The following is a 72,089-nucleotide window of genomic DNA, read 5'->3' as shown; positions in this document are numbered from 1 at the left end:
GGAGATGGGATTGGGATCCAATGTTGTGCCCAGCTATCTAGGGTGTATTAAAATTGATCTAGTCACTAAAGAATGGTTATGCCATTTTAGGAACTTACGCCAACACCGTGGGCAGCATTCTCCATCAGGAACAGTGGCATTTGAGCAGGGCATAATGGGACAGGACACCTTTTTGCAGATGGTGACTGAGTTCTGCAGGGTAAGAGAACAAGGGGAAAACAGGCTACTGAGCATATTGGAGTCAGAAGTTTACAAAATGCAGCATTTCCATTACAAGCCACAACATGCCAAGGCTGTAAATGCTCTAGTGAAATGGTTTTAATAGAAGATCTGTCTGTTGTATTTGCAGCCACCAGTATTATATATTCTAGTGCTAGTTGCTTGTCTCTCCATTCTTCAGAGATTTTTTTAATTGCTACTCAGGCATGAAAATTATAGTACAAATAATTTATATAAGGGGAAATTGACAAATGTTATGGGTCAAAATCTATATCTAAAGTCGAATTCCCAGATGACTTTTTAAATTTAATCCAGCCTTAGGGGGAAAAGAAGAACTATGAGCATTTCCCCCTCATCCATAGATCTTGCTTTATATTATATTGGAGAAGAATGGGCATGTAAAGAAGTTGGCTCCCAACCTCAGTAATCTGTGATTTGTATTAGCTTTACTTTGCTCGATAACCTAGATAAACCCCAAACTCACTGCCACTGGTTTGGGGACACATGCCAGCAGGCAGTGCCATGTGAGCCAAGTAGATAGTGACATCCTACCAATGTGGGGCTATGTGATTTGGACAACAGTCAGTATTGTGTAAAAGAACCTCTGTGCCAGAGCTGAATACAAATCAGGGTTGGGTAGGGGGAGGAATGTTTTAAGGAGGTTAAATTTACCTGACATTCAACACTTATTCTTTGAAGTAAATCAGCTAAATTATTCAGATGTCTAAGTAGATTTGTTCTCCTAGATATTTAGCTGGAGTAGAATTAAGACTTGATAAGACTTCTGAGAGTTTAAAGAAGAATTCATAGATGTCATAATTGCATCTCAAAGAAAAGACCATTTTGGTAATCAGGTCATGGTACTTAAAAAGAACTTGTGTAGCCACTAGGTATTTCCTGAGAGTGTGTTTTTAAATGATCAATTCTTATTTTAGTTTGTGACCATCCCTTACCTGACAGTGACACTCAGTGCAGCTATCCACAGTCCATTCCTCATTATTCCTATACTGAATCCCGTTGTGATAGCAGAGTGGAGGCTTCCTCAGTTCATTGGCCAGCACTTTGTTCTCTTCCGTCTAAGGAGGGAAGAACTATTGTTAGTGCTCAGCCTCATTTGGGGCCATCTCTGATGGACCTTCAAGGGCGAGTGGGCTGGGAGCAGAGGCCACTGACCACTTTGTGGATGCTGTCCTGCAATGTGGTCACGATAGTGCGCAGGCCCCTGAGTTCCAGAACCATGCTGGACAGCTCATCACAGGAGATGCCACAAATAGCTTGCAGGTCCTTTGTCTTGTGGCCAATGTAGTTGGTACGGATAGCAGGGCTGGAACCATTCACCACATTGTTGTCAAGAGTGAGGAGGACATTTGTAGCTGCTAAGAAACAAAATGAAAAAATAATAGAAGGGCTTCAAACAGATGATCTCATCAGCCAGCCTCTTGAGTTCATAGCTGTAAGACTTTTCATGTGAGACTAGGGATGCAGGAAGAGGGGATGTGTGGAATACCCATCAAGATCACTTTTATAAACCTCTTAACTATGTTACCTAGGGTAAGTTACACAAATACTTTTGCTTGGATTTCTCTGTCTATCTGTGGTGGAATTCCCCTTATTTCCTCATATCCCCTAAAAATAGAGGGGTACTCACCACTGGAGCACCCTTTGTTCCTGAGGATGTCTTCTGGTGTGGTTCCAAAGACAAACCTCACATTCTGCAGCACCCCCTGTGGGCAGAGGATATACATTACTTTTGGATGTTACACGTGGGGTTGGGCTGGGGGTAGGGGGACTGTCTCTTTATGTTAGAAAAAGCACACAACAGCTTTTTCTTAAAAAGAGAAAGTTTAAAAGAGTTCAATTTCAAAATCATTATGTCAAAATAGCACACCAACATAAATTGCCAAACAACTTTAAAATCTTAATTGTGTCTTCTGCCAAGTCTTCAGCATTTTATAAAGAATTAAGTTATCAGCTAACTCGGGCACACAGGAAATGAAATCTGATACTAAACCCAGAGGATTTAGTATCAATAATGACACTCTGGTGTCAGAGTTAAATGTGGGAGTTCAAAGCCACAGTTGCAAAGATCTAGAAGATAAGGGAAGGAAGAAGCTATAGCAGCAAATAGCGACTATTTGAATTTTTGATTCCAGACTGGCAGCAGATAGCAAGGTGGTACTGATTTTGCTCATACAAAGTATCCATTTCACACCTATTAAAATTGGTGGAATGCATTTGAATAAATTATTTTCTTTGGAGCATAAGCAGTGTCTAATGCTTGAAGAGGGATGTTAACAGAAAAGGCTCTTTCCCAGGCCACCAGCATTGGCATCTGCATCACCTGCTACTAGTTAGAAATGCAAATTCTCAGGCCCCTATCCAGATCTATGGAATCTGAAACCCTGGGGGTGGGAGGATCAGTATGTAATTTAACTGCACTGCAGGGGACTCTGGCACTCCTTAAGTTTGAAAGCTGTTGTTTTAATCTAAGGGTAGTATTTCCTGTAGCTCTTGAGACAGGTCAGCAGACTAACAAATGACCCCATTGACCAGGGCTCCAAGAATAGGACTCACCTGAAAATTGTCATTGACGTCTCCCTTTGCAATGCGGAGCCTGGCGATATTGGCCAGGTCCCTGGTAAATATGTTTTGGATGGGGACATCCAGTTCAGCATTCTCCATCTTCTCACAGTCGATGTACAGCTGGGCCCTGTCTTCCTGCACAAACAGGGTGATGGTTTTCCACTGGCCAGTGGCCAGAAGAGCTTCTTCCACAGACACTATCTGCTGATTCCCCTGAACACTCAGGCTCAGGTCCAGGGTGCCTGCTTTGCCATTGGAGACCACACTGAAGATCTGGCCAGAGTGGTCTTTACGTTCCACAGCCAGCAGTGTGCCCCGGGTCTTCTTCATCTGCCTCAGGGAAGCCAGGAGGAGGAAACCTTTGTCTGCCCGCACAGCATCCACTAGGTCTTGGAACTTGTCATCAGGCACAGGGGGGATCAGGTTGGCATTCTCAATGCGGAAAGCTGGGCTGGATGGGTCAGGCCCCTTCACCAGCCGGCGCCCAGAACCCCTGCGGGCAGCTCCAGTGAGTTCAAAGATGTCAAAAACGCTGTTGTCTCCCCCAGACTCTGTTAGACAAAAGAGGACACAATAAACTTTTTAGGCTGGGGCCAGGGGGTAGAGGGCTTGTCTGAGCGGGTAGGACCAGAGGGACAGAGTGAAAACTCCTGGCAACCACTGAAAGAACTGAATAAACACCATGATCAGAGGGAAGCTGCATCCTGATATTCAGCAGTGAAACAGCAGGGCAGGAAGCATGGAAGAAGATGCACCTGAACTAGCCTGCACCTCTTCCTCTTCCCCCTCCCACTAAAGGGATCACAAGGACTCACCTGGAATTCGGTTGGTGTCACACACATGCAACAGGAACAGAACAATGAATCCCCAGGCCAGCCCCATGGTGGAGCTATTTGTGCCCAGCAGGGAACCTGTAGCTGAAAACACAAGAGCCCAGGGTCAGAGACCAGCTAAGTAGGGATGGTGGGCAAAAATGGTGGGGGTAGGGGATGGGCATGGGGCCAGAGCCTGGACATCCCTCTGTGGCCCCACATTTGTTGGAATGAAGGACAACAGGATTTACTTTCCAGAGAGCAGCACACACATAAAATGAGAGAGCCCTGGAGCAGGGGATTGTAGTGTTCAAGTATGAGAGGCACAAAGAGCAACAGTCTGGGGCTTCTCCTTGGAAAGTCGAGGGTGAACAGCAAGACAAGGAGATGTAGTTTGGGGTACAGGGAGGACACCAGGAAGTAAGAACCTAGAGGACTGATGTACAGGTTCAGGGAGGATTAAGAGAATGAAAAAAATTCTCGGGGTGTCTTAACAAGTTGTGAACGCCAAGGCTGGAGAGGATGGCTCTGGAGCCGTCCCCTGAAAAGATTACCCCCAGTAGCTGGCGGGACAGGACAGGACAAGCAAAGGGGGAGAGTAGGATATCCCTGACTCGTCCTGACCGGCTGAAGCCGGGGGGCTTGAGGTGGATGGCCAGGGCAGCACTGTTGCTCTGCAGGCGGCCGATGTGGCTTACCTGTGTGGGCGCAGTGGTTGGAGTGCGGCAAGGGCAACGAGTCTGAAGAGGCGCCGGGGCAGTCGGTGCGCCTGGGGAGAATCCGGAGGAGGCAGGAGAGCTCCGGGAGAGCTCGCAGAAGCCCGAACTCGCCGGCTGGCTCGGGGGCAGTGGCTGCAGAGGCGGAGGAGCCGCGCGCTTTTAAAGGGGCGCTCACATTCCTGGGGATTCCTCTGGCCAATGGGCGGCTGCCGGGCAGGAAGCGGGAGGGGGGCCAGTCTGGGTTCCTCTCTCCGCCCCCCCGCTGCCTGGCGCGCAACTTTCCAGCTAGAAAGTGAAGGGGGAGGCAGAGGTCGGGGCACAGGAGCACTGGAACTTCTCAGAAAAATAGGTGCCCGCCCACACAGCCTTGGCGCACACAGACTCAGCACTTAGGCTCTTGCGCCACGCGGGCCTGAGGCTTTCAGCGTGAGCATCCTGAGCAGCGACCCGCCTTTGGCGACCTCCAGAGACCCTAGGAGGCGGGGGGCGGGGTGCTTTTAGACAAACTCATCTCCTTGAGTGCCTGGGCAGTGGCTGAGAGACACCACTATGAGATGGAGACCTTTTTGTTAAAAAAAAAAAAAAAAAAAAGAAGAAGAAGAAAAAAAAATAAATAAAAAGAAAGAAAAGAGAAAGAAAGGCTTAATGGGGTAAAAGGGACCTCGAAAGGACCAGTCAAAGAATTTGCCTATTGGGGAGTTCTTGACCTTCATCCATCCATCCCTGTGGTTTGGGGAACCACATGTCTCCCGTACTCCGCGCTACTGCCCTGGCCCGCACGCGTGCCCTCGGCCCGACCCTCGAAGGGAAGCAGTAGGGTGTCGTGTCGGGCGGGCTGGGCAGTTGTGCAGGCTGGTCTTCCCTCCCACTGTCCACCGGGCACACTTTCCAAGCTTTTCCCAGTTGCTGCGGCGCTTCCACAGCTTGCCGCTTGGGAGCGGTATGCGTATTCTGATCAAGGGCTCCTTTCTAATTGGGGAATTTTAAGGAAACAAACTCATATTCAGTTTCCTCAAGCCAAAACTGAAATTGTGTCTTGAAAAACAGTTTTTGTGCCCACTCGTGCTTCTTAACGTGACTCCAGATTGGACAATTTGCAGAGCCAGATGGCTCCAGAGTCTTAAAACTATTTACAGAACAGACTAATAGAGTAATAAATTATACTCTGCCTATTATTTTATTGCCCTTTTCCCTTCCTAAACGTTCTTTTCATTTTTCAGCTCTTGAAACCAAGGTGTGGGTTGCATTTCTGTAGGCACACACATTGCCGTGAGTGCTGCTGCCTGATGCTTCTGTCATTGAAGTCCGGTCTCCAAGCCACTGTCTCAAGCCAGCATGACTCCAGCTGCCTGGAATTCCATTCATCTCTTTGGGAAGGGACGTCAGCGGTTGTCAATTCCCTGCTAAGGTCCTTGGCTATCAGGCTGGCCCTGAGACCAAGAAACAGGTAGAAGCATCACCAAATAAGGACCTCATCACAGGCAGACTGTAGTTTGGGGGTGTCAGAGGCTTCACTTTCCTTCTTGGCAGTTACACCTGCCAGGACTCCCAACTGCTGAAAACACCCACGACTTTATGCTCATCAATAGCAATTTCACTTTTCTTGTGTGGGAGTGTTGTGTGATAAGGGGTGTGTGTGTGTGTGTGTGTGTGTAGGGATGAGGGTTATAGGGTGAGTGTTTTCTGGTTACTCAATATACACATCAAATGCTTCTAGAAGATAAGTATGTTCCTAAGACTTGTTTGTTTGTTGGGTTTCCGATGGTGAGAGGTAGAAATAAAAGTTTCTACTGGATGATTAGTCAAAGCAGATTCCTGTCCTGAAAGTCATGGGTGATGATTCATCCACACAGCACTGCAGATTTCAGACTCAGCAGCCTTGCATGTCCTTCCTTTCCTGCTCCTTTCCCAGAATCCCATTTGCTCTTTGAAAGGTGATTTGTTTCTTTCTACTTGTCACTAATTCTTCCTGATACTGTGTACTTAGAACAGTTCCTGGAGGGATGGCCAACAGATGGTCTAGGCTTCTTAGGTCCTTTTGAGGATTTTGTACAGATCTGACGAGGGCTTGAATTCACAAGAGGCCCACAGAAGCAGGATGCATCTTTTCTGGCATAGAGAGGTCATTTCCCCCAGGCTCAGCTGCACCAATAAAATAGAATAAATTCACTGCCCCTTGAACTCATACCACCTCTACCCAGGGACTCCTTGTAGGAATGCCTCAGGAGTTGTCTTGGAGCTTGGCTTCTTTCAACTCTTATTTTTTACTTTCTGAATCTTTTAATGTTCTAGTTCATGTATGGCACAGAAACACTGGACTACTCCCCATTTCCCTATCCAGCTATATTGTTTCACATAGTTATCCTTTAGCTCTCTAGGTAGACATGGTGGTGGACTCCAGAGCATTGTACCTCTCCTGCCAGAATGGAAGCAACACAGGAGAACTGATTCAGTGTGAGGTGGGTGGAAATATTGGTTTAGGTTCACTGCCTCCTCCCTCTCCTTGCTTCCCAACCAATGACTGACTTGGGAATGGCATGTGACCTAATCCTGGCCAATGAGAGCTTTACTAAGGGTTTCTGGGAAAACTTTTTTTTTTTTTTTTTGGCTTTAAGAAAGAGTTGCATGAAATCACCTTTTCTCCACCTCTTGAAGACACCTGCAGGAGTATTGCTAATCTGTGTTTGATGCTTCTAGCCACTAGGTTTTGAGTCCCAGTCAAACCTATAGAAGGAAGGCAATGTTGGAGAAGAAAGAACAGAGGTGGAAAGAACTTATGTGTGGAATCACATTTTTGAACTGCTAAATCTACCAACCCTAAAGGCCATCCTACCTCTGGGTGACTTTGGATATGTGCTTATTATTTAAGCCAGCTGGCTATTGTTTTCTATTAGAAATGTTACAAGTGATAACAATTCTTTTTCCTCTGTCTGGATTCCCTTTCTGCTCAGACTTGACTTGAACTCTTCTTACCTGTTTAGGATCTAAGAAATAAGGATATGTCATAGGCTAAACATTTTATAGTCTCTTCACCTATATTAGCAAATGCTTTCCAGGAAAATTGTACTGTTCACACTCCTAATGGCATTGGGGAGCCCTTTGCCCTTCCCCTTTGCCAGCAGGCCACTCTGGTCCCAAACACTATTCACTGCTGACTAGCAAGAGTGAGAATTATTTGATTCCACTGTATATAAAGTATATCCTTCTTTTGGAAGACTTACTTTGAGATAGAGTCCGGTGGGTTCACAAAGAAAAAATTACTCAGTGAGCTGATCCTGTGGGAAGGAACTGGGAAATCCTCTTGCAAAAAAAGCAAGGATATGGTGACAAGTTGGGAAGAGGAGGTGCTGGGATCTCAGGCTGGCCAGAAGATGTAAGTGGGGAAAATTGTCCAAAAAGTGAGCAGAACAGGCCCTTCATATGTGATCACATGCCATCTTTGGTAAGAGCCCCTTTAGTACACGGGATAATGGGTGTGGGGTGAATCAGGGCTGCTGGTGTTTGAGAGCAGTTGCTCTGACTCCCCCTGCATCACTTTTTTCTATTCAGAATTTGTCCTTTTTTTTATCTTGGTAAAGGATACCATCCTCTGAGGCATCAGTAAATACAGGCTAGTTTGGATTTCAGTGTGGAGACCTTCTTTTCAGGTGTTTGCTATGTCATAAGGTGACACACCACACATGCAAAGGCTTACTTATGTGTAAAGGGTGGGAGCTGGGAAACTGTCCATGGGATTTGGTTTGATGAGTCCAAACTATATCTCCTGCCTAACAGTTTCTTCTCTCTTTTCCAGTTCTTGAAATTCCTCCAAAAATGAAATGATGACACCCCCCCCCCTTTTTTTTTTTTTTTTGCCAGAAGGAGCCATCTAACCCAACCATTCAGTTAACAGGCAAAGAAATTGGTTCAAAGAGATGATGTGACTTAAAGAAGTTCATAGAGCCTGTTGGTGCTATATTAAATATAGAAAACAACCTTGGAGTCCTGACTTCCAGCTCAGAGTTGTTCTCTTTATGTCATTTTATTCATGAGATTCACTTCACAGGGATTTTAAATGTTTTAATATTAAAAATCCACAGAAATGTTTACCAGTTTTCTTGTTAAAAGCAGCGTATGTGCTCAACATGTGGAGGAGAGGGACACAGGGAAAGGTGAGGAAGTTAGGAGATCAAGGGGGAGGAAGCAAAGAAACAGCAGAGAGTGGTCATTGCTTCTTGACTGAAGGCCAACCTGTGTTCTCCTATTCTTTCCTCAAAGAGAAAGCCCAACTTTCCCAGCCCTCCGCCTTTCGTTTGAGTTACTGAAACACTTAGTATTGCTCCTGGGAGGAAGCTATGTTCTGGCATGATGTTGGGAGTGCCAGTTGCCTTAGAAGTGTGCTATTATTTCAGATGTACCCAATGGAGCATCACTTTTAATTCTCAAACAGGCTTTATGCCATGAGAGGCAGTCTGAACACCCAAGTTTCTAGGCCCTATGAAACAATACTTTATTCAGCCTAGCACCAACCAGTTCTTTCTTATAATGAGATATTAGAAGTTCCACCTATAATTGAGGGTCCCAGGGAGCTCCTTGCTCATGGGCAAGGGCCACACAGAGAAAAGTACAGATAAATTAGTTTTCAGGAGAGGAGAATGTGCCTTAATTCTTCATTTTTTTCTTATTGAGGTTGTAAAGATGTTGATTTCATTATTTTTACAAAAGATGTGGAGCAAGAGCAGCATATTTAGAAATAATGGAGGATTTCCTTAGAGTGAGGACTATAACCCACTGGAATAGGCTATGAAATGTTTTCTGGATGTTCCGCTGATAGTGTGGATTATGTTTCTCTGGAATCCTAGGCTAGGTGTGGTTTCATTCAGTGACTTGGAGATTCACTAAGTGACCTCCAGAGGTCCTTGACAATAAGGAAGTCAATGAGTCTGCAGATCTGTGAAACTATGGAGTTTCCAGAACTTTTGTGACAGAGTTTGCTTCTGAGGCTGATTAAACACATTTCCCCCTAAAGAATTTAACTTTTTTCGGGTCTGATGTGCTACTTTGTACCACCCATTTTTGAACTTTAATTTTTCAAATTTTTTCAATAGTCTTCACATGTGCAGTCCAGATTGAGTGATATTTCTAAGTTTTCTATTATTTTTGGAAGAAAATAATATTTTGGAATATTTATATTATTTAAATAAAATTTGGAGGAAAATTATGAGTGTCATAAAAGAGTAAGGCAAGCAAACATAAAGAAAAACCCAAGTTTTTCTGAGAAGTGTTGGGGTTGGGTTAAAAATTTTAAGATTGATTATGACATGGAGATTGGCATTCCCTTTAAGTCTGGATGAAAGACTCACATGCCACTGGAAAATGTGGACAGCAACCAAATGGCTGGGTTACAGGGCATTTGTTTACAGTGCTATCAGTCTCTTGGGAGGTTGATTATCCCCATTTCCCTTTTTTTCATAGTGAGATCATGACAACTTAGATTTTCCAGAATGGAGCCAAAAGAATTGTCACTCTTTCTAATTTAAGAGGATGAGTGTATAGTCTGAACAATCTTTTAATTTTGTTATGACACTGGTGATAAATATGACTGCCTCCAGGAGAAGAAGGAAACTTCTTCTTTTTTAACTTTCTGGCTGATCCTTTCCCACCTTTTTTTCTTTAGTTTTTTTCTTTCCCTTCTCATTTCCCCTTTTGTTTAATCTCTTTAGTCCCTTTCTCCACCTTTCCTTCGTCATTCTCCTCCTTTACTTTCCTTTCCTCCTCTTTCTCCTCCTCCTCTTTTTCTTTCTCCTCCTCCTCTTTTTCTTTCTCCTCTTCCTCCTCTTCCGTTGCCTTCTCCTCCTCCTGTTTTTCTCCTTCTAGTTCCCTTCTTCATCACTTTAATCATCTCTTTAAGGTGATATTGAGGAGGAAATTCAGTAATACATGCAAAGAACATAGTTCAGTTATTCAGTGACCTAGGGTCTACTTGCTGGAGTTCAAAGTCTGGACTTTCCTCAGAACTCTGGTCATCCCTCCATCCCTCTTTGTCCTAAGACCCAGCAGACGGCATCTGTATCACTCTACTCAGTGTTTCCCTTGGCAGGTTTTTCATCCCTCATATTGGTACCTTGAGCCTCATGGCCTTATTGAATTTGGTAGTTTGAGTGTTGGATTTGGTGGGAGAATGTCTAGGAGGGCAAAGATCATGACAATAAGATCAACCAATAAATTGATGAAACTTGAACTTCAGGGCCCCTCACATGCCTGGGTTTCTTACAAGGTTCTAGATGGGCCCTAGAAATGTATTTATTTATTTGGCAATATTTGCAAAAGCAGGATTTGTTACTTATAATTGATTAAATCCACAGACTTTTCCATTTTACCTTGTCTCTGTTGCTCCTCCTCATATTGGAGTTACAGTGACTCCAGGCACTTTCTGGACCCAAGGGATGTAGTAGAAAAATGTATCTATGTGATCTGCACTCACTCCTATGTACAGTGAAGTTATCTTTGTATGAGTCTTCTTATTGCCCACTTGGTGTCCTCACCTGAAGGTGCAGGGTTGGAGGTGGACTGTTGGGTCCTATCAGCCTGACTGACACTGGGTACATATGAGTAATGGAGGAGAGGGAAGGTTTTAAATGCATGGAAGTGTAAAATCCAATGCTTTATTTTTCCAGATTCTGTGGTATTTATTAGTTTTTAATTAATTGAGACTTTTCTCATTTTATTTATTTATTTATTTATTTTTTTAAGAAAGAGTGAGAAAGAGAGGGAGAGAGAGAGAGACAGAATTTTTGAACATTTATTTTTTTTAGTACTTGGCGGACACAACATCTTTGTTTGTACGTGGTGCTGAGGATCGAACCCGGGCCGCACGCATGCCAGGGGAGCGCGCTACCACTTGAGCCACATCCCCAGCCCTCTCATTTTAAATAAATAACAATTTTACCTAGTTTTGAATTCGGTGATTTTATATTATTTGTCTAAAATATTTCCTGAGGGCTGGGGATGTGGCTCAAGCGGTGGCGCGCTCACCTGGCATGAGTGCGGCCCGGGTTCGATCCTCAGCACCACATACAAACAAAGATGTTGTGTCTGCCGAAAACTAAAAAATAAATATTAAGAATTCTCTCTCTAAAAATAAAATAAAATATTTCCTGAATTGTGTACATTTGAGGCACACCACCTTGAAGTTTCCCCTGGAGGAGTGGGAGAAATAGAGAACAAAGAGGAAGGTATATATAGAGAGAGAAAGAACTTTAGGAGTCTCCTGGGTCTGTGAAATCAGAGATGTAAAGTAACAATCTGGGCTGGGGCATAGGACTTCCATATTGTGCTGATGGGTACATATGGTAGGCATTGGAAAGTGGCCTCAGAACACTATAGATGCGGGCATTTCTATACATACTGGAATATAAATAAGTTAAGCCAGAGGGGAGAAGGAAAGTGTAACTTCCTGTGCTAATTATTATAATAATCTACATGAATTGTTTAGCACCAGTACCTAATTACTATGTAATAGAAAATTAGGTATACCAGTTAATATAGCAGATTAACTTGTCTAGGTTTTATTTGACTGTAACCTCACACATCCTCTAAGTGCAATAATCTTGCAAAGTTTGAAGGTTGAACTCCAACAATTAAAGCTCTAAAGTTTTAATTAGTCTAAGATCTCAGTAGTTTGAATTATGGTGCCTTTGGTGTGTATGTGTGTCAACATCCTCCTCCCAAACACTCCCTACTATTAAAAAAAAAAAAAAAAAAAAAAGCGGACCCCACACCTTTAGTGGTTAGAGTTGAGAGTTACCTTTAGGCTAATTATCTCTCTTTTAGCAATTTGGAAGATGGGGCAGATTACATATACCCTGTGGAATAGGTCATTGTTTCTCTTCTATTAAATGCCAACTTTTTTTTTGTTTATATATCTAAACTCTCCTTATTGTATTCTTATCTAAATGCACACAGTATTTTCTTTTACTTTTTCCCTTATATTAATTTCCTAAAATTTTCATAATATATGTATTATACTTATTCAGAAATCATCTAAATTTTTACTGTGTGCCAAGTGTCATTCAGGCCATGAGGGATGCTGATAATGAGGGATGAGCAGGGAGGGGAAGACATAAGTCTATGGGAATAAACCTGGGACTTGCTGGCCTGGTTATGTGTGCGAGGTTGGGGACCAAGAGGGTCACCAAAATATTTTCTTGAAGGAGGAGTGCCTGAACTCAGTTTAAAAAGTCTCTATTCAGAAACTCTTAGACCTTTGGATATGAAGAAAGATCAATTAATAGGCTCACATCTACAACCACCATTTTTGTTTGTACTAAGTCCTCTCAGCACCTGGTAAGAGGATCTGATCAGTTGTAAGAGCCCCAGAGAGGAATATCTGTGTTTTTGATTATCCCCAAGTATATTTTGGAAGGATAGTTCTTGCAACCCCTTCTTGCCTCCTCTTGCCTTCTGTGTTAAGATAATAATGCAGAGCCAGGAAAGCAATTAACCAAAGCCAGTAATTAACTTTCTCTTTGGATGGGCATAATGAAGTTTCCTGGCTGATGAAATTTGCTGTGGGTTGTTCTGCCTTTGTTGGCAGATTTGCTAGCCATGTAGATGCCACTTTTTCCTGAGCTTTAATTAGTCCAAGATTTCAGAATCTTAGGTAATGGTACCTTCAACATGTATGTGCATCAACATCCTGTTCTTAAGCACTCCAGGCTTCTTTCCTGGATATTTCTCTGAACACAGTGCCTTGAACCTAATAGGTATGCAGTCACCTTTTGAGAATGAAGGAGTGAATGAATGAATGAATACCCAGGATAAGTTTTATTATCAACACAAGTGAGACTCGAAGCATGAGCTGATATAGGAAATGGTTAAATTCTTTTCTTTCTTTTCCTGCTTACTTATGCTACCTCCCCAATTAAACCATTCACAATAACACTTTAAAGAGAAGGGGCTTTAGAAAACAGATTTTAAGCTTACAGGATTTTAAGACTAGTTCTCTATGGAAATGCGTTTAATTCAGAAAGCATGCTATGCTGACATCCAAGAATGATATATATTTTCTTTGAACAGTTTAGATTTTAAACACATACAAGATTCAAAGGAAAACAACAATAACAATAACAAACCTCCAACCACAAATACGACTGTGTGGCAAGTACAGAGGAGTGAATCACCCTGGATGGCATCAACAGAAACACAACAGTGCTCCCCTAGCCAGCCTGGCCTGGCACCGGAGACACAGGTCAGGTTCAGGCAGGGGGACCTTCCCCCTCTCCTTACCCAACCAAGGAGGCTTCCTTGGCTACTGAAAAGGATGCTGACATAAAGCCTAGCTGAGTTGTTATCTGAAAGAGAGACAGAACAGAGCAAGACATGATGCTGCAGTGACTCACTGCTGGGACTGGGGTCCTTGCCAAGGTGAAAGGTCACTCAGGTAGCACAGCTTGGCTCTCATGTCTCTGATAAAGACCCACCTGTGTTGCTTTTCCCTGGATACCTCTATCACTTTGGGTTAAGGGTCTAAACAGAAACAGAAAATTGTTTTCTCCTAGATTATAACCACAACAACTGGAAATATCTATTTATTCATCTACCAGGTTGATATTGATAGATTTAGAGATTAAACCCCAATAAAATAAACTTTAGACTGAGAATTGTCAATCTGGAATGAATTATGAGAATTCTTCCAAATCCATTTTGGGGCAGGAATGAAAGCAGGTGTAACTTTGTGCAGTATTTTCCCTCTAGGACTCCGTGCCTACATTTGTATTAGATGATTAAACACAGTCCCTTTAACATATGTGATTTTCTAATGGTCTCTGCTTTAGGTATAAATGTGGTTAAATGTAGGTAGGTCAACTAGTCAACCTGCAATTCACTGGTTGTGTGAAAGAGAATTCCATTATATTATATCCTGTATATGCTTCTGAAAATATAAGGATTGGTCTCTGTATCAGATGACTTGATTGAGAAGTAATGAATTCTGGTTACTTTAAGAAGAAAAGGGAATTACAAGAATGATCTATGAGGTTACTCCAGATCTCAGGGAGAGAGAATCACTTGAAATAAAGAAATAACGGCCAAATCCCCATCCTAGGCTGCCCCAGTAAGGAAGGACACTGCTCAGTATATGGGATAGCAGTATTGTCGAAGTCTCTTGAGTGTTGCTACGTGAGTAATCACCATGTGTACATTCTCTATTGAGGTAATTGGCCACCCTTAGAGTTGAAGGTGGCATGCATATTACATGGTCAATGCTGAAATATGTAAAGTAATATAGATACTTTAAAAAGCCTGATTATGAGTTCTCACCTCTCTACAAAAAAGCCTCAAACTCACTCCACTAGCCTCCCCAGCTACTAATGTTCTGTATATCAGATGCTTTTGTACCTGACTCATTGTGAAGTTAGTGATATAAAGAAATGGATGAAAGTTTGCTAATTAGCATAGTAAATATCAGAAGAGAGTTTTTCTAATGAAAATTAGTGAATTATTAATTAGAAAGATATCATTAGTACTGAGCATTGTGGTGCATGCCTGTAATCCCAGCAGCTTGGGAGATTGAGGCAGGAGGATTATAAGTTTAAGGCCAGTCTTGGTCTTAAGTAACTTAATGAGACCCTGTCTCAAAATTAAAAATAACAGGGTTGAGGATGTAGCTTAGTGGTAAATTTGCCCCTGGGTAAAATCCCTAGTACAAATCTACCCCCCTCCCCTGGAAAAAAAGAACATTAGATATAGGATATTGTTTGATGAAATCAATATTTAAGATATTGTTTCCCCAAATTCATATATTGACACCCTAGCCCTCAGTACCTCAAAATGTGACTGCAGATAATGAGGCCATTGGGGTGGGTATTAATCCAGTCTGACTGGAGTTTCTATAGGAAGAGGGTATTTGGACACACAGAGACCCAGGGCTTTGTGGCATAGAGGAAAGATCACGTGAAGAAACAGCAAGATTAGCATTCTCAAGTCTGCAGGATGGATCTCAGTAGAAACCAAACATGCCGTGTCCTTGTTCTTAGACTTCCATCTTTCAGAACTGTGAGAATAAATTTCTGTTGTCTAAGTTACAATTTATGTTGTCTATTTATAGCAGCCCTAGCAAATTAATATAGATATGTGCATTGGCTAATATATTAGAGTCATTCCTTGTCTTTAATGAAGTGGGTATCCAGCAGTCTGTGGCCTTTCCATTATTGGAAAGAGATAGCATCTGAGACTTGATTCCCCAATGCTCCTGTGTACAGCCAACCAGTTGGAGGACTTCTAGTTGTTTGATGGTTATGAGGCTTCCAGAATTGTGCCTCTGGTACATGTCCTGTTTGCCTTGAGAAAATGTTGCAGTGAAGGTGGTGGTGAGAGCACATAAAAGGACAGAAAATTGGGACTTCTCTGAGTTTATAAACCATGTTGCACCATAAGCAATTTTGGCTTTATACTTGGTTTTCTTGTATGATAGTGAGATTATGAGAGGAGCTAGCTTCGTTCACCTTATGGATGACCATACTAGCTTGGATCAGCTCCCTTCAAGTGTTTACAGGTGTTCAGCAGCACTTACAATGACAAATCTCTATTTTGGTGACTACATGGGGAATGGACTGCATAATTAGTGTAAGGCCTTAATTTTTTGTAACCTCAATAGTGGCCTTCATCTTTAAATGTTTAAATGAAGTTGTCTTTTCAACGAAGCACTTATTTATTGTTTTCTTTCTTTCTGAGAAGAGATATCAAAAATATGTTTCTTGAAACATTATTAAAAACAGGATTTTGTGAAATCAATATAGGAAACAGTTAAATGCTCTCTCTCCTTTCTTGGAGATTTAGAACTTACTACCATCATGTTAAAGATCCAGGAAAGTCCACAGTTGAAGTTTCCTTCCAATTGGTCTTCCTGCTTTATGACTTTGGGTAATATTTTTCACTCTTTCTAGACTCAGTTTACTTCTGGTAAATAGAGGTAATGCTAATTTCTACTTCATAGGATAGAGGCTTAAGTGAGAAAATGATATCTAATACTTAGCAAAATTCCTGGTCTAAGTAGTGCTCAACTAATGTTAGCATTGTTACTACTGCTACTACTGCCTTCAATATCAAGGAGAATTTCTATTGGGGATTTTAATGTTAATAGATAAATCTCTTAGGGAGTATGTGCTATAAAATGCCTGATTTTTCTGTGTTGCTAGACAGGTGTTGAATATTATAATTATGTATTTATAGGCTTTTAGTTTAGTAACATGTTTTGGGAATTACTGAGATAATTTCTATAACTGAATTTGTGGTTGAAAATAATAGATATGCATAAAGAATCCAATTATAATATTGAATTCTTTCTCTTAAAATGCTAATATTTTTCACTGGGAAATAGTAATTTGCACATATATGGACTTTTGTGTAGGCAGAAGCTGGGTTGAGGATGAGAGGAGCTTGTTTATGAAGATTAAGTCCAATCAGAGAGCTCTAGATTCAGGGCATCTTCTAAATGCTGCTCACCATGCATCTTCTTTACAAACTTAGGATTCTGGGGTTACAGAAACTCCAAGAGCCCACCACAGAAGTCTCATATAGAGAATCCAGAAGGTAGCTTCTTTTATTAGATGAGTCTGCTAATTCTATAAGGGAGTCATTGTACTGTTATCTTGACACCCTCTAGGGAAAAACCACACTCTTATCAACCAAACCCTGAGTCTTGTAGAACTGCCCACATATTGAAAATCTGATAATCAGATTATTGTTCTAGTGCTTTTTCTTCAAAATCTCTTTTCATCAGATTCAAATGAAATATTACTCACTGAAGAAGTAATTGCTAACAATAATGATTTTAGTTGTTTTTGTTTAAAGTTAATCATAATCATGCATCAGAAATGATTTTTCTTGTTTTCATTGCACGCATATATGATTTTTACTCCACTATGAATTTATTAGGTTTCGACTGAATAGCTGATGACCATCTGTTACAGTTTGGATGTGAGGTGTCCCCTAAAAGCTCACGTGTGAGACAAAGCAGGAAGGTTCAGAGGAGAAATAAGAGTCTTAACCCAATCAGTGATTTAATCCCCTGGTGGGATTAACTGAGTGGTAACTGAAGTGGTGAGGTGCGACTGGAGGAGGGGGGCATCAGAGGTGTGGCCCTGGGGTATATATTTTTTATCTGGCAAGTGGAGTCTCTCTCTGCTTTCCAATCATCATGAAAGCCACTTTCCTCTGCCACTCTCTTCTGCCATGATGTGCTGCCTCACCTCCAACCCTGAGGAATGGAGCCTGCTGTTTATGGATTGAGACTTCTGAAACGGTGAGCCCTTAAATAAACTTTTCCTCCTCTAAAATTGTTGTAGTTGGGTTTTTTAATTGCAGCAGGGAAAAAAAGTTGACTAAAAAAACCATCTAACTGCTAAATGATAAATTTTAAAAGAAACTTTTGGAATACAACCCATTCGTAAGCATCTTGTGTTTCCAGACCTTATAATTTGAATTTTTGGTCATTTATTATTCTTTAAATTCCATGAGGGTACTTTCTTGTCTCAAGTGAGTCTGGATGCTGCTCAGGAATGATGGGTATACATGTTGCTAGGCAGATGGGATTGTTTTCCCAACACTTCTGAGTGTGTACAGTAGGTACTCAACAAATACTGGCAGAACATATTTAAAGAGTCTTGGTTAGGAAGAAGGCAGGGTGTCAGGTAGCTACAGGGTTAGACGTGGATGCTGATAGACTGTGTTCCAGCACAGGTGCAGGGCAAGCCACTGTCTTCCTGGTTCCTTTGCCTGGATGCAGTTTGCAGATTGCCTTTCATTTCATTGGATTAAAAATGGGAGCTAAATTTACCAATTGCCCTTAATCCTGTGTTTGGTTTCTCTTCTTCCCACACACCTGGTGAGACATTTTACTCCTGGTCAGGGGTTGCTGGGTCAGGGCTTGTGGGGTGGACCAGAGGGTGGGGCCTGTTTCCTACATTCAGTTTTGTGAGCCTTCAAGAACACCCCCCACCCCAAGATCTGTTGGCTTTATGATAGAACATCCCTCAACTCTTTCATCAGCCACTCAGAGGAATATCCCTTTTAAGTTTGTTCATTTTTTAAAAACCACCACTGGAATCAAGCCAGTAATAGCAAGAAATTAAATTTTTAGGATGCTTTTGCAATATACTAAGTTCTGAATTTACCCCTACCTGAAATCCCTTTGCAACCAGTCAATAGATTGACTGTGCCCTTTTCCTAAAATTAAGCATTAAAATCCTCTGTGTTTTCCAGGAATTTTCTTTCAGAAGGACACTTGCTTTTATGCAGAAGTCTCCTCCTTCATGTGACAGGAATTTTAGTGGGCCAGGGGCCGTTGTTCACGAAACTCTACACCTCCTGCCTTTTGTTAACCACTCAGCCCTGCCTCAAGCTTCTTTTCAGGTTTACCTAGGGCTTGTTTGTTGATGACTGGATTTATGTGTCATCTTCTCCAGAACATACTTATTTGCATGTGAGGTGTTGGAGCCTGCTGGCATCCATTAATTTTTGAAAGACTTGAGTTCCCTGGGGTGGGGGAGGGTAAGGCTGGGAGTGCACTCTGCTCATCTTTGAAGCTCAAGGTAGTAAGGCTTTTATTAAATGAGACCTAAAGCAGGTGAACCACAGACCACCTGGATCAAAGTCACTCAGGGAACTTACTAAAAAAGAAAATTCCTGGGCCTTACCCCAGAATCTCAGATCCTGGGAAGTAGAGCCCTAGGATCCACATTTTTAACAAGAACCCTGGGAAATTCTTTTCTTTTTTTTTTTATTAATTTTTTTTGAGAGAGATATAATTTTTTAATATTTATTTTTCAGTTTTCAGTGGACACAACATCTTTATTTTATTTTATGTGGTGCTGAGTATCGAACCCAGCGCCCCGCACATGGCAGGCAAGCGCGTTACCTCTTGGGCCACATCCCCAGCCCTGGGAAATTCTTTCACACACTCTTTCAGAGGCTGGATGTCCCGGCAGGTTCTCTTTCTGCCTTTTGGGATGCCTTACATCATTGTGTGCCTTAGCAAAAATGCTTTTTTCCTGTCTTCTCTGGGATATAAGGAGGGGCAAGAGGCTACAGCGACCTGGTTCCTGGCTACCCCTTTGCATGCACTCTTTGATTTTTTTAGTCTGCATTACGTTTTGAGAAACTACTATATTCCCAATATTGGACAATCTCAAGAAATCCAAGGATGGCATTCAAAAGCTTCCTTGGGTACCAATAGCTATCACAAAATAGTATAAATTATCATGTAAATGTTCCCTGACTTTTCCATTGCTCATGCAAGGAACGATACCCTTTTGTGTGGGATCCACTCACTGAGTAAGCAGGACCCTCATCTAGTCCTTTCTTCTTTATGGTGAAATAATGTTCCTGTTATATTCACCTTGCCTTTTGGCAGTGGCCATAACAGCTGTCACAAACAGTGAGTGTTTGATGGATGGTGAGATGTGATTGGAAGAGGGGCCAGCAGCTCATATGGATTCATTTGTTGTTTTGTTTTGTTGTTTCTTTGCTTGGGTTCAGACATTCTGTGTTTAGATTTAATTTTTCAACATCCAACAGCTCATTTTGTCCTGGTGGTCCAAATCATAAAAACCTTATCTAGAGTCAGCAAGAAGAAGCTGTTATACTGGAAACATTCAGATTGGATCTTTTGGAATCCAGTCGTGTGATAATTTCTCCTTCCTCCCCATCCCACTACCTCTTCCTTCTTGTTGGCCTAAGGAGGCACATTTTTGGCTGCCACTCAATTTCAGTGCACACTTTGTTTATTTGATTGCCCCCACCTTACTTGGAATAAACAATTGCAAAAATAACTTTGGAGATATATCAGTCTACACATGATAAGAGAAAGAAGGAATAGCCCCTGGAAAAGTAAATAAGGGGAGTAAGCATATGAAAGTCTCCATCTAGGGAAGTGCATTTGGAGGCTTCCGAGATCTTTGCCTCGGCTCCATTTGTTTGCCTAGCATCCACTGATTATTACTAAATGCTCTACCTGGTTGCCCATTGCAAACTATTTGGCTTATAAGGAAACTCAGGCAGACAGACATGCTGTTCAAGCTCCCATGAATAGTGTGGGGCTGGGATTTCACCCTGACCCTCTAGTCCAGCCTTTACCCTCAAGTGCTATGCTATACACACTTCTCAAGGTAAAGTGTTTAAATGTTTGACTCCTGTGTAGCATCTTTTTAGTCCCTTCTGTTTTACTCTTGATCAGTGGCTCAGCAGTTGCCTCACTAGAAGTCAAAAACCACAGAATTCTGCATGAAGCATTCTGCATAGGATCACTCCTAGAAAAAGGGAATCATTGCTCTCCCCAGCTCTGTACTGCGCCAGTGAGATTGGTGGGAACCACCACAAGGAATTCTGGGTAAATAAAGGCTTGCTTATCAGACCTGGCACAGTGAAGGGGTCTGGATGCCTGCAGGGTCCAGCAGTGTTCTCAACTCAAGGCTTTGTGGGCAGAATCAGAACTGAGGCTAGAAATAAAATGGGCAAAAGAGGGAGAGAGCTGTCTATGGGAGAAAAGCAGTGGCTGAACAACAGATGAAAGGAGCATGGAAGGAGCCCAGGGTACATAAATTCAAACCCAGGAGTGTTCACCAGATGTACATTCTCACACGAGTAGTTCCAATTCTACCTCACAACTCTGCCATTAGAGTGTTAAATACTGGGCTAGACCCATACCACAGCACTTAGTGGTTCTTATCTTAAAGGGAGATACTGGTAAAATATACCTTTCTTCTCTTGACCCACCAACCCAACATTCCTTATTCTTCTTAGATTAGGCCACTGTAGAGATATGAATACTTTACTGATTTTGGCTGTTTGAACATGCCAATCAAAGTATGGCAGTGATTGGAAAAAAGATGTTCAGGTGGATTATGTGGGTAGTAGACATTTCTTGTCTTCGTAGAAAGACATCATCTATAGTTATTAATCAATATGCAGGATTCACTTTGCCTTCACCTCTGTTGCTGATGATAACTGATCTGGAGGCTGGGTAGGGTAGGGTAGGGTGTGGTGGGGCTGGCTGGCTCCTGGGCAGGCTGACTTCCTCTCCAGGTGCTGTCCATTCTTACCCCCTTGATAGTTTAGACATGTTTGTGGTCTGTGCTCTTTGGCTTCTGCGCTATAAAGGTTTCCAATGCATTTTCCTCCAAAGAGCCAGTTTGCCTTTTTATCAATAATTTCAGCTTTGTGGTATCTGTGCATAGCTTAAATCTTGGGCTCTTCTCTCTAATTTTGCTTTTTTCCCTTGGGTGTGCAAAAATCCACCTTTGCAAGACATCTTTATATTTCTTTCATGGGTCTTTTGTTCTCTTCCACCTTGCTAATTAGAATGTAAAATTAAATCTAGAGCAAGCAACTCCTGACCCCAGGGCAAGCTGCTAAGCACCTCTTCTTGCTGGAGGCCTGCCAGCCAGAGTCTCACCTTTTCTTCATAAACCTTTGTTAGTGTTTAACCCATGTGACTTGTTCTCCCTGCCAGTTTGAACCATGTTAGCAATTAAAATTTCATGAGCTACTATAGAAAATGCTGCACCCCAAGTCCAAAAAATGCAACATCTGCTGTATCTCTTTTCTCTTTTCATATGGTATCCTTTTAAAAACAAGGCATCACATTGTTTTGCACTTTTTTCCTTAAGAAAGTTTTTTTCTTTTCCTTTCTTTCTTTCTTTTTTTTTTTTTTTGCTTATTGCTTGAAAGATTCCATTGTCCTTGATATATTGCCAAATTATTTTTTACCCTAACTATCCTTGTTTTCCTAATTATAGGCAAAGAGGTGCTGGTTAGTTTTAGAACAAATGGCCAAACATTTTTGCTTTCATTGCCTCCACCCCTTGCTTGCCAATAAACTGAGAAGCAGTGAAACCTTTTACTGGTTCCTTACTCAGATCTTTGAATGTCTTAAACTCCTTATTACCTGGCCTCTTTGATTTAGATGTTTTGTAGATGATTTTTTAAATCTTGGGCTCTTCTAAATCTAGAGCCTCTTTGTAGATGTTCAGGTTGTCCAACTACTATTTTCTATCAGCTCTATTTGTAGAGTCTTTGGCCTCTTTGATTTGTAGATGTTCAGGTTGTCCAACTACTATTTTCTATCAGCTCTATTTATAGAGTCTTTGAAGTAATATCATAGTGTCCTGTTTCCTTTATAGAAAAGTCATTATGCTAGAACAGTGGATTTTAGCTACAGCTGTACATTAGAATCCAGGGAGAGTCTTTAAAAAACACAGATGCTCAGCCTCCCCTCCACCCCCAGGTATTTTGAGTTTGTAGATTTAGGGTGAGAGTATGGGCTTTTATATGTTTTTAAAAGCTCCTGAACCAGTTCTAAGGACACCTAGTTGAGGGCCACATTCCTGAGAGAGTCCCAAGTACCTGACCAGTCCAGACCATCACCTAGGCCCTGGCCCATGGACACTGATCCTGGGCTCTGGCTTTTGTTGGTGCTCCCTGATTGCAGATGGTCCATATGAGCTGGAGCTTGGATATATAGGAAGGTTGTGGGGTAAATATGAAAGAAGGACTCTCTAAGTGGAGGGGCAACAGAATGAATGGACAGAGACAGGAAAGCAGAAGTTGCTGATTGTTTAGGGAAGACATGGTGAGTCGGAACCTAGCATGGAATGCCAGGGGGAGAAAAGTGGGAGTCCAGGTGGCAGGAAGTTCAGGGAAGTGGTGGTAGAGGCCAGCCCAGAGGTATTACCAAATAATATATGGAAAATCCTGGTAATGTCACTTCTGTAAATACAGTCAAGTCCTGTCTTCTCTTCATTATGTCTAGGATGGACATTTAGAACCCAGATCTTTTGGAAGAAAGTAAGAATGCACTTTGCTTTTCACCTTCTTCCCTGGAGGGTTATAATTCTAATGGAGTCTTTCATACTTTACGTCTGGAGGTTTGTGTCCTGCTCAGGTGATCCCTGGATTTCTTCACATGGCACAAGGAGTCTTCTCAGATTTTTCTGCTAAGGCCATCAACAACAGCAAACTACAAGAAGTGCTCCCTCATTATGGGGTTGCTGCCAATGCTTGTTTTACTTTTGTTGAGCTTTCTAGGTTCCTTTTACAAGATGAGGAAGGATAGGATAGGAAATGAAGAGTTTGTTTGTATTTAATCTTTCCACAAATGTAAGTGGGCAGGCATTACCATTCCCATTTTATGCCTAAGAACAGTGAGGTTTAAACAAAGTTAAGAAACTTGCCTGCAGTCACAAAATATTAAGTGGTAGAACCTAGATGAAAAATTGTCGAGAGCCATCTGTGGATTATGTGTGGACCAAACTGGCATGAAAGCCCATTGAATAGGAAAATCTGGTATTTGGGAACTTGCTGGCAAGATCGCCCAGATACATATGAGTCCTATTCAGCTTTGCCAGGTCCCACACAGCAACAGAGATAGGGTAACCTTCTGTAGCCACACAGCCTCTCAGAGATGGGTGTAGCCCGCCAAGATGCCAATCAATCCGTTGACTGAAAGACATCATGAAGCAAGACTCCAACCCTGAAACCTTATCCCTGTCTTTGATGGATTCCCCCTTAAATAAACTATTGGAGCCATTTTTTAATTGTTGTGTTCCAGCTCCTGCCAGAACTGGAAGAATCTCTCAGATGCCCCCTTAAAACTATAATTTAGACTTTGTCATTTATTTTTTTTTTCTATTTCAGACTTTATTTTCTCAGATGGCTTATCTCCTACTGTATAGGAGAAATTACCCCAGTGAGGCTCTGGCTGTCTCACGAAAAAAACAAAAAAAAAAAAAACAAACCAGTCCTTCTACAAGACAGATAGTGATGGCAACATGTCCACAATAAAGGAAAAGACTTCCAGCAAAAAACCCCAAAATAGAACCCCTTCCCAAAACAAATCCCAAAGAACCCAGGCCTCTCTGCCCCCAAACCTGTGCTTATTTCATTATGTTATCAGAGTCTGTCTCAGTGGAAGATCTGTGAGAATATGTAGAGGTATCACTGGTGAGAGATCACATTTTTTTTTTTATCAGACACTGGTCTAATGGCCTGTCTAGGCTTATTGAAGGATTTGGGGCAGATTTAAGGCAACTCGAGTGCATGTGGTGTCTGGGAGATTGACAGCGAGGGGAAAGCTGGGGTGAATGCAGACCACCTTTGCCTGTTTTGCAATTTTGCTCTGGTGCTGTAGTAGCATTCAGGGAGCTGTTGCTCAAACTGAGATATTAGTGCTTCTTTGGAATTATTCACGTCTGCTCTCTCCAATTCAGATGTCTTCAAGAGTCCTCCTGATTGGCCGACGAGGGACGGTAAACAGGTACACCTCTGCAGATTTTCTCTAGTTGTTCCAGGTAATCTTTTTTGTAAGATGTTTCCAGTTGTTTCAACCCCTTCCAGGAACTTGTGAGGGATGGATAAGCCCATAGGGTGTCCCATCTGATGTTCAGTCTACCAAGTGTTGTGGAGCCATCTTCTGATAACTCTGTAAACCCCTGGAGTATAATTTCCACACAATAGTGTCTAGGTGTATATCTCTCCCACAGCTAGTGTGGTACCTCAAACATAGCAAGTGCTTTAAAAATATTTGGTGAATAAATACAAGAGCTATGGTTTCCCATGGGCTTCTTTTCAATCAATGGTTCTACATCAGAGAGGAGTCTCCACTTTGGAGATAAGGAGAGGAACTTTTCACTATTACTTTTCTTCTTTTACCATGTTGTCACTTTTGAATCCCTTTGTCTCAATTAATTCTCTGACCAACTTTTCTTGGTACATTCTTTGTGCTTGAATCATGTTGTGGAGAAAAAGTGAGGTGTGAAGGGACGGAGAGGTCACCATTCTTGATGACACTGAGAATCAAGTCATGGGTCCCACTGGCTTAGAGAAACTCTTATCCATTGCTTTGGTTGGAAGGGGCAGGGAGGGACAGACCTTAACTAACAGTCCTCACTAAAGGGAGGGACATGAAGAAGGCAAACAGAAATGGGGCTCATCTTCCCATGGAGCTTAAATATAGTCTCCCTCTTCTGTAGCACAGACCAAACAGTCACATGTGTGTGGAGTTGTGGTTAGAGGTGGCATGTCTTCCCTAAAGTTCACTCCATACAGCTTTAAATGATCCATTCCAGGTATTTGAACCATCTTGGGTGGGAGAAAGAAACTAGAAATTAGAAAGGGTTTGATTTTTCTTCAAGCCTAGAAAATGTCAAGGGCTTGGCAGTGAAAAGGGGTCAGATTCTTTGAACTACTTTGGTGTGGTTAGGTTCTGCTGAAAGTGAAAGAATAGGCACATGGGATTATTTAAACAGAAATATAATTTAGCATCACAATTAGCTTATCTCAGTACAAAATCTTATTTTTAAAAAGCACTCCCCTTCCCTTAATACTAGGGTGGGGTTACTCCTTCCTATTTGCCTAGGGAGTTTGGTGGTGTCATCTTAAGTGAACTTCTTCTATGTGAATTCATTTTCTCTAATGATTATGATACCATCTGAAGGCTGTAGGGTTTTGAGGTGGGGATGATCCAGAAAATTCCTTCTCACTGAGTTGTCAAAGAAAGCCAAAGAAATCAGATGTCTTCAAGAGTTAAGTTGTTAAGTAAGAAAAAATAACCAAAGCAAAGCAAACCGAAGAAAAGCAAAGGAAAGCAACCCCAAACCACACTTTGCAAAGACATTTACCCATTGTGAGATGGAATTACAGAGGACAAGATGGTACTTTAGAATTTTTAAATTAATACTTAATTCCACTCTACATTAAGCTCGCCAAGTGTCATTTATGCTATACTTGAGATATCCAGTACTGGGGAATTCACTATCTTTATTCTATCTAAAAATAGGTCTGACTGAGATAGAATTTTATTTCATTAAGCAAAATTTGTCTCCTTGAATTTTCCTCATATGTTACCACTGGGGTCATCAAATTTCTCTTTCTCATGACAGTTCTTTATGTGACATGTTTATGAACCATTTGTAATGATATCATTCTGTATCTTGCTTAAAATTATACTGTGAAAATTTTACTATAATATTATTAAAATATAAATTGTAAGAACCTTATAATACTATCTTAATTATCCCTCTCTTGTCAAATATTTAAGTTTTCTTTAGTTTTAAAAATTATACTATCATATATTATACTATAATATATGATGTAAATATAAATTATAATATCATAACTCAAAACTGATTTCATCTCACATTATTTCCCTTAACTATTTTAGATGTGAGGCTACTGGGTCAAAGTGCATGAATGTTTTTAAGGATTTTTATGTACATTATGTTTTAGATCATGCTCCAAAGAAATAGCCTCTGAGATAGAGATAGAAAAGTTGTATAGAAACTTTGTTGGAAAGAATTGGCATGTACAAACACAAAAACAGGAAATTATATTCCATGTATGTATGATATGTCAAACTACATTCTACTGTCATGTATAAATAAAAAGAACAAATAAAAAAAGTAGAAAAAAAAAGAAAGGATTGGGCAAAGGAAGAAGAACCTTGATATATTTCAAAAATGGCCTCTGGGGAATTCTGGAGTTTGGAAGTCCCTTTAGAGTTGTCTTAGTGAGGCTTTATGGTCTTGTATGGACCACTCATTGGCTGCATGTCGTCCCCAAGAATGGACATCTTTTTAGCCAAGGGAAATTTTACTTCTTGCCCTTGAAAAGATCTAGCTGTTAGCTAGCAGCAGCTAACACTCAATTCTCCGAACTGGAAAGAAGCGCCTGGTGGTGCACGGACAGCATTCAATACAGTCATCTTTCATAGCAGTAATCTCTCCCTTATCCAAATTTATTTTCTCCTCCCCTTGATGCAGTCCTTCAGGTTCTAGTTCCATGTACAGTATATCCACACCTACTAGCCCCTGCTGACTGGGAGCTACAGCCCCTTTGAGTGTGGTCTTTTTCTTCTCCAGCAGAACCAGCACTTCCCTGGCCAGGTTAGGTTACAATATTAACCCTCTTGTGGCCAGGAGCGTGGATGTGAGCTATATCCTGAAGGAGGCTATATTGTTTTTCAGGCAGAGATTCCTGCATCTTCTTTAAATAAAGGAAGAGACTAGCCTTTAACAGGGAGGTGTGGGTCACTGTAAGCCCAGATGGCTTTGAGGCTTTGAGATATTTTAGTGCATTGACTCAGAATATCCCCATTCCAACTCTCAGGGGCCCAGTTTCCCCAACCACAGCTCTAATGTTGGTACAACTATTTGCTGGAATTGAAAAGTCAAGGTTTTTTGATCTCTGCGATACTTGTAATTAAACCTGAAACCCGATTCTCAGCGTTTTCTGCCACCTGATGGCACAAGGAAAGAGTCTCTTTTTGGAACTGCTAAACAGGTCCTCTGGCTGTCACACTTTGACTTCAATTGGCAATTGATTGCCCCCAGATTTTTACTGTCTTTCCTAATTCATTGATAGGACTCAGCGACAACACCTGGTATCCTCTGAATGGTTCCCATACTGGAGACATTGCATTCTTTGGCGCATTTCCTTCTGCTTAACTCCCATCCTGACTCACCCCTGATGAATACTTTAGCACTTGTACCAGTAGGACATGTGAGGGCTGTGCACACTCCACTTTTCAATAGTGCTGGGGTTCTCACTGTTAATGAGTCAGCTGGTACTCCAGCTGTCCAATCCCATTTTAGAGTCAGTGTCCTCAGGCTTCTCCTGACTTCCACTGCCTTAGGGTGAATTTCTCAGAAAACATTCAGAAACAGATTTGTTAACAGGCAGATTTTTGAGAGGACTTTTAAGAGCAATATCTTGGAGAGAGAAAGGAACACATGATTAGTCAGAGAAAGGAGCTGTATTTTGTAACATGTTGCACCAATGCCTTTAGTTGATCCATGAAGGTTCTGGAGTTAGGATGGCCAGAGTTTGTCTCATATTGAGGAAGCTGAACTTTTGATTTTCACATCAACTACTCATTGGCTGCCAGTTTTCCCTGGGGCCATAACATTGGTGAGGCAGCTGCCAGAGTAAGACTCAGCTGTGAGCTGTGAGCTGCTGGCAAATTTAGCAGCACCCAAAGATGTCCACCTCTAATTCCTGGAATCTGTGAATATGTTAGTTTTTATGGCAAAGGAGAATTAAGGTTGCTGATGGAATTAAAATGGGGAGATTATTTCGGATTATGCAGGTGGGCCCAGTGTAATTACCAGGGTCCTTATAAATGGAAGAGAAATGCAGAAGAGTGTCAGACGTGATGTGAGAAAGATTCAAATTTGAAGATGGAATGTGTCATGATCCAAGGAATGCAGGTAACCTCTAAAAGCTAGGAAAGGCAAAAACAAAACAAAACAGCCCAGTGAAATAAAAAACAAACTAACAAAAAATAGATTCTTTCCTCAAGTCTCCAGAAAGGAATGTAACCTTATCAACACTTTGATTTTTGCCCCTTGAGATTCATTTCAGACTTCATTGCCCAGAACTAGAAAATAATAAGTTTGTTTAAAACATTTAACCATTGCTTAAAACATAAACCACTAAATTGGTGGAAATTTGTTACAGCAGCTATAAGAAACCAATACAATATACTCCTAAAACTGGGGGAATGACTTGACTCCCTTGGTTCTGAAAGCAGGATCTGCTTTTTTGGGAGGCAGAATTGAATCCTTAGGTGCTTAACCCCTAAGCCACATCCCCAGCCCCCCCTTTTTTTTTCTTTTGGGTCCTGGAGATTGAACTCAGGAACACTCGACCACTAAACCACATCCCCAGGCCTATTTTGTATTTTATTTTGAGACAAGGTCTCACTGAATTGCTTAGTGCCTCATCTTTGCTGAGGCTGGCTTTAAACTCACAATCCTCCTGATTCAGGCTCCGGAGCTGCTGGGATTACAGGCCTGGGCCACCGCACCCGGCTGAAGGCAGGATCTGATAGCATGCCACAATATACAACACCTATTTTCAGCTGCCCTCCATAACATTTGTTCCATTTCATATAACTGCCTACTTGGATGTGTAATACCATCAGCAACATAGAGCATTCTCTGGACCTGTAACTATTTTGTCTTCCCTTTTCAGTGTGTTTGCAATATTCTAATGTAGAGTTACATTCCAACCAGTCCTGGTGAAACTTTTGAAGTCAGATTTTCCATTCAATTCTGGAATCCTGTTTCCTAAGGCCCATACTCTGACATTGGAACATAGAGATCTGAGTTCATTAGTAATGATTGCGCTTGTTTTTCAGTTATTTCTCAATGTGATTCACAGATCACCTTTCTGATTTTATCTTTCTTGCCAAATCCCTTGTTGTTTATAGCTTTTTCTCCATTGTACTATCTGTTATTTCTCTTATATTTAGTTAAAGCCTGTGGAGCAGCCTATTTGGTCTCTAGACATTGTGAAAGATGTTTTACTCCGAGAGGCCATGAATTTAGTTTCTGAAATGAAAAAACAGGAAGAATACAAAACTTGGGCAGGAGATGTAGTTTAGTGGTAGAGTGCTTGCCTAGCATGTGGGGGACCTTGTGTTTGATCCCCCCTCACACACACACAAACACACACTAAAACTTGTTTTGAATTCAATTCATATAGCCAGTCTTTTGCTGCTCCTATCTTTCTTTCTAGTCTATTGCTCCAAAGAATAAGTTCCATTGAAAGAAAAAGTGAGCAAAACCATCTATTATCTCATACCCTTTATTTCTCTGTCTCTAGAGAATGTACCTCAAGCGCTATCTAGTGATACTCTATCTCCACAAGAAGAGCAGCAAGAAATACATTAAATTTAAAGAGCATCTACTGTGTCCCAGTTGCTATGCTATTCTTGCATTAGCTCATCTAAACTCTATAGCTAAGCTGGGAGGTCATTATTATTATTCCTATTGTACATACAAAGTTCTATTTGTCTCCAAAGTCCATAGTCTTCATTAAACCCATTGGTATAGAGACACTTGAGCATATCTATCATTAGTAGACAATGGTGGGTATTTTGCTCAATTGGTCACCCTATTGCCTCTCAAAGGACACTGTGTCTTCTGATGGACTGTCCCCATCATTCAGAGTCACTTTGCACCCCTCAGTATGAAGTCTCCACCTCCAAATCTCTCCAGGGTCTGCAATGGATGATTTATGCTTTTGCTTCATCTTCAGTAGTTCACACATCTTCTCCAGAAGAATTGGACTCGACTTCTAAAGAAAGGGGGCTCTGAACAATTGTGTATTTCTAGGAAAGCAAGAATTTTTGTTTTGTTTTCTGTTTTACTTCTCTGCCAGGTTATTTCATTCAGCATTGCCCTCTGGTCTTGATTCTCCTTTGCATTCTCAAATGGTTGACTTCTTATTTTCCTGACATATATTTTTTTCCCACTGCATCAGTGACTTCTTCTCCTCTCCAACAAATCAGAGAGAACAACTGTTTGGTGGAAACAAACAGCACATGCATTTCCTCAGCACCTACTCCCTTTGCCTAGAGTTGGCCTCTCAAATGCAATTGCCATCTTCGTAGCTCTGATTGACACCACCCTTGGCTGATTTCCCTATTTCAGTAGCAACATAGTTTTGGCTGTGCTGTCCACTATAACTTTAAATTGCCAAGGGCACAAATAAATCATTTTTTACTTTTCTCCCTTCTCACTCCATTCTTGGTATCCCCCTCCCTTAGGCCGTGTGCTGCTATTTGGGAATTCTTAGAAAATTGCTGCCAGCGGGTTAACTCCTCCAAACAGCTATTGGCTTGTTGTCTGCCCAGTAAATAGAAAACTTGGAAATATTTTAGAGAATTTTTTTCACCTTTCCTACCTTCCAGCCTTTGTAGCAATGCCAAACTGGGATTCCACTCCAGAATTTGAACACAGGAAATAAGCTTAGGAACCACCTAGGTCTGTTGGTTCCTGGGCATTCTTAGAATTGGAGAGAGTTTCTGTCTGGCCAAAAATGCTCAGCTGGCAGCAGGTCTCAGAGGGCAAAGCAAGGACAGCTCTAACAGCAGAAGCAAAACTGTACCCTGTGTTCTGAGTCTGCTATTAAAACAAAACAGGAAAAGACACACGTCTTTCAGGCCCAGTGTTAATTCTGTGTAAAGATGAAACACTGTAAGGCCACACATTCATGAAGGAACTTTCTCCAGGAGCTGCCAAACTTCTGTGGTGGCCCTTCAGTCAGAAAAGTTTAAGTTCATTCTTTGAGATATCTGGGTGGCCATTCAGCTCAACAATATAGAATCTTTGTTCTTTTTCTTTATGTTTGTCCTTATGACCTTTAATCTAAGACAGGGCAACTTTCTCTTTTCTGAGATCAATCCATACCTGGTTCACCAAAATGGCAGATACCTTTCTCATTGGGAAAGGGTGTTATTTGTTCTCCTTAGATTGAAGCTAGGGTGTCTGAAGAGAGGCCTTATCCTACAACCCTTTTTACCCCAGCAAACTTAAAATCTGTTTTTCTGGGAGAAAGAATATGTCATTCTATTCACAAAAGACTACCTGTCCATTCACCAAGGAAGACAGTAATGTTTTGGAGTGAAGCTTTTGATTCTCTCTGCTTATAAGGATTTCTGTCCACGAGGTTTTCAGCTAGGCTTTAGGAATATGGACAGCAATGAGACTGGACCTGGACAGTCTCTTGAGATCTCTAATCCTCATGTGAAGGATGAGAAGTGAGAAGTGATAAGTGTCCCCTGAGACCTCTCCTCCTCATGTGAAGGAAATGGGGCCATAGACGTATGAACCTCCTCCTAAAGTCTTTGCTGAGAGATGATGATGAAGGAAATATGCTGACTGACTCATGAAAAACGAAGGAAATAGTGGGGGCCCTAGATGGACAATTTCTGAAAATCTCTATCAATCCAGGGATCTGAGGGAAATGAAGAATGGCTTTTCTGTAGTTTTACAGAGTGGGTAAAATAGACAATTCTTACCTATCCTTACTTGCCTAACTATTGCCACCCACCTTCACTAATCAAGCTGTAGGTCTAGGCTATAAATCTGCCAAGGATTGGACTATGGCCAGTGGCTGCTGATTGATAGTAGATACTCATTGTCATGGACACTTAGAAAATGGCACAATTAAGGAAACTAAGGACTTGGCAAGTCTCATTTGGTCCCTTTGTTTGACCACTTGAGACTGTGAGTTAAAAGGAGATGACATCTGTGGGAATACATTCCTGAGAAGGACCTTTATGGATCCTCCTATAGCTCAGATTTTCAGCAGCTTATTTTGATATTTTGATGCTTGCTCATTAGCACTGTTTTTGAAGGACTACTACATGCAAATCATTCTCTAGGCATTGTAGAACATGATGAGTAAGGAATTGTCCTTGTCTTCAGACAAGTTAAGGTCATGTATGTGTTCACTTATGCTTGTGTGTCTGAAAAGCAGATTGTTGAAAATGAGAAGAAACAAACTATATAACTCCATAGAGCCTGAGATTTGTTTTCTATCACTGACACTGCAGTGGGGTGAATAGAAGATGGATTCTTGCAAACAATATGATTTATTCTTTGATCACAAAGCCAGTTGAGGATCATGTGAACCAGTCTGCAGAATTCTCATTGGTTCTGAATCCCCAAAGGCTTAGGGATTACAGGTGAAGCCTTCTAAGAAAATGGCTTCAAAAATATGGCCTTGGCCAAGATCAAGACAGGGTACTAAGGTTCTTCCACTCATGGTCAGCCTCATTAGGCTTGCTTTTATGATGTCAGTTGAGCTTAAGACTCCACCTCTCTGTATGGTTCCATCAAGATGTAGAAGACTGTGTAGCTCGTGTGAAGCCAAAGATTGCCTTTATTTGAGTCTAGAAACAACTGTTCCCTCCCTTCCTCACAGATTAGTTGACATTTGGAAATATGTTGATTGAGATGGAGGACCTTATCAGTCATCTCAAAATGTGGGTCCTCATCTCTATTGCTCCTTACCTGCCATGTCTTCTTTCTCCCTCCATATTGAATCCCTGGTTCCTTCCCTTCAGGAGAGTATGAATTCTTTTCTTAATTGGCAAAATTCCAAGGAGCCACTGCCTGTGGAGGCTGTGCTGAGATGCTAGAATGCAAGGGGCCCAGGCAGAGTTAAATTAGAGAACATGGTTACATATCCAGGGTGGCCAAAGGCAGGATGGCTAGAGGAAGTTTGAAAATCTATTTGGTGAGAGTGGCAAGACAGAGGGTAGCAAAAGTCAAAACTGGGGTGATATCTAAGATCAGATTCAAGGGCATGGCAAGACCTTAATGGAAGCTGAGAAGAGTAGAAATAGGGCAAGAGGCTGAGTGTGGGTCCTAGAAGATACAAAATGAGAACAGGTGCTCTGGGGGGAACCAGAGTGCTGATATCTATTTTTTCAGGTGCTGTGGACTGCATAGAACATGGTCAGGCCTGCTAGAAAAGGGGCTCTAGTAAAGAGGCTGATGAGAACTTTAAATCATTTAGTCCTGACCCCTTGCCTGGTCTTCTTCTTGTGCTTCAAGCTTCTTCTTGTGCTCTCAGTTGTGGTCTACTACTTTACTATTATCCAACATTGTGGCTTACTTAAATAGCCAAGTTTTCTGAAGTGTTTTGTGTTAGGTTTGTCTCTCTGACTATGACAAGCTCCTTGACCATAGAGCTGTGCTATCTTTGGACTTTCTCACAGAACTCAGGATCATTCACATTGAAATAAAACATGTAGAGCAAATGAACTATGGCTTCCTCAAAATACCTATGCTTACCACAGTTTGCAGAGGGAGAGTAAAATTCCCCATAGGACTCCTGCTTCTAAAGGACTGCTCATAATTCTAGATTTTGAGAGGCCAGGGCACTGGCATAGGCTTTCACCTTATTTTCTTACATGTGATTGGGTAATGTACACTTAGGTTTTGCCAAATGTGTGCCATCTGCCAGATCCTTGGCTTTCAGATGCTCCTCTGAGGCTTGTTCACCACAATTATTGCCTTAAGCCTCATGGATCTTTGTTTCCTTTGGGCATCAGGACCTAATCCTCAAGCTGTGAACATGTTTCTGGCCATTGTTCTAGACTCTGACCTTAGATTTGCCTTCCAGGATTTTGACTCAACACATACTCTCTACAAATTACTTTGGCTAATGTCTCTAGTTTAGCCCACCTCATTCTCCATCAGTGCTTCTCAAATGGCAGTCCAGGGACCATTAAATTAGAACCAGCTGGGAAACTGTGGAAAAATGTGGATTCATACTGGTCCCACCCAGGCCTGTTGAATCAGAATGTCTGCATTGGACTCAGGAATTTGCATTTTGACAAGCTTAATGGTGATTTTTAAACATACACTACACACTGAAAGTTTGAAGAGCTACCTCCTCAACTCTGCTACTTTAGTATGCCTCAGTCTTCATCCTTAGGCTCATCCTGTTCTTCAGCTATTCAATTACTCTACTCATAATGGTGGAGCAGACAGACACCTCTGCTCCCACCTGTAAAGAAGGACCCTAGTTCTGTGTGGCACCTCCCTATTCTGTTCTCTCATCTCTGGTCCCACACTGTGCAGTCAACTCCCTTCAGGGGGGCCCTTGTGCTGGGATGTCTGCCAGGTGCTCCCAGAGGGACGGAGACCCACACTAGAGCTGGAATACTTTAGCCATTGTTTTCCTTCCTCGGGCAAAGGGATATTACCTGTGCAATGTTCAACAGGGTCACTAAAACTGGGGTGAGGTTTCTCCAGTTTAGTCACAAGTGAGGAAGATGTCAGTGTCTCTCTCCCAGGAGGGGGAAACTGGAAATGTAGCAGCTCTGTTGTTGAATAAGAAAGCAGACAAACGAAAGAACTATTCTGTCATGTTCCTGCTTGTTTTTTTTTTTTTTTTTTTTTTTTTGTGATTTTAAAAGGACAAGGAAATGTAGAGATAATCAAGAAATAAAGGCAAGCTCTATAAAGGCAGTCCCATTATGAAAGGGCCTTTACAATCTTTCCTTCTCACCGGATCTTAATATGGGAAGTAGGAGGTGAGAAAGGCCTGGGCCTCTCCTGGGATTTCAGCTGAGGCCTGGCTCAGCCTCAGGGTCAGAGGTGGGGAAGCGCCCCAGTGTTGCCTGGAGAGAACAGACCCATCTGTTAGTTCCTGCTGATAATAACACAGGCTGCGTGGGCAGACATTGCTCATCTACTGGCTGCGGGAACACGTGTCTCAATGCTTCAGTTGTTCTTCACCTTTGTGTAGAATGAGGCTTGGCAGGAAAGCGGGGATTAGGAAGCCTGTTAACTGAAATCCTGGTAAAATTCCATGTTTAAAAACCTCCCCCCAAATTATGGCTTTGGGACTTCATTAGGGTGATTATCAAATGCAAAGATATTGTTCTCCCGAGTGTGGACATTTTCCTCACGTACTTGTTCCTGTCTTTCTCCAGTGCTATGAAAGCAGAGTAGGGCTAGAAGCACTTTTTGAAAAGTTCTGTTTGAAAAATAGTTCCCAGTTAAACTCTTTGCTCTGTGCACACTCACATATTTGTTTTCTGAAGGCTGCCAATTGCAAGGAAGACACTGTATGAATTCAGGCAAGTAGAGACAAGGCCCTGTGAGGTTGGAGGGCCATTGGTGGGGAAGTTGCTCAGAGACTGGGAAGATGGCTCATGATAGGGTAACCCCAGCTTCTTCACACATGATGGCTTGGTCCATGTGTTCCAGAGCATTTCATTCTCCAGGGGCAAAGATTTTAGAGTCTCTGTGACAAATAGTCTTGGAAAGGACATGACCTTGGCTTTGCATCCCATGCAGAACCTACCATGATTCTTGCATATGGTGTTTAAAATGTAATCACTAAATATATATCATTGCCATTTGATGTTAATTAACCAGAACAGAACTATGCCTTCTTTGTTTCATTTGTTTCACTCATTCAGCAAACATGAAAGAGTAGGTGTCCAACTCTATCCTCCTGGTAATGTTGAGTCAGCGGTTCCCCAAGACAAGATCTCCAAAAAGGATGGCTCCTTCAGATTCATGGTTATACTCTTTATGTGCATGAAATAAAGAATGAGTGTGCATGAGACAAGACCACCTATTTGTAGAGGACAACCATGTTCTTCATAATTTTCCCTTTTGACTTTAAAGAACCATGTTGCCTATTTAGTAAGTAGCAATATCCAGTCTCCTCTGCAAAGAGGGTTTTAACACACTGGCCTCAAGATGTTTTTTTTCCCCCTATTGAACTAGAAAAGCAAGTCCTATCAGTTTGAGCATCTCTGGCACATTAGGCTCAATCAATGTCCTGTTGTGGGGAGAGGTTGGGGCTGGTGATGGAATGTTCAGCATCAGTAGAAGTTTTAACACCATGAGATTGATGAGATCACCAGGAGAGTGGATATGGGAAGAAAAGAGAAGAGGCTGAAGGACCAGGGGCACTGTAACCTTAAGTGGGAAGGGAGAAATCAGCAAAAGGGACCAGGCAGGAACAGCCAGAGAATAGGGGAAAAATCAAGCATGTGAGGTGTCTTGGACATAGAGGCAGACAGTATTTCAAGGATAAAGGAGTGGTCAACTGCAGAGAAGGCTGTTGAGAGGTGCAGTAAGATAGGATAGACTGTGCCACTGGTTTTGATCAAGTGAGGTTTTTGTAGACCTTGGGAAAGGCAAGTGTTGGTGGAGAGGTGGAAATGAAAGTCTGACTGGTGTGGGCTTAATGAAGTGGACCAAATCAAGAGCATCAAAAAACTCCAGTCAGGATACATGATATCCCCTCCTGCCTGAATGTCTTCTCTAGAATTTTCTACATGCTAGTTGATGGGCATATTGACCAGATTTCAATCACAATGAACCATGGTATCAAATTTTGGGATTTTAACAGTTATTGTAAGGCTTTAAAGTTAAAGCCCCAGTCTTTACATAGGACCATAGAATGATTAAATAGGAAGGTATCCCTTAGGGATCATTGAAATTGAGTCTCTCTGTTTTATGTATTGGGAAACTGAGGCCCAGATCAGTGGGGTAACTTATCTAAGGTCACACAGGTATTTCTTGATGCATTGACTCTTTTCTTCCACCTAAGTGTACTGGCAGTTGAGAAGCTACTCTTAAAAAAGAATACCGGGAGACAGGTCTCTTATTTCTATCATTTCTTTAGGATACTCATTTGGGAACTTTGAAATACTCTTTAAAAATCAATTAAACTACTCAGATGGCAATGCAAATCAGTTTCACATATAAAACATTAAGCCTTCTTAGGTTAAAAAATCTGGGAAGACCTTAGTCACGTAGTATGTTCCTTGAGAAATGAGAGGCATTCCGTGCCCCTTGAATGGGCTCACAAGTAGAAAACCCCAAGATGGGTGTTCTGCCCTCCTTCCTGGGCTTTTTGGTGACATAAGCAGAGTTCCTTTGGCCAGCTGCCCTGGGATTATTCCTCCCTGGTTTATGGCTGGCTCTCCCTGCCTTCTGTAGGTGGGCATGTATTGCCATTCTTGGAGGAGCCCAGTATGGGTTAGAGCTCCTATGATTTGAGCTTGCTGGTGTTAAGGATATTCATCCAAAGTCCATCACCTACTGGGCCTGGATCCAAAGGGAGAACAAGTGCTCAGCTTCTCATGTGAGGAGTTATAGATTCTTAACCAGGGGCAATAATGCATCCCGCAGGCCTGTGCATCTGTCTGATTTGCTTCTTAAAATCTTTTCCATGCAGATATCCAAGGACAAGCCCTTGCTCACCATCCAAGGGGACACCATCCTGGGGCTGAAATGCTGTCAGTTCCTGGATTGGTCCTGTGTCTGCTGCCTTCCCCCCCAGAGCTCTCACCTCCATGGACAATAAAATACATGAACTCAGGACTCAGTACCAAATGCTGATCTAAAATCTATGTATAATTTAGCAGATTATAAAGACATGGCTCATTATTATTTTTTCAATAGCTGGATATTGAATGAATGACTAGAAAGCCTCTTGGAAAGAGAAGCCAAAGCAGTTCCAGTACCATCATCTTGGGATCACTTAAAACCATTGAGGCCTTATGCCAGCTCTACGTTGATTAAATCAGAATTAAGGGATGTTGGACTTTGGGTGTCATTTAAAAAAATTTTTTTTAAATAGTGATTCCATTTAATCCTATTTTGGCAACAACTTTGTTAAAATGGTCCGTCACTAACTTGACTCTGCATAACCATCTTAGGAGTCTTGTTGAGATGCAGATTCCAATTCAGTAGGTCTGCAGTAACATCAAGGTGATGCTGAGGTGACTAGTCCAGGGATCACAGGCTGAGATTTGAGTAGCAAGGTGCTAAAAGTGATAAAGGATCATTGACTGTAAGCTGAGGTGCTTGCTGCTAAGTGCCAAGGGAGAGGCAGAGGTAGGAAGACAGGGGAGTTTCAGGGAGGACTTATTTCCCCCCACTGAGCCCTGAAGAAGAGCAGACACCAAAGAAGAGAGGACATAAAGCTAACTGTCCTACTCAGCAGAAACTCTAAAGAAAGCTGGCTGGTGATGACAAACTGGTTCCTTTGGGATTAAGGTCAGAACCTCAGGATTGATAAGCCCTGAGATGGTTATTTTGTTTAATGCAGTAGAGCTCTGGGGTATCTCAGCCTGTGTGTGGCCCCAGTCACATTGGCTACCAGTGGCCAAAATGGCCAAAGGGCCTTTGCAGGAAGTAGAAGATTCCACACCTGTACACCAATGGGGTCATGGCCATACAGAGCCCAGCAGCAGGACCTCTGTCTGAAGGGGAAAGGGCTGTAGGCCTGGAGGAGGTGGGTGAGAGGCAAGACCAGAAGGTACAGAGGTTGCACATTTATAAAGAGAAGATCCAAACATGGAAGCCACAGCTAACAACATGAGACAGAACTAGTTAGGATTATTTCAGTCCTCTATTAACACTAGGAAGAGAAACAACTGACCTGAATGAGATCCCTGCCATGCTGGTGGCCTTGGAGGTGAGTGCTCCTGGGTGCCCCTCTCAGAGCTGAGCTCAGAGACCTGCAGGTCAGAGACCAGCAGCTGCCTCACTGCTCCTCTGGCTCACTTAACCCTGGCCTTGTTTGTTTTCCCATAAATGGTGCTTCTGTGGCTTGAGGACATGGGTGCCAAGGCTCATACATAGTCACTGCAGGCCTCAGAGCTTGCTGAATTTGGCATGAGTTCTACCATCAGATCCTGATTTTATTATTTCCCTGAAAGCTGCTACTTGCTTAGCTCTTGTGCTAACAGAAACTCCCTTTCAGAGCAATGGATAGTCATTTAGAGAATGCTTTTGATATGTGGTTGTTTTTTTTGCCGTTAGGATTGTGCTCTAAAGAGGGAGTACCTAGATGAATGGGGAATGCCTAAAATCCAGAAGCAGGCTGGAAGGTAGGAGGTGAATTCAGGAGGGAGACCACAATGACTTTGAGGATTCACAGGAAAGTATTGTGAAGGGGTTGGGACACGGCTGTTGGGCAGCATGACCATTGGCCATGATTGAGATGTTGCCATGCTTGTGGCCTTAGAGGTGAGTGTTCCTGGGTGCTCCTCTGTTTTTTGGTACTAAGGATTGAACTCAGGGTCACTCAACCACTGAGTCACATCCCCAGTCATATTTTATATTTTATTTAGAGACAGGGTCTCACTGAGTTGCTTAGTGCCTTGCTTTTGCTGTGGCTGGCTTTGAACTCATGATCCTCCTATCTCAGCCTCTGGAGCCACTGGGATTATAGGTCGTCCGGCCATAGGTAGGTTTTGATCATAGTGAAAATGTCTTCTCATCTTCATTTAAAACTCAACCTAACATCTGTGCAGATGACTGGTGTTCTTATCAAAAGGGGTGAAAAGAGAGGGAGTGGATTTGGACATACAGACACATGCAGAGGAAAGAAGATGTGAAGACATCATCTTGGAGAGGCCCAAAACAGATCCTTTCCTCCCAGTCCTCATAAGGAACCAACATGCTGAGGACGTCTTCATTTTGGACTTTTAGTCTCCAGAACTGAGATAATACATTACTGCGGTCCCACTCAGTTTGTGGGACTATGTTATAGCAATCTAGCAAACTAATATTAAATTGGCTTTTTAAAAAATTTTTTTATCCTGAGAGAGTAAAGTACTCCTTCAAATTCTAGTACTGGGTATTACTGATATTTAATAGTAAAAACCTCTTTCTGGAAGCTTTGAGCGATAGGAATGGCTAAAGTGAACTGTTTTCTTCCATGTGATGAACAAAACGATTTAGAAGGGATTAGAAGGAACTTTCCTCTTCCATTTCAAGTATGATGAATAGTTTCAGGTCTTTGCATGAAAAAGAAAATTATTTACCATTGTTTTGACTCTGAATGCATTTCCACTTAACCCAGGTCCTTTCTTGATCAGATCAGGCCTCTTCTATTTCCAAACCAGACTGGTAGGACTACAGGGCCCAGTCCTCTGCTTGATGCAATATGTTTGAAGCAATGTGTTTTAGTTTTCTGCAGCCACAAAAGGAATATTGTGACAGTGTGAAGAACCCTAATTTGCCTTTCATAGCAGTACTCCAGTTTTTGTTAAAGTCAGGGAATCCTTCCTGTTGGTGGCTGGAATTTCAAAGAGCACATTTGCCATCCCTGGGGCCCAAAACCTAGCCTCTTAACAGGAGTCTTGGGCTGGATATCTTACACATGTGGACTTTGGAAATTCTCTCCCTGAGGATGTCTGCCAGATGCTGGGTGCCCTGGAGGTAACCACCATGCAGTCGTATCTGGCCTATTTGATCTTCTGGTGCCCAGCTGTTTCCATCATGACCTGGGCTCAGCTCCTTCTTCTCACAGAACTTCTGAGCTTTAGAACCTTTCCAAACCTTCTCACTGAGTCTGGTTGGAGGAAAAGGCAATTCTAAAACAATTTGAAAGGAGACTTTGGAGCTTAAAGGAGAGGATAAAAACTCAGAAACATTAGGCATTGGGTGAACATTTAGCCATTCATCTTCCACCTTGATAGCCCTTTCTCAGGAGGTGAGATTTTACTGTGAAATATTGCCTCAAACATCGCTGCTTCATCATTTTCTACCTCCATTTGGACATTTTTCTTCTAGTGTAATCGGGAACTTTTTAATTCCAACCTTGTCAGTTAACTAGTTTAGTTGGCCAGATCAAATTGCTTTATTGCTCTAAACATGATTTCACATCTGTCAAACCTAGATGTCAGGTCCCATATTCTAAAGGTGTTGTGGAAGATTAAAGACAGATGTTGAAAGTAGTAAAGTCCATCTCTGACACTTGGTAGCCGCAAAGAATAAGGTATAAAGCTTTCTTCCTTGGAGTAGGTGTGGACTACAAAGTATATGCAGAAGACCAAAAAGTCCTCCAAAGTTTAAAGAAATTAATGGCAAAGTATTAAACAATAGGTAGAATAGAGAGGAAGGCAGGATTTTGGGGAAGACCTTGACCAGTCCTCATGAATCTGGAAGTCAGGGAATCCTTCCTGTTGGTCTCTGGAATTTCAAAGAGCACATTTGCCATCCCTGGGGCTCAAAATCTAGCCTCTTAATAGGAGCCTTGGACTGAATATCTTACGCATGTGGACTGAACCTAGGTGACCTGGGACAAGTCACAGGATCTGTCTGAAACTCAACTACCTCATCCATAAAATGGGGATGATAGTAACAATGATTCTACCCCACCTACCTTGTGACATTGTAATGCCTATAAAATGGGACACACACAGTAAGGCATTTTGTGGATTACAAATGCCTCAGGAATGTAAATAAGCTACTTTTATCCCCCCAAAAGTAGCTTGCTTAATCCATTAGGTATTTCTCTCAGGATCAGAATAAAGTGACCAGTTAAAAAAGGCAGATTGACTCAGTAAAACACCAACTTGAAATAGAGCCAGAATTGGATCTGTGCCTCAGGTGGTCAGAAAAAGTATTCAATTACTGTTTCTTTTATTTACCTGGGTGGGGGTTGTGTTGCTGCTTTGTCAGGTGGTAAGGCTTTGGAATTCCTATTCTATTCTTCAGCAATACAGCCTCTAATCCTTTCTATTTTTCTGAAATGCTGACATAACAAGTTCAAATGTTGGGGAGCTAAAGGTAAAGCCCAGGGGCAGCAAAAATAAATAAATAAATAAATAAATAAAAAATCCCTGAAAAACAACAAACTAGCCAAAGCCAACAACCAGCCACAAACCAACCAAACCCTAAACAAAAAACCAAAGAAACAGACCACTCTATTGAGATTTTCCAAAATAATACTGATAAAATCAAAATTTATAATAAATGGCACCTGGTTTATACTTGGTGCATGCAAGCCTGGCTTTCCTGATGCCTGCAGTTGGGGCCTTTACTCCCAAGTCTGTCCTTTATGAATGCTTTTAACCCACGTAACTGGACTGTTGTATTTTCTTAGTCCACTGTGCACCTTCTAGCCATGACTTTGTTCAAATCATAAAGCCACCACCCCATCAGAGTCCCCTCTGTTATTCTGTCCTTGGTGCCTCTCCCTTCTTTATGTGTACATGTCTTTTGACAGAAAGCCTTCCTGGGGCCTCAGCCCTCTTTGGAGGCTCTCTGCCTATATACCTCTTGTGTCTCTTTGGCTCAGGCTGCCTTGCACAGCCAGTTGTCCACTTGGACATCAGTTCTGTGGACTGTAAGACCCTCAGGATCCTATCTTTTCACCTTTGCATTCTAGAGTCTTGCCATAGGTCCTGCAAATATTGGAGCCGAATCATCATTTGTTATCGTTGCTGATGATTCTGAAAAAAGTCTCCTTTGAAAAGGAAGAGTAAACTGAGATGGGCAATGACTTTTTTTAAAAGAGCACCTAATATAGTCTCCAGAACAAAAGAGCAAAAGGGCACCTAATGTATGACAAGTATGTGCAAGATGGAGAGATCACATGTGTGGGCTTAGGAATCAGATTGTAAGTCCATTTCTTGCTTCTAAACATGTGGAAGTATTGATTCAAAACATTAAAAAATTGCACACCCACTTCTCTCCCAACGATCAAGTTCCTTATTTCCTGGCTTAATATCCAAGCTGCCACATCCACTGGTCCAGGAAGAAAAGATATCTTTACATTTAGACACAGAGCAGACTCTTGAACTGCTGGGAGCTGCCACGTAGGAGCTGAGCACCCTTAGATTTGAGCGGTGGAGATGTGAGACTGGTTTCCACTGTGCATGGAAACAGGTGGATCTCACCTCCACTTGGCAGAGGAATGAAGCTCTGGGAGTGGGCATCAACCAGTGAGACTGGGCTACACCCGCCTGAAACCCAGTCCTTTGCCTCATTTGGGTGGAACTTTCCCAAGTGTCTTCCCCTCGATAAATTAGGACTTCAGGTGTGTTTCTCTCTCTCTCTCTCCCCCCCCTCCCTCTCCCTCTCTCCCTCTCTCTCCCTCTCTCTCCCTCCCTCCCCCTCCCTCTCCCTCTCTCTCCCTCCCTCCCCCTCCCTCTCCCTCTCTCTCCCTCTCCCTCTCCCTCCCTCCCTCTCCCTCTCCCCCTCTCCCTCTTTCTCTCTTTCTTTCTCTTTCTCTCCCTCCCTCCCTCTCCCTCTCCCTCTCTCCCTCCTTCCCTCTCTCCCTCTCCCTCTCTCCCTCCCTCCCTCTCTCCCTCTCTCTCCCTCTTCTTCCCTCTCTCCCTCTCCCTCTCCCTCTCTCCCTCCTTCCCTCTCTCCCTCTCCCTCTCTCCCTCCCTCCCTCTCCCCCTCCCCCTCCCCCTCCCCCTCTCCCTCTCCCTCTCCCTCTCTCCCGCCTCTCTTGCTTCTCTTGTGGGAGCTGGAGCCAAGGAGTCATCACTGTACCCCAAGAAAAAGGTATTTTCTCTGTCTCTGTGTTGTGTGATTATTCAGTGCCAACCCAATTCATCGGGAGTACCCTGATTGATTTAGTTGTGTGTTGTGGCATTGAACCCATTTAAGTGATTTTAGAATAGAAGATCTTTTGCTGAAAGAACATTTCCAACCCAGCAAGAGAGTCTGCGCCTTCAAAATCAGTAACTGCTATCTCTCATAAAGAGAATTTGTAAGTGCTTTGTTTTTCTTTTCACCATGTGAGCTTAGTCACATGTAAATCATTTCCTCAAATAAAGGCATTTCCTTATGAGACAAACTCAAAGTACTCAGGTATTTGGGACTTTTGCATACATATTCAGGGTCTCAGAAATAAATTTACTGATGGCATGAAATCATAAATAGTGGGCCCATTATCCAAATGTAACTTGTATTATAAAGAACATTAAAATGTCTTTTAAAAAAATCTCAAGCCATTAGAGATCTAAATTAAATTGAAGAAAAAAACACAATCATATGCACACATACATACACACAATTCTTGAGTTTCCTCCCCAGTCTTTATTTGATAATGCTGCCAAATATACCTTATTTTAAAATGGAATTGGGAAATATCAAAGAGTTAAAAGCTAGAGAGCCTAGTGTGGTGGCACATGCTTGTAATTCCAGTGACTCAGGAGGCTAAGGCAGGAAGATCTTGAGTTCAAGGCCAGCCTCAGAAACTTAGTGAGCAACTCAGTGAGACTGTGTCCGCGCCCCCCTGCAAAAAAAAAAAGGCTAGGGATGTGACTCAGTGATAGAGTTCCCCTGGGTTCCATCCCCAGTGCAAAACAACAAATAAAACTAAACAAAAACAACAACAAAACAAACCCCCAAAATTTAAAGAACAATGCAGTTGTGGAAAAGGCAGCTGTTCATCACCCCTGCCCAGTGACACAGCAGGTAGACTCCAGGATATGGATTCTGACTATTGTTGGTTGGCTAGTGCTATAGTTTGGATCTTGAATGTCTCTGTGAGGCCTGTGTGTTGAAGGCCTTTTCCTCAGCCCCTGGCTCTCCTGGGAGGTGACCGAAACTTTAAAAGGTGGGGCCTAGTGGAAGGAAGTAGGTCACAGGGGGTGGAATCTTGAAGAGGACACTGGCTTTTCCTCTTCCTTTCTCTTTGCTTCCTGGCTGCCATAAAGTGAGTGGTTTCCTTTTCCATATGATCCGGTCATGATGTATTACTACAGGCCCAAAGGCAATGATGTCAAGTCACCAAGGAATTAAACCTCTGAAACTGTGAGCTTTTTTTTTTTTTTTCCTTTTTGACTATCTCAGGCATTTGCTTCAACCACAGAAAGCTGACTAACATAGCTTGTAGAAAGTGGTGCAATAAGACACCTGCCTGGCTGCCATCCTTTCTAAGTGGGCAGTGTAGTTCAGACCCAAACATGAGGAAGAAGGCAATTATGTGTGAGGAGCCTGATTTAAGTATTGACTTAGCAGCTCCTCAACGCTCATGAATCCCTGATTGCCACACTTACTAGGTTCAGAAGAATGGAAACTAAAAAATAAAACAAAACAAAACCGTGTTGAGGTGAGCCTGCTACCAGTAGTAGGAAACACTTGTGCTACTAGAAGCACAGCTGATATACTCCCTGTGTTAGCTTTTCATTGCTCTGACCCAGCGTACCTGATGAGAAGAATCTAGAGGAGAAAAGATTTGTTTGGACTCAGTTTCAGAGGATTCAGCTTGCTCTGAGGCAGAAACACCAAAAGGGTGTGGTTGAGGAAAGTTGCTCAGTTCCTCACAGCTGGGAAGTGGGTAGGGATGGGTTGGGGACAAGATAAACCCTTCCAAGGCATGCTTCCAGTGACTTGCTTCTTCCAACTAGATCTACCTCTCCCAGGAGTCCATTTAACTATTTTGTGGATTAATCCATTGATGAGGTCAGAACCCTCATGATCCAATCCTTACCTAAAAGCTCCACCTTCGAACCTTGCTGCATTGGGGACCATGATTTCAACATGAGTTTTGGGGGATATTCCAGGTCCAAACCATAATATCCCCTGAGCAGGAACAGTATTAAAATTCTTGAGTCTTGTCTTGGTTGTAGGATCGACACCATAAAGAACATCCTAGACAATCAATTAACTATATCGGTGCCTCATTTTTGCCATCTGTAAACAGACTGCTTTAGGCTTTGGGGAATGTGGCTTGTTTGGTAGAAAGACACTGCCCTTGAACTATTTCTGCTAGTGGCTGGAGTTCTTGCTAATGGTTCCCTTCTTGGGTCTGCCCTAAATTCTCATGCATGACTTTCAGTGCAAACCTGTGCAAGTCACCCATTCAGAGAGCCATCTCCAAAGGTTCTGCATTCAAGGTCCTGTGAGAAAGCAAGTCTTCTATGCCTAGGAAAGGGTTTTTATAAAAACACATTTGAGGAAGAAACAGTACTGCTCTGTGTACTCTTGGCTCCTCCCACCTGGCCAGGGTGCTTTGCATTTTACACCAGGTTCCTTTTGGACAACTGGAAAATAACTGACAAATGTAATGGCAGCTCTGCACAGAGCCAGCGTGGCATTAGAGTCATCCTGTACTCAGGCCTGAGAGCATTTTCAAAGCCAGTGAGTCTTGGCAGAAGCTGGCAAGATAAGTGTTGTTGGAAAAAAAAATCTCTGTTTAGCTCTAAGTCTTTCTCTCTTGTTTTCTTCCCTTAAAGAAAGGAATGCAACAGGAGAGAGCAAATTTATTTATTTCCCTGACATTCTTTCATCTGCAGAGCATTAGCTGCCTGTTTGTTATGGTCTTGGTTTGCTACTGGGCCAGGAGGGAGGAAATTGGAGGTATAGGCAGAATGAGTGCTTGATTTAAAAAGACAACAATTCAACCAAACAAATCCACAGGCCAAGCCTCAGGCTGGTGCTTATTGGATGAGACTTTGCAAACAAGGACCCAAATTGCCTGGATTATAATGTGACTGGGCTTTCCTTCTTACTCAGAAATGCACGGACTGCCAAACAAAAGAAATGGGCATTCTGTGCTGTGCATTTCTCAGTAGTCACTCATCCCATTTCCAACCTACCCAGGATAGCCCAGGAACCCTAATTTTCCCAGATTCTGGAAGCTGCTTTGTATGCTGTAGCTGACTTTAGTGAGAGAACCAGTGAGCATTAACATGGTAGCCCCACACAGCACAACTTAGGTCCACTCTCCAGCCTCGGTCAGGGTAACTGAGACTGTTACCCTATTTGTGAAGCTGTATGTGTGAAATTGCCAGGCTAGACTTATGTCAGGGCAGGAAACATGTTCCCATAGAACCTATGTCTCTGGGCATATTCTCTCTCCCTTCAAATATATGCATGCTAACTATTTGGGATGACCAGTCTCAGCCTCCTGTCTGGGTCAGACATGGAATGGTTTCTATTTTACTTGTCACACTTGCCAGGGACAGTGACATTTGTTGTTTTAATTGGTTCGGTGCCTGGCAATGGTGACTTGAGCAGTGACTAGAGTGCCCATCATCTTTGGTGGTCTTTGCAAAATGATTTCTAGTGTCAACCAATGTGTTGGTTAATAGATTGGGAATATTTTATTTATAGACATTTACAGTGACAGTTATCCTTTTAGGTACACACCTCTCCATACAGAAATGCTCTAAACCCTAAAAGAAAATTTGTCCATTTTCTAGTTGAAATCCCCCAGTCTTATTAAAGGCTGCAGTTAGAATGTAGGAAGATGATAAAATATGCTTAGATACCCCAGGTGCACCTGGTACATGGTGAGCTTAGATATATACTAAACCCCTCCTTGTGCATCCAGCCTGATTGGATACTTTGCTCAGGATTTAGTTTCCTCTGAGTTTATGAAGTCATATCCTCATAATTTGGCATCTTCTGTGTCCCTTCTTCCCCTAAGGCTAACTTGGATAACTTTTAGCTGGGTTGTCAATTGAAGTAAATTCTGATTGGGAGGTAAGAGTCACATAGCTGCTGTATTTGGCTTTAGATATTTTCCTTTTTACTTACAGAAAAAAAAAAGATGATATTAAGAAAGAGCTAGGAGTTATTAGCTGGAGCTTCTGCTTCCATTGTGAAAATATGTGGTTGTTGCCTTGAGAGTTTTCCCTGAGACTCAGGGAAAATCCAGGGTGTAAGCAATGCTTTTTTCTGATAAGCAACATGTGGAGGTGGTGATATGGTTCAGGGAGTACTAAACATGCAGTCTGAAGCTCTGGGTCCTTGGAGGCTGTCCCTTATTAGCTATGTGACTGGCAAGTCACAATCTCACTGAGGCATGGTTTCCTCCTCTGTCAAGTATAGTTAATAATACTCACCTCAGTCACGCCATAGGGTTGCTCTGAAACCCCCAAAGGCAACTTTAAATTCTTTTCTTTTTTTAAAATATATTTTTATTTGTAGATGGATATACTATCTTTATTTAATTTATTTTTATGTGGTGCTGGGGATTGAACCCAGTGCCTCTTGCATGTGAGGCAAGTGATCTACCACTGAGCCACAACCCCAGCCCCTTAAATTCTTTTCTTACATGGAGGTTCTAAAATCAGCACCTAGGGTGAAAGTTGAGGATAGTAAAATTATGCTAATGACTAGTGTTATGGTTTAGCACAACATTAAACTGATTAGCTGATTAACTGGTTGGTAACTGTAGGCAGGTAGGGTATGGTTGGAGGAGGTGGGTCCCTGGGGGCTTTCCTTTGGGGTTTATATATTGTCCTTGTTGAACAGAGCTCTTTCTGCTTCATGATGCCATGTTCCCAGCTGCTTTCCTCCAGCACACCCTTCTGCCATGATATTCAGCCTCACCTCCATCAACGAGGAATAGAGTTGACCATCCATAGACTGAGACCTCTGAAACTGTGAGCCCCCAAATAAACTTTTTCTCCTCTGTTCTTGTGAGGTCTTTTGGACACAACAGAGACAAAGCTGACTAAAACAACTAGTAAGATTCCACGTAGGAAAACAAGTATTCCATGTCTTAGTAACCAACATGATTTTTCCAGTTCTGGGACAGGTCATTATTACTTTAGCTGAATGTAAGATGAAGCAGATGAGGCACTTCATTTGCATTTAGAGCCTGTGGTGTACAAAAAAAAAAAAAAAAAAAAGGCTGCTCAGAATGGGGAGTCAGAGCTCCATCCTAAGTCCAGGCTGCTGTTCAAGGAGAGAGCTCCATTTTCTAGAATTTATATAAATGGAATCATACACTATGTATTCATTCTCTCTCTCTCTCTCTCTCTCTCTCTCTCTCTCTCTCTCTTTTGAGGGGCATTTGTCTTTTACACAGTACAAATGATTTTGAGATGCATCCATTCAATCAATAGTTTGCTCTGAGTAGGAATCCATTGCCTAGATATAGCACAATTTGTTATCTGTTTGTTGATAGACATTTGGGGTGTTTCTAGGTTTTGGTTTTTATATACAAAGCTGCTATGAGCATTCATGCATTATCCTTTGTGCATATGTTTTCATTTATTTAGGTGTGAGGGCTGAGTTATGTGGTACATTTATGTTTAGCTTTTAAAGAACCTGCCAAACTATTTTCCCCAAATTTTGTATCATTTGATATTTTCTCCAGTAGTGTATTACAGTACCAGTTGTTCTGCATCCTCGTCAACACTTGGTATAGTCAGTCTTTTTAATTTGAGCCTGTCTGGTAGATATGAAATGAGATCTCATCATAGTTTTCATTTATAATTCTCTGATGAATGATGATATAGAACATTTTTATGTGTGTTTTGGCCCCTCATAGATCTTCTTTTTGAAATGTCTGTTCAATTTTTTCCCATTAAATATGTTGTTTGTCTTCATATTATTGAGATGTAAGAGTTCTCCATACATTTAGGGTACAAGTCTTTTGTCTGAGTATTTTTTTCTGAGTTAGTGGCTTGCCTCTTTTTTTCTGATTTTTTTTTTTTAAGAATGAAAGTTTTTGTGATTATGTACCTTTGATCAAGAAACATTTATAAAAATGGTTATTTTTGTTTTCTACCTAAGACAGCTTTGCAAACTCCAAGGTCACAAAGCTTTTCTCTTTTCTTTTAGAACGTTTATAAATTTAGGTTTTATATAAAAATCTATGACCCATTTAAAATTACTTTCTGTTATAAGGTGAAAGGTAAGGATCAGTATTCAGCCACACCCCCTAAGGATATCCAACTGATCTGGTACCATTTGCTGGAAAACCTATTATTTCTTAATTTAATTGCTATAAGACTTTTGTTGAAAAATCAATTCACCTTATATGTGTGGGTGTATTTTTTATTTGTGCATTATAATTATACATGATAGCAGGAATCATTATGTCATATTTGTACATTCCCATAACAAAATTTAATCAATCTTATTCCCTTTCCCTCTGCTTCGTTCTCTTCCTGATCCATTTGCTCTACTCTACTAATCTCCCTTCTATTATTAATTAGTTCATTATAATTGTATATAAAAGCTGCACTCATTGGGAATATTCGTACATGGAACATGGCATAATTTGGTAGATTTCATCTGAGTGGGTGTACTCTTGGTCTCTATTTTGTGTAGGACTTGTAGTTGGCACTGTGAAAGGGATAGGCCACCAGGGACTCCTAATTCCATAATGGATAAGCTAGCACTACAGCCAGTCCTGAACCAGACTCTCAAAATGGATTTTTTTTTGACACAAAGTTTATATTTTTCTATTATGAAATTAATATATTGACTCTTAAATAAAACCAGGAAAAGGGCAAATAAGTAGAGAGTAAAGGAAAACATTCACTTATTATCTCACTCTCTGAAGCAAGCTGCTCTTAACTTGAAAAGTAACTATTACTATTCCCATTTTTTTTTCCCCTCTGTGGATATTTAAGGGACAAAATCAGAGGCTGAATTGTCTGGTGGTTCAGAGTCCAATCTGGAGTTAGACTGCTTGATTTCCAGCCCTAGCTCTTCCATTCACCACTTCTACCCTGGTGAGTATTTTATCAACACTTGACTTTGTTTCGCTATCTATAAAATAAAATCTACAACAAATGCTTATCTGAGGGGTGGGAGGGCTAGATAATCTATGAGTGGGTCTTAGTGTAGTCTCTAGAATTAAATAAATGCTGCAGAGTTCTTGGCTGTTTTCTTTGCTACTTCACTGTGTACATCTGTTCCAAACTCTGCTGTTTCCTCCTGGCTAGGTAAGTAGATTGAAGCAGGGCCTCTGAAGACATAATTGCCTCATTTTGAGCATGCATTCACTTTGACATGGTTATGACCTTGTAATATGCATCTTTGCATTTACTGAACAGATGAAGACAATCCTGAAGAGGTATGGCCTGAGTTCAGACATCAGCACCAGGTTCCATGTCCAGGGAAGGCCTTAGATTTCTTGGAAACTGTTGGGACTAAACAAGTGGGACTGGAGGCCCGTTAGCAGGACATCCACCCAAACCTAACTGTGAAGTGTTGGGAAAGGGAGTTCTGGTCTTCAAAATCCAAATTGCTTCTTCAGAGCTGGCTTCTACCGCCCACACAGCTTATCCCCTCCATGGATATGCTAGCACTTCAAAAGTGAGTTAATTTAGTCCTTCAAATCTAGGAATTCTTTGTCTTGTGCCAAATGCAATACAAAGATATGAAAATGAGAGTGGATTTAAAATACTGTTTACTAAAAAATTACCCATTTACTGCATTATTAGAAAACATTTTTTTTTACCTGTAGGTTATTCATATCTGGATTCACCTTTTTACTTTTTTCAAAGCATTTCAAGTACCAGTACATTATTATATTTTACGTGTAGAAATTTATAGTATGAGGAAGGACAGCAAAGTCCTGATACAGCTGTGGAATCAAAACCCTGTGGAACAGCTGGACCCCAGATGTTTAGATTCTTCCAATAGGAAGAAATATAAGGTGAAATTTCAAGTTCTCAGTTGACCTCAGCTCTTTTGAGAAGCTCTTGTCTTTTGTAACGTACATCTGCTGAAGAACCCAGGAAGATTAAGAAAGATGACTATTAATATAAATCCTTAAGAGACTTAATGTCTGCCCTGTATTTCCCCCATTCACACCACCAGATTCTGCTCACCCTTGTCCACTTCACTCTGTGGAAGTTGACTTGCATGGAGTCCTTCAGTGAACCTTGGGTTTGGCCATTTGACCACTGGCCAAAGAGATCAGAAGGTGAAAGGGAAGGGAGGAGAAGTTCTCATTCTTTTTTCTTTCCCTCTTTTCCCCTCCTCCACTAAAGGGTTCGGATCTGTAGAAGCCATCCTTTTCAGCTATGGCTCTCTGGTTTCTGTTGGCAGCTCCTGTTCTTGACCCTGAGGTCTAGGGGAGTTGGCACCGTTCTATTGCAGCTAGTTCTGGCGTGCTTACCCATTCCCTATGAGTTCCCTTAATCATCTCTGCAAATGGCTCCTTCATGAAGATCTCCTCAATGGGAGTACAACATCTGTTTCCTGCCAGGACTCTGCCTGATATGATGGCCAAAATAAGCTCCTCCATGGGAGGCACTGAGAAAGGCATAACAGATAAGGAAGATAATCCTACCCACTTGCTGCATCCTTCTTTGTGCTAACCATGGTGGAAAGCATTCGGAATGTTTTCAATAAGTATTTTCTCAGTTGGTTTTTGTAGGCAAAATGCTGATAGATTAAAAAGTCCTTGCTCTCAAAGAGATGAGACTATTTTGCTACTTCAACATGGGAAGACTGAGTCTCAGAGAGGTTAAATTGCTTTCCCAAGGTCACCCAGCAAGTAGTTGCAGAGCTGGGATTGAGATCTTGGTCATTTGGCTCTAAAGCCCATGCCCTAGTCACTCCACTGTAACAACAGCTGCTAAGTGCCCTCTTGAGTCAGAAATTGGATGAGTTCCTGAGAGTGGAACTGTATGTTTGGCTTGATGAGGAGAAAAGTGCAGGGAGAACCTAGAGTCCTCACAAGAGAAGGCAGTGGAGCTAAACTTGCTTAGGGACCACGCATTGGGCATGAGCTGGTGGAGGGCTGTGTGTACTGATAGATGGAGACAAAGGGAAGGTGGAGGATGCAGTATTCAGATTCTTAGCCCTGGCCCTGCCCATTGTGCCACAAACTGGCTCTTGACAGTGGGTACAGACACCTTTTAGTTCAAGCCCAGGCATTTTTCTCTACCTTAGCACAGGCATTTGTATGCCACGAAGGGACTGTCCCTGTGGTTAAGAATAACCACTATTAGGCCACTCTTCTCTGCAGCTTCCGGAAGGACATGCTAAGTCCCAAGAGGAAAATAAATTTGCCGACCTATTGGTTTTAGAGTCAGGATTTCAACCTTGGGTTTTCCTCTATCCTTCTGAGGATGGTTCATCAATTCCTTAGAAAAATGACCTTGGAGTGAACCAACTTCTGGAAGCGACATTCCTGACTAGCAGCAAGACTGGTCTGCACACCCACGGCCCGCCCCCAGTGATCCCTCAGGGCAGCCCCACTTGCAGTATAGCCTATGACTCAGGGACCACTGGGACTACAGTCTGAAGCCTGGACTGCGGCCCAGTTTTCAGTCCTGAGCCTGGCTGGACCAGGACACGAAGTGGGGGGAAAACAAGACACCATTTCCATTCTCTTTCATTTTGTGCAGAGCCAAGTTTCATTATTTCTATAGTTTATCTATAAATTTCTTTAGCTCCTGACTAGCTCAGGTTTTCTTCCCTTTCTTGCCTCTGTCTCTCCCTTCTGCTTTCCTTCCTTTATTCTTTCCCTTTTTTCTACTCTATCCTTCCATTTACAACTTCCATTTCTCCTTCTTCTCTCTCCTATCTTCCTGTCTCCCTCCTTTCCTTAAAGAGCAAAGAACCGCTTCAGCTGGCTTCAGGCATGAAATCAGGCAGTGGAATTCAAGGTTTAAAGGGACTTTTACCTTTTTAAATTTTGTGGGGCCAGGGATTGAACTCAGGGGCACTCAACCACTGGGTCCCATCCCCAAACCAATTTTGTATTTTATTTAAAGACAGGGTCTCACTGAGTTGCTTAGTTCCTGCTTTTGCTGAGGCTGGTTTTGAACTGGCGATCTTCCTGTCTCAGCCTCTTGAGCAATTGGGATTATAGGTATGCACCACGGTGCCTGGCAGGATTTCTACCTTTTAAGGGTACATCTTTTTGTGGTACTCATGTCAGAGTCCCTCACATCTCATCGGTCATCAGGCAAATACATGGATACCTCCTGACATAGAAAAGTCTTAGCCCTTTAAATGGCAAAGGAAAATATTAAAAATCTTCCCTGTTCATGCACCTGCCAAGACTTTCCCATAGCCTTGGTAGAACATCTAAAGAAGGCTGACTTCTCGATGGGTTTGGCTCACTCATGAGAACTCAGAGTCATTCACTTATCTCAGGGCTATTACTGCCTCCCTTCAGGGATCTGGCCGGTCCTTGAGGGGATCACTGGTTCACACAGATAGTTAGAATGGAGCTTTCTTTGGTCTAACTTGTATTTAAGGAGCCTTACTGAGAATAAGACTGGAATCTCACTTGTGGAGAGGATGTTCTGTCTAAGGCTTCCCAGGAGGCACCCCAAAAAGTCGCCCTGGGACTCCCCAGGACATACCAGATGTATCCAGTGATGCATTTTCTTCTCTTTCTCTCTTGCGTATCACTTTTGCTTTTGTTCCTACTTTTGTATTATTATTAAAATAAATCCTATCTTGCATAAAGAGAGTGTTTATTGTCTATCTGTGTGTACTGATAGATGGAGACAAAGAGTAGGCTGTTTTTGTAGTCTATTGGAACTGACCTCCCAAACTCAGCAGCTGCACACATATGGAACACTTTGACATCACATGAAGAAATTATAGGCAATTGAAACGTGGGTATCTTGAACCTTTTCTCTTGAGGGTTTTGAAGAAACACACTAGTGCTATTCATGCCCATGATGAGGAAGTAGGGTAGAGTACTGCCAACTGGATCAGTTGGCAACAACAGAAATCTCATTTTCCATGGAACTAAAGTACAGGGTGATTTTGAACTCTTTTTGTCTCTTGGCTTTAGAAAAAGCAGGGCAGGGAACAGGGCAGCCCAGGTTAGGTGTCAGGTTGTTTTTATAGTTCATTGCATGGGCTTTCCCCTTATTATGTATACCTCTCTGCTCATCTTCCTATGAGCAAATCTGCTTTCCTTTAAATCTCCTACTCCATTCCTATGTATGACCAACAATGCAGGATTTTCCGTGACCTAGAGAATAGTAGTTGATGATAGAAATGAGAAGCTATTGCCAGGAATTTTTATTTGTAGAGAAATCTCTAGAGCAGCTCTTCTCCATCCCCACCCTATTCCAGTATCTATCCCATTATGATTGGTTCAACATCCATATAATCCTGTCCAAGAAAATGGGTGAGTCCATCCCCCAAAGGCCTTATAACTTAAAGTGAGAGAAGGTCTAGAGCTGAGTGTCTGTCTCCCACACTGCCATCTGGTATGGATGCTTGGTGTCCCATGAATGAAGCACCTGCAGAGCATCAGAAGTGCCGGGACACTAACTGTGACATCACCTGGCACACACAAAGAACTGGGCTCCCTGGAGCTGTGAACTCATTCTCCAGGGCGGAAAGAGGTAGATTGTTTGTGTGTTTTCTGTCCAATGATGGCTGTTCCAGACTTGACATTGTGGAGGCTTCTTGGCTTCGGGGGAGGTGATGTCACTCTGTGCTTCCTGCAGCTGCTATAGTCTGAGGAGTCACCCTCGTCCCCAAGGCTCATGAAGGAGTTGCAGTTGAAAGCCAGTGCCTGTGGGCTTCATGCCCATACTATCGCTTGGACTGGGGGCAGAGGCAGAAATCTGTATCCCACATAGCAAGTGAGTTGGCAGGGGTGGCCTTATTGATTGGGAACCTGGACGACAGTGAAGCATAATCATGTCTTTTCCCCGCACCCTCTGGGGTGTGGTTCACACTAGGCTAAAACTCACAAAAGTCTCTTTTGTGTCCAAGTGGTCTATATAGACTCACTGAATAGTTCTCAGAAAAGGTCAAAAGCTCTGAATACTACCAATGGTGTGTAGTTTTGTATGTGTATAGCTGGATGAAGTGTAGTTGGGAGGAAACTTGCTCATAAATTATAAACAAATGTATAAATTGTTTGGGAATATGACTCTTAAAGCTGAATAGTCTTGTGTTTAAGATCACGGGCCATAAAACCAGACAGATCCTTTTTTTGTTACACAACAGCAACAACCATCGCAACAATTTTTTTAAAAAAACATTTTATTTCATCTTTTATTAACACATTGAAAGAAAACTCCTTTTCCTAACTTGGAGGGAGGGAACCACTCTCCATGCTTTCCTCCTTGGAGTGAGGTAGGGCTCATTGCAGGCCATCAGTTTTCTCCAAGAGAGATATAATACAAATTATGGTAACCTTGAAATGAAACCTGGCACTAAACACGGATGGCCTTTTGGGAATGTGCATATATAAAAATGTGCATTAATATCTGTATGAGAATACAGTACCGAAGTTTACTGACAGACCCAGCATGAGTGGCTGCACTGATGGGTCTGGTCTGTGGACTCAGGAAGCTCTTGGTTCTCCAGCTGCTGGGTGAGCCTGCTGTGAACATGGCCTGTACTGAAAAGGAAACAGGAGAGCTTGTATTTGAAAGCAGAATCCCCATGAACACCAAAATGTCATAAGTGTGGCATAAATCAAAAATGGTGCCGGGAAGAAAGGCAGGAGAAAGGTCATTCTTATTTTTCTAGCAGCTACAGTTTTAAGGAACTATATATGAAGACCACATGATGCTTGACATGAGGCAAATGCTAAACTAATACTACATCATAATAATACCAAAGGGACCATATATCAGTCATTTTGGAGACAGCGACATTATTTCCCAGGAATAGGGATAACATCAATGTCAAATAACAAAAGCAAGAGTGACTTTTGGGTTTTCTTTGCTGTACTGTATTCCCTCACTCCTGTCATTATGGAATCTTTATCTTTGCTTATGTGTAGAAATGAATTATAATTTTAAAAAAAGACCCTTTCTCATGATGCTTTTTTTAAAAAAAAGTCAAAAATCCACAATAATATTGAAAAAGCAAACAGCAATCACTACCCACCCAAAATTCTAGACCTTTAAATATCTCTAATATACCATCATGGTCATATCATATTGCCCCTGGGTGACTGTTTTGCTGCAGTTTTAATCTTGTGAATATCAAGATAGCAGGGACTACACAAAGTGGTCTTGGATGGTATTAATGAAATTTTGTATGTTTCTAGTTCTGAAGGGAAGTACTGAGAAGATTGGAGAATGGGCAGTCACTAAGGTAAGAGTGGTTAAGTAAGGCTTTTGTACTCAGAGGGGCTCAGTTTGTATCTTCAGCTTCCTCCTGGAGGAAGATGGCTCAATGATGAAACCTTAGAGGGATCTGGGCTCTGACACTTGGGATATTCCCATGAGACTGTATTTACTGCTCCATCTAGCATCAGGTCAACAACTCACGCGGGTTAACCTCACCACTTCCAAAGCTAGGGACTCCAACAAAGTTTCCTAGGTGTCTTGGGAAGCTCCTTTCCCTAACTTGGAGGGACGGACCACCCTCCATGCTTTCCTCCTTGGAGTGAGGTAGGGCTCATTGCAGGCCATCAGTTTTCTCCAAGATCCCTCACCTCATTTCCAGTACCCTCGACTTGTTTATAGTCTCATGGGTATAAAGGGTTGAGAAAATTTATGCAACAGATGTTAGAACATCTCCTTCAGTCATTTCAGAACAAACTTCAGAATAGTTTGGAATGCCCCATCTGTTCCTTTAGTACTTTATTAAAAACCCTCACTTGACTGCTCATCTCTAGCTATTGCCCTCTCTGTCCCCTCTGATCCACATCTGAGAGCATCTGCTTAGAAATCTCCCCCACTCTTTCCTAATTGGGATCCATTTATTCATCATTCAAATCTTGAGTCGAACATCCTTCCTCCCTCCATGCCTCTGCATCTCCTCTCTGTTATAAACTCCCAAGTGGCAAGAATCTTTCTTTGAGTGAACATCAGTTTCACTCTTCCATCAGGATTTATTTAGCTGTTAGATTAATATTTGTCTGTATATTACCATATCCATCACATGTAGTGATGCTCAGCAAATATTTTGAATGAATGCACATATTTCTGCATCACCCACAAGACTGTGGTATCAGCTGAAATCCTTCCTCTCAGACTTTGAGACAAAAATATCTTTCTAGCTGTTGCTCAATAATCTTTGAAGGTCTTATCTGCTCTCTATGGTTTTCAGTAAGATAGGAATATTCTTGGGCTTGGGGATGTGACTCAGTGGTAGAGTGTTTGCCTGGCATGCACAAGACCCAGAGTTCAATCCTTAGCACACACACAAAAAATTAAGAACATTCTTTCCTAGCTTCATCCCAACAAGTATTTATTGAGCATTGACTACACTCAGGGCAATGTTTTAGGTATGTTCTGTACATTATTTTATCAGTCCTCAGAATAACCATATATGGTTGGTATTAATAACTGTACTTTACAAACAAGGAAGCTGAGACTCAGAGATGCTACATGATTTGTTCAAGGCACCTAAGTAATGAATTGGAAATTTGAATTGGATCCTAGGTCTGTCTGACACCAAATCTGTTTTCTCTTTATTGAATTGTACTTCTGATATTTAATATCTCTATGGTTAGGCATGAAATAATGTGCATGTTACCTAGCTTTTCTGCACCCATTTCTTCTCTTGCAAAATGAGGCTAATAACAGTATGCACTTTATAGTGCAATTGTTAGAATTAGTAAATTCATATACAAATCAATTAGAATAGTACAAATAATCAATTCAGCAGTGAGCTCCAAATTTTTCTGCTCTAGGCAGGCAAAATCCTTGCAAATCTCTTAGAATTTGTTTTATTTTTTCACATATGCATCATATGCTGATTCCTAAGAGGGGTCTACCCTAGCATATTTCGGCTATTGTGCTATAGATGACATAGTTTTAAAAATATCCATTTTTGGCCTGTTTACAGACCCCATGGGAGGCTAGTGAAAATTTTTTACCTGCTGTCTGGTGAAAGGCATATATTGATTTAATGTATTATTTTAAATCTGTAATACTTTGAACTGAACGGATCCCAAGTTAAGTGTTTCAAGTCTTTATGGAAATTTTCAGAAATCATTAATTTAATACTGACTGAGATCAAACATACAATAGGGTGCATACAAGAGCACTGAAAATATTTAATAGAAAATAGTGTGCTTAAAAAAAAAGAAAATAGTATGCTTTACTAAAGAATCACAGACTATTTAAGTAATGGATCCTTAGTTCTCATTTCATCAAGCACTTCAAGCATGAGGAGATTAGGTGGACTAGGCAATTTTTAGAATGCCCATAGAGTTGTTCTCAGTTCTAATGTTCTGTGAAAATTCTAAGTAATGCATTTTTCAACTATCAGTGCACATATACATATGGTGTCAGTTCCACAGGAACCCTCTTCCCCTCCATGGTATGTCATCATTCTTTGGACTAGGATGAGACTTCTGTTTTAAATAATAGGGCTCAGACATCATCTTTACTCTGCAGCTTCTCAAATTTTTCTACAACTGTAGTGACACAGGCTGCTAATTCCATGGTTAAAATTCATGATTGAAAAAATAAATTATGATTGCATTTTCTAGTATTTCAAAGTAATAATCTGAGTTTGTCAAGAGCTCTGGAAAATTAAGAAACTGCCTGGCTTTTGCTGTGAGGCATTGATGAATCAGACCTGCTAACGTGTGAATCCTCACAGCTTTGACGCATCTCTGGACAGCATGCCGCTTCTTGGATGAACTTTATCAAAACTCATGAGTCTGGAACATGCATCATAGTCAGATGAAGATGCTCTCCCTTTAGGCATGAAATTCCTATGGATGTTACTTTTATTTCATTTAATGCTCAGATCTTCATAATCATTTTGAAAGACTTTACAAGTTTGACAAATAAGAAATGTGTGACTTAAGAAGGTAAATAACTTACCAAAAATTATATACCACTGAGGGGCAGAACTGGACTCAGGCTTTCTAGTCCAAAGCTTTTACTATATCATTACTTCATGTTGCCAAGCACAGGACATTACTGTTTGGAGCTACAGGGAAAATTAGGATACCATGGGCCTTGGTACAGGCTCAGTTTAACTCATGGCTCTGTCACTGGCCAGCTGTGTGATCTTGGGCATGTTACCTAACCTTTCTGTATCTGTTTCTTCTTTTGCAAAATGAGGCTAATAACAGTATATACTTTATAGTGCAATTATGACAATTAATAAGTTATATATACCAGTCAATTAGAATAGTGCCAGACACATACTAATCCCCAGTAAATATCCCTTATCATTTATTACCTGAAGTCCTCTTCCACTTCCTCTGAGCTCTTACTCTTTTACTTTACCAGGTCCATTTTTCTGGGCTGAGAGCATAAGATACATGTTTTGTTATTCATTGCAATCAAATTCCAGGAGAGATTGTAACCTAATTAATTACAGATCATTTGTTTTTTGAATGCAGAATTTTTGAACACTTTTGTAGCAAAATTTCTTTCCCACTCTTGTTTAATTTTGGAAATGAAAACAAGCAAAATTAGCTTGGTTTTCATCATTCTGGCCTGCTGACAATAGAGGTTGGTGTCTGCCAGTTTGGTCAAGGACTAACCATTTATTTACTTAGTGGTGGGGATTGAACCCAGGACCTATTGTATGCTAGGCAAGTGCTCTACCACTACAGCCCCTTTTGATTTGTAAACCTTCATTTTGACAAAGCCAGTGGCTGCTTTTCAGCTTTTCATGTGGATTTATTAGAGGTCCAGCAGATGACCAGTCATATCTTCTGGTCTCTGAGATCCCTCAGGACAAGAATGCCTAAGTTTAACTTGCCTTTATAATATCCCTCCCTGGACAGGGTCTGGCATGTAGTGGGAAACAAGGAATGTGTGAAATGAATGAATGAACCCACATTCAGAGCATCCCAAACCTGAGGGGGCATGAGCTGCTCTGGGCCAGAATGAAGGCAGGATCTGTGCTTGCTTGGCCTTTGGTTTTCTCCCTGAAAGCAAGAATTTTGACAATGAGAGAACATCAATAATCCACTAGTCTCAGTTTTCTCAACTGGTTGCCAGCAAGTTTGAAGGAAGCCCAGTGGGTCAGGCTGGGGAATGTACCCCATTTACCTCTTATTCCAGTGTGGGGTTTTTGTTTGTTTTGTGTTTTTTGTCAGGTGGGCTCTGGAGCTATCTTTAGCCACTCCATCATCAAGAATCTTGTGTCACTATATGACCCAAATGCCTGATTACATTCTATCCTGTTACATCATCCTGACTCATTTTTTTTCTTGAAAACTGTTGTTTGTCTTAAGCATGTGCGAACTGGCTTGGGTTTGCAAGGGCTCTGTCCCAGATTAAGCTAGTGATGTGACTATTCTTATTTATATTACCTTCTCCTGGGTGGGTATTTGGTTTAGGCTTCTCTGAGGAAGGAATGGCAGAGTTGTCTGAAAGGAACATTCTGTTTCCCAAATAGGAATTCCACAGCCACGGCTTATCTCAGCAAGAACCATATATTTGTGACGACATGAGCCAGATTCTCATACGATGTAATTTTATTGGAATTCTCCACAATGCCTGCAGTAACTTAGTACTGACCTTATGTTTATTCCAATAATGATACCCTATGGTCTCTTTGAGTTTGCATGCTGGCAAGAGAAGCTTTAGCTGGCTGAACAATACAGGATGAAAGTCTGGAAGGAAAGCCCTGCCAATATTTGGAAAAACCCAGAAAGTGTTTTTAGAATGGGATGGCGAATGTTCCAGTATCACTGTAAATCTAGTTCACTTAGATCATTTGGAAGACATTAATTTACATTGTGAATGCTAATCAATAGTATTTTGGAATGCAAGGCATAAAAATCTGACATCTACCTGTAAGATCAAGAACAAACACATCCTCCAAAGCATCTGTCTCCGTGCTGGCTCAAAGCCATATCACTGGACCTATTCTTACCATCCGCCTTAGATGGCCCACCCTTCAAACCAATGTGCAGAGATCCATGACCCACCTTGAAGACATATGTGTCATGCTCACTGGCACTGCTATATCCCCAGATTATGTCCCAAAGTCTCCACCTGGCCACATCAGTGTGCTTCTTGGGTTTACTATGATCTTTGATTAACAGCATCAAAACCATCTGGGAACTTGTCAGAAATGCAGATTCTTGCTTCTGCCACAGAGCTCCTGAACTGGACATTCTGAGCAATCTGGGCTTGAACCAGCCCCTTCAAGCGATTCTAATGCATGCTAACATTTCAGAATCATGATTCTAGGCTCTCTCCTGACCCACAGCTTCAATCCTGATTGTATATTATAGTCACCTGGTAGCATTTAACATTCCAGACCACCTGAATCAATTAAATCTGGATTGGGGAGCACTCACCATCCTGTTCTAAAAACACTTTCTCGGTTTTTCCAAATGTTGGTGGGGCTTTCAATTTAAATCATGCAATTTACCCCCACCCCCAGGTGATTCTACAGCTAGAATTGACTACCAATGAAAACCCTTCTTTGTAGCCTCATGAAACTGTCCAAATCTGGTGTCTTCTTTATTCAGAGCCCATCCTCCCAGTTCATCCAGGATTAGGTTCTGCTCTGCTGGAGGAATCCAGGCCTGCCATAACCCCTCCTTTTTTATTTTTATTTTTTTTTTTATTAGTCATCTCCTTGACCTCTTTCCCTTTCCCAGGACCCTGTCCTCAGGGCCATACACATTGATTTGTGTGAGCTGCCACGTCAGCTGGTTTGTACTGGTCATAAGCCCCAAGGCTGAGCCCAAGAGGGGCAAAAGGAAACTGTGCTGGAGGAGGATCAGGGATTCTAATCAAACCCCAGCCAAATTGCAGCCAAGCACACAAGGCGGCTACGCCCAGGTCAAGCAATGAGGGGCAGCAAAGCTCCCCACCCTATCTTAATCCTACTGAGTTGCTAGATCACACCACTGGAGACCTGGGCTTAAGTACCTGGATATGATTCTCTGAGCAATGCTGGGCACTGATGGGGCACAGGGCCAGAGAGAACAGTTCTTGGGTGGGAAAAGTACTGTATGGCATCTGTGTCCTGCCCAGCCCACAGGCTCAAAGAGGACACTCCCAGGTCACAGCAAGGCGCCCTGCAGCCTGAAGCAGTCTACTAGGCTGCAGTCTACTCCCTGAGGTGGGATTTCTCAGACTCCCACCCACAGAAACCAACTTAGATAACAGGGCTTTTGTCTTTTTAAGAAAGAGATGGCCTCAACTTAAAAAGCTTTAGTTTTGGCTTTGTTAAAAAATGAAATTTAAATTTAAAAAGACTCTCAGGAAGAGAGTAACTAGTACTTTTCTAGAAAATTGGACCCATAAGTTTCGAGTTTCAGATTTTTGTTTTGGTCAAAATCTAAATGTTTAGTAATGGTGATAAAAAGAGTTTTCATGCCAATTGTGCTAGCTATTTTCTGATAAAAATAAAATTTAAAATACTCTAATTCTTATAAAAATGTCATTTCGTTGATGAAGACATTCAAAGCCAGAGAAGCAAGTGATTCACTGTTAGAAAGTGGCAAAGCTGGGTTTGAAACCTAAGTTTGTTAGGCAGGACAGCTCTTCATAGGACTTGCAGTGCCATGTGGTCAGCTGCCCACTATGTACCTCAAACGCTTTTTAGAAAAAGGAGGGGTAACAATAAAGTAATATGATATTAATATACAGATCAAAACATCTTAGAATTGTATTATAGCCCATGGTTTTCATTTGGCTTTGATTTCATAGATCTTATTTGTTCTTTCCAGATAAGTCACTGTATTGAGTCCCCCTGATATAGAAAGACCCTTTATTATGGATGCTCAGGAGGTGTCTTGCCTGAGGCTACACTGATAAACAGGGGCAAGGAATAGCTCTCAGATCCACTTCTTTCTCTTTTACATCTCTATTTCTTCCTGGTGACAAACATTATGGAGCAAATTGTAAAATTGGCCCTAAAGGAACCCCACTTCCAGGTCCATGCCCATTGTCACATGACTTTGCTCTTCTCCTATGAAAAGGTGGAGTCTCTGTTCCATTCATGAGATCCAGCTGTAGAAGTGACTTTCTAGGATCCTGAGCCTAGACCTTGAAGAGGTCATGCACCTTCCACTTTCCCTCTTGGAACCAAGCAACCACACAAAAAACCGTCTGAGAACTGCTAGAGAGAGAGGCTGTGTAGATGAGAAAGAGTCATTTCAGCTACCAGCCAGAACCAAAGTCCAAGACACGTGAGACCATTTTAGATTCTCCAGCCCCAGCTGAGCTGTATCAGCCAACACCATGTGGAATACACATTCCCTGTTCCTGATGAGCCCTGTGAAAATTCCTACCCTACAAGGAGTGCAGTAATAAAAGGTTCATTATTTTAAGTGATGTTGGGATCATTTGTTACACAGTAATTGATAACAGATACATAATGGTTTTAGTACTATGACACTGCAGGATGGCTCTGATTAAACTTCCTCTAGAACTTGTTGTGTTCCAATTTTATTCATCTTATTCATCTTACCAATATCCAAGGACTTAATGCTGGTCAGGTGAAAATGGAAACTGAGATACATTTGTGGAAGATGTTACTCTTTTCTTGGACTATTCTTCCAATTCTGGTCCCAGTGCCAACTCTTGTTCTTTCCTAACCTTGGTCATCACCCTACACCCTCCTCTTATGTCCTCTGAATCCAATTGATTGAACTTGAAGAAAACATGCAAAAAACTAGATTATGTAGACACTAGTCTCTGGATACTTTGTTAAGGTATTGGCAGGCAGCCTGGGCCTCAGGGAGGGAGAGGGAGATTCCAGATGCACTTTTTACTGCTAACTGTGTGTGTTCAGACAAGTTCTATCACCAACTTGAGCCCCTGGATGCTCCATTTGGAAAACAAGGTGGTTGGCTTATATATTTTCATTTTTAAGTCCAGGGTACAGGCTCTGGATTATTGATTCCACCGTGCTTTAGAGCCTGAAGATTCTAATATACTCCATCAGATCTTTAAGATCAATTCTTTCTGATCAACTGGGTACTACAGATCTTGTTAGGTCCCTGGTGGCATCACCTAGAGCAAGAAAAGCATGTCCTGAGATAGCTAGGGGGAGTTTTTAGGCAGGCATATTTGGGAAATATTCATTCAGAAGAAATTGGAAATACCTCAAAAATGTAGATGGAAAAAGTGCTGCAGCCCAGCCCAGCCCAGCCCGGAGCACAGCTATACGTACTGAGCTCAAATATGCTCTTCTTCCCCTGCCAATCACACAGCCAAATCGGAGGCCCCTTGTTTTTCCTCAAAGGGAAATTCCTGGACACAAGACCCATTGCTTTATTTCAGAATGTCATCATTTCTCAGTTATTTTGGTCCTTGGACTCTTTATCCAATAATGATGGGTTGTTGCTGCCTCCCACGTGGACTGAAATGGCTTCCCACTAAGGACCCCTGGTGCTGTTGCCAGGCCTGTTCTTGGCACATTCTGAAAATGGAAATATGAGACCCTCAGGGCCTTCTCCCCACATTCCCTCTGTCAGCTTCATCCCAAGCTATAATACACATTGCTACCCTCTGGTAGGAACTGGGGATAGAAAAGCACCTCAACGGGTTGTCTCAGCCAAGCCCCTACTCATGAGCTGGATGAGCTGGAGGATCAGGAATCATCTGATTTAAAAAATAAGTTTCTATAGCTCTTCCTAGATGTTATCAAAACTAATATGACCTTATTCCAATTTTAAGCATTTTTCTGATTCAAGTCTCCCTAGTTCCAAGGGGAGTCAAAGTCTATTACTTTGTGTTCAGGAATGATGTTGGTGCAAGGTTGTCTTTATTCATCTCCCCATGTTGTCCAACTGTCTCTAAGGTACCCTCTGGGGGGAAGTGGGAGACAGTAGGTTTCATTTTAGCTGATCATTTTTTTGGGGGGGTCTGTGTCCTCTTGGGTGTATGATTGAAAGTGATATTGTTTATACAGCTCTGGGTTTGGGGCAATCTTATGAAAGGACAACTGTGACTCAAATTATTGTGGAGGCTTTCCCCAAGTGTGTGTGAGCATAGTAGGAGAAGCCTCACAGATCTTGGCATGTGGATCAGAAAGTCTAACCTTCCAGTGGCACCATTTTCCAAACCATTTGTGAGCATCGTGGAGTTCAGAAGATAAGCCCAATTCACAAAGAATTTAGCTGAGATATCAGTCACCTTCTTTGCTCTGTCTCCACATCCCATTTATTTTGGCAGTGTAATTCTAGAGCAAAAGTAATGATGGCGATGATGACGATAGATCCCCTGTTCATGGCTCTATTTGTAATATTGGAACATTTATCGATTGGCATTGAAGGGGCCCTGAAGGCTCTTATTCCTGGTTCTGGCATGCTATTTTTGCTTGCTCCTGAGCTGTGCACTGGCCAGTAGCACAGGGACACCCACTGGTGCTCACCTTTCTGTTTGATGGTCTAGAGTGTGGTTCCCTGACTGGCAGCATCTCAGCAGAAGGAGATCTCTCTTGTGGTTGGCTGCCATGCTGCCTGGTGATCAGCTCTGACCAACAATTTCTCTACCATCCATGGGCTGCAGTCCTCATCTTTCTGAGGAGTTCTGAATGCCAGCCTTGGGGAAAGTTTTTCTTCTTCCACATTTGTACCTTGAATTCTCTCTCAAACCTATGATGTTTTTTTAGAGTTCTCTTTTACTCCCATTTAGTAGCTAAAATCCTATAAAGAGATAATGAATATTTATAGTAAACCTTCTCTGTTCACATTACTATATAGTTTCTGCCTCCTGATGGGACTCAGATTTCTGTACTCTCTTACCTAGATCATCTCATTTAATCCTAACAATATCTTTGTGAGGTAGGTGTTATCACTAACCCTCACAAAGGTGAGGTGAGAAACTGAGACTTATATGGTAGTCTTGAGATTCCAATAGAAGTTCCTGACTTCAGAATAAATGAGCTGGAGAACAACAGAGGTTCTCTAACCAGTTTCTTGAAGAAACGGCCAAGTATATCTTAGCTGGTTATGGTCTTGGTTTCTTTATAAAATTGGAATTTTTGCCCCCAGCTAATTCCAAGGAACTTTGAGAAACTTTTGGATGAGAAGAGTTGCAAATGGCATTTAAATATGTTCTTGACCTTAGTAATAATGAAACATTTAGTCCTACATGGTGGCACATGCCTATAGCCCCAGCACTTGGAAGGCTGAGGTGAGAGGATCACTTGAATCTAGATGTTTGAGGCCAGCATGGGCAACGTGGTGAGACCCCATCTCAAAAAGACAAAGCAAAATAAAACAAACAAACAAAAATCCCATAAATGCTCAAGACTGAAATCTGTGCTTGCTGGCATGTTGTCCTGCCTTTGCTTCTCTTTCCTCTAGTGGATTTGACCTTCGGGGCTTATTCTGGCAACTACCATATCTAGCCCAATGGACTCTCAAGTCTTTGAGTAAAGGGCTCAGCCTGATTTTGGAGTCCTTTGTCTCTGCTGCGTGTTCATCCTCATCAAGTGAGGTCATGGCAGCTGCTGCCCTGTCCATTGTGTTGGGATATCCTCTACCTCCACAGGAATGAGGACTGTTCACTCTTTAATTGGGCCCAGGTGGAAATGGGCAGCATTTGGAGTGTATTGATGGCTTTGAGGGAGCTATGTCCTCTGATTTTTGGAAGACAGAGGCTAAGCAAAAGGAAATTTGAGAAGGGAAAAGGATATTGGTTAAATCCATTCTTTTGATGAAACAGATTTTTTTTTTTCCATAAGAAATTGAATTTCTGTTGGAAGAAATAAGAGTAAGAGGTTTATTTTCTTTCTAGGGAGGCAGTTGGTAGCTCAGTATCTATGTTTTTCTGCATAGGAAGTAGAATATAGCAATAGGCTAAAGTCATTCAAATACTTTTTACCCACATAACGTGGAATTTGAAAATGTGCTGGGTTTGTCTTTTGTTCACACCAGGAGAGACAGATTTCTCCTCTTGTGGTGTGGTCTCCAACAGCCAGGCACCTGGGTGAGAATTCTGCCAGGGCATAGCACGAGCCTGAGGCTGGTGTCTTCAGAGTCTCTCTGGATTGTGCTGTAGTCCATAATTGGCTTTTAAGGTACTGACTTGGAGCAGACAGGAGGCTCAGACTCAAATTCTGTCACCGACTGATTGTGTGATTCCGGTAAATTATCTTGTGTTTTTGCATATTGGTTTCCTCATGCATAACAAAAGATCCACAGTAATCCCTGCCTTTGGAAGTTATGGGCATTAAGCAGAGAACAGAGGGCATGGGTGGCACTTTGTGGGTATTATTTGGCGAGCAGTGTATTGTTCCCTTTGTTGGGTCTTTCTTTGAGTTTCTCTGAGGTTTGTCTTGAGGAATGAGGGTCAGTGTAGGGTTTTGTGAGCAATATTTCCCAATTAAGAAAGTAAAAATTGTACATGACTTTATGTTATTGTTATATTGTTTGGCCTAAGCCTGTCTCCTTACTTGGGGGGTAAAGTTTAGCTCAAAACCTTGTGAACCACAACCTAACTTGAGGTGTAAATAAATTTCTACCAATCCTAGGAGTCTATACAAGTAACCATGTAACTGGGGGTGTCAGCCAACCAAGCAAATGAAAGCGGCTAAAATGTGCCCAAATAAGGCATAGGTCAAATTGTGTCAATCAGGTAATCTCTAAACGTAATTTCCTCTTTTCTGGCTATATATAGATATATAGCTTTCCATGTTTGGGGGAAGACATTCAGAAACACTGTCCATCTGAATGCTGCTTGGTTCTAGAATCTTCCCCCATTTTTTCTCAAATAAGCTGTGTTAAATTTAACTTTTCTTGGTTTAGTTGAGTTTCTTTTTTTCAATATTATTTAAAAACAAAAAGAAATGTTGTGTTTAGCCATCAGCATGAAGCAAACAGTATAAACTTTAGTCACAGAGCTTTTGGTTAATATTTTGCCCTTCTATCCTTAATTCCTCATTAGAAAGTAGCTATTATTGCTAAAAAAAAAAAAAAAAAAAAAAAAAAAAGCCCCTTGGCACTGTAGAAGCAATACAGTAATGTTAGGGGTAGGCAAAATGGTCCCTGGTTACTGTATTATGTTTTTGCTCATTTATTTAACAAATGTACAAGTATTGTTAAACATTTATTGAACTAATGTTTTACATAATAGTATTAATAATGTTATTTTGGATTTTCAAAAATGTGGTTTTGAATGCTTACTATGTACCAAGCACTGTGTTAAGACTTTACATTATTACTTTTATTATATAATAATACCACCATCACTTATTGAGAGCCTACTGTCTGCTGGGAACTGTATCTGATGATTTACAAACACTAATTTTAACCTTCAAAAGAATAGTATCATATCTCTCATTAATTAAACATTTATGAGTGTGAACACTGTGGCAAGCCCTTTTCGTGCATTATAGAGATCAGACACTATAATGACCTACCCACCAACCATTTCCCTCCATTTTCCAGTATGACCTGTCCACATTGGAATTACTTTTTTTGTGTGTGTGTGTGTTGGGGGGTACCCCGGGTTGAACTCAAGGGCACTCGACCACTGAACCACATCCCCAGCCTTATTTTGTATTTTATTTAGAGAAAGGGTCTCATGAGTTTGCTTAGTGACTCACTTTTGCTAAGACTTGCTTTGAACTCATGATCCTCCTGCCTCAGCCTCCAGAGCCACTGGGATTATAGGCATATGCCACTATGCCCAACAAATGCATTCTAATTCTTGAGACACATTGCGCCGTTCTGACCTTAGGGCATTTACACTGCCCATGTGTTTGCATAGCAGCCTTCTATTCACTAGGTAGACCTCAGCTCCTGAAGTGATATATATCATCTTAAATAACACCCCATCCCTGCACCCAGCAAATCATTCATTATCTGGTCACCTTGTATTTAAGTGTTATTTCAATTTGATTTTTAAAAAGCATATTTAATTTGCTAAAAGTAAAGGTGTTCAAAAAGAAATTATCTGCCATTTGCTATCCCCAACAGGCTAAGACTATCCTTAAAAAAGATTTTTGCAAAAATATAACAAACTGCAATTCATTTCCAGAGATCATCTTAAAAGAATGTAAGTCCAGCCCACTTCCTGTTGGAGTTACAGTGTTATCAAATCAATACACTGTAATGTCTTCCTTAGAACGTTAACAGATGGCCTAAGACTGGACTCCTTCATTAATTCTACAATGTAAGGTTGACAATTAATTGTTCTCACTTTCTTCATCTGCACAATATGAGGGTTGGGTTGATCACCACAGACCCTTCTAGAACAGTCTCCTAAATATGCATATAGCAAATATTTATTGAGGTTGACAATTGTCATTCATATACTTTATGAAATGCTGTTTTTACATTATCTGATTTACCTTTCACAGCACTTGTAACAGGTAGCTGTTTTTGGTTCCATTTTATATATGAGAAAACAGAAAAAAACAGAGCAAGCTCACATGATTAATAGGATTCTAGCCCATATCCATCTGAGTTAAGTGTTGAGCTCCTAATATTGGAACTCTGCATATCTCAAGGCCCTGGGATTGAAGGTCTTCTAAGAAGGAGGTTAGATTACTTTTTGTAGAAAGATATTGCTCTAACAAAGAATCATGGAATTATTTATAGTTCCTACTAAAACTAGGAGTTGAAGCAAAGCAGACGTCTGAATCAGCTTGCATTTAATGTTTATTCTCCCAAGGCCTCACAAAACTTTTTTTGTAGATTTGGTTCATGCCTTTCTCTGAATTTGGATTTAGTATTTTCACACCAACTTTGCAAAATTTGTTTTAACTATTTACTAGTTAATTAATTAAGGTCTACACCACTCTTGTGCAATCTTGACTTTCAGATCCTTTTCTTGTTCCTATTTGTATATTTTTGTCACTAGTCAGGGCTCCAAGGAGATCTGTAGGAACAGCTTACATATTTCTTGCTAAGCAAGACAAGCTCACACTTACTTCCCTTATTCCTTATCTCATTTTCTTTTTGGTCTATTTCAATGGACTATGTTCCTCCTTGCAACATGCGACAATATGATGTTAAGCTCTTGTATTGGGGAGGTAGATCCCAGGTATTCACAAGTTATGTAGATGTATATGTAATGCAGACATAGTTCAAATGTTTTTGAGTTGTTCTAATCTCTAAAATTAGATTAAAGTGTGTTTACACACATATTTCTGCTTTGTTTCTCAGTTTCTAAAGAACTTTTCTATGGGCTGGCCTGGTCCAGTGTATTAAAAAAAAAAAGTGTGTGTGTGTGTGTGTGTGTGTGTGTGTGTGTGAGAGAGAGAGAGAGAGAGAGAGAGAGAGAGAGAGAGATCTTAAGGACAAGGAATAAGTATTTGATTCTATGTCTGTGCACTTAACTACTGCAGTGTGTGGAGGAATGGTCACTTCATGTTTGTTGACCTTCCAATTAAGAGGACCCCAAGATTCACATCATCAAATATGGCCCATTCGTGCTTAAATATAAGAATCATTTACATCTCTTTGGGGAAGAGCTTTAGAGTTAGAATCTACAAGAAGGGACCTGGAAAGCTATGTTTTTAACATGGCAATTTTTTTTTTAAATAATCATCATGCAGGTTGGAAAACTCATCTTTATCCTTACAATGGGTATAGAAGTCCCTTCTACAGAATTAGCAATGAATTTTGGTTTTGAGGAAGAGAACATCTTTTCCATAGTAATCCATGGGGAGAGAGATTTATTATAAGGACATCCAGAGCTGTTTTGGAAATTCTTTTGTGCTTTTAGAGAAGCACAGCCAGGCTTCATGAAATGGAATGGCAGCACCATGGTTTCTCATTCAGGATGCTCCTGCTTTTTTCTGTGTATCTACTTCATTTTCCTCCATCTACTGGTTAGGTTTCCCATGCCTTCAGTTTGTCCACCTCATGATAACTATTTGGCCTCAGTCACCTCCTCCTCCTTTATTCCCTGGAGCCTACTGAGTTCCAGTTTCCTTATTCAGTATTTCTAAGTGGCAACTGGTAAACTTAGCTCAGAGAGCTGGGCTAGATCATCTGAGACATCTCACAAGTAACCTATGGGTGCCTTTGCAATCAGTACTACAAATAGGTTTGTGGAAAATAGATTAAAGCATTTAATTATTTGATTATCATAATTCTGGAACTGTATCTCTAAGTTGTGCTTAACATTTGCTGAAAAACCTCATGATATTAATTTCAC

At 41.6% G+C, this 72,089-nt stretch overlaps 1 protein-coding gene and 1 non-coding gene across 2 annotated transcripts in view; both read right to left on the bottom strand.

The window, feature by feature from the left end:
• Thbs1 (thrombospondin 1) overlaps positions 1-4,446 on the bottom strand; it is a 16,905-nt gene extending 12,459 nt beyond the window's left edge. The window contains exons 1-7 of the mRNA XM_076850538.2: positions 4,313-4,446; positions 3,618-3,719; positions 2,794-3,353; positions 1,868-1,943; positions 1,393-1,595; positions 1,173-1,295; positions 99-192 (exon numbers count right to left, since the gene is read on the bottom strand). Coding sequence (XP_076706653.1) covers positions 99-192; positions 1,173-1,295; positions 1,393-1,595; positions 1,868-1,943; positions 2,794-3,353; positions 3,618-3,684 — 1,123 coding nt within the window. The 5' untranslated portion in view covers positions 3,685-3,719; positions 4,313-4,446. The remainder of the gene's footprint in view (positions 1-98; positions 193-1,172; positions 1,296-1,392; positions 1,596-1,867; positions 1,944-2,793; positions 3,354-3,617; positions 3,720-4,312) is intronic.
• A 43,910-nt stretch (positions 4,447-48,356) lies between these two features.
• Trnav-cac (transfer RNA valine (anticodon CAC)) lies at positions 48,357-48,429 on the bottom strand. The gene has a single exon. It is a non-coding gene; the product is annotated as a tRNA-Val (tRNA).
• Positions 48,430-72,089: the final 23,660 nt, after the last annotated feature.

Source organism: Callospermophilus lateralis, chromosome 3 (genome assembly GCF_048772815.1).
Source record: "Callospermophilus lateralis isolate mCalLat2 chromosome 3, mCalLat2.hap1, whole genome shotgun sequence".
Taxonomy (NCBI): Eukaryota; Metazoa; Chordata; class Mammalia; order Rodentia; family Sciuridae; genus Callospermophilus; species Callospermophilus lateralis.
This window is presented reverse-complemented; position numbering and strand designations above follow the sequence as displayed.